Genomic DNA, 72,089 nt, shown 5'->3' with positions numbered 1-72,089 from the left:
TCACACATGTCATAATATGTAAGGTCAATGATATAACGCATGTCATAATATGTAGGGTCAATAATATCACACATGTCGTAATATGTAAGGTCAATGATATCACCCATATCATAATATGTAAGGTCAATGATATAACGCATGTCATAATATGTAGGGTCAATAATACCACACATGTAATAATATGTATTGTCAAAAATATCACACATATCATAATATGTAGGGTCAATGATATCACCTTACATGTCATAATATGTAGCGTCAATGTTATCACACATGTCATAACATGTGGGATCAATGATATCACATGTCATAATATGTGGAGTCAATAATACCACGCATGTCATAATATGTAGGGTCAATAATACCACACATGTCATAATATTTAGGGTTAATGTTATCACACATGTCATAATATGTAGGGACAATAATATTACACATGTCATAATATGTAGGATCAATAATACCACACATGTTATAATATGTAGGGTCAATAATATCACACATGTCATAATATGTAGGGTCAATAATACCGTACATGTCATAATATGTACGGTCAATGACATCACATATCACACATGTCACAATATGTAGGGTCAATAATGCCACACATGTCATAATATGTACGGTCAATGATATCACACATGTCATGATATGTAGGGTCAATGATATCACACATATCATAATATGTAGGGTCAATGATATCACACATATCATAATATGTAGGGTCAATAATATCACACATGTCATAATATGTAGGGTCAACAATATCACCACACATTTCATGATATGTAGCGTCAATGATATCACCACACATGTCATGATATGTAGGGTCATGAATATTACACATGTCATGATATGTTGGTCAATGATATAAACAAACATGTCATGATATGTAGGGTCAATGATATCACCACACGTGTCGTGATATGTAGGGTCAATGATATCACCACACATGTCATGATATGTAGGGTCAATGATATCACCACACATGTTATGTTATATAGGGTCAATGATATCACCACACATGTCATAATATGTTGGTCAATGATATAAACAAACATGTCATGATATATAGGGTCAATGATATCACCACACATGTCATAATATGTAGGGTCAATGATATCACTCATGTCATAATATGTATGGTCAATGATATCACCACACATTTCATGATATATAGGTCAATATCACACATGTCATAATATGTAAGGTCAATGATATCACGCATGTCATAATATGTAGGGTCAATAATATCACACATGTAATAATATGTAAGGTCAATGATATCACATGTCATAATATGTAGGGTCAATAATATCACACGTCATAATATGTAAGGTCAATGATATCACATGTCCTAATATGTAGGTTCAATGATATCGCACATGTCATAATATGTAGCGTCAATGTTATCACACATGTCATAACATGTAGGGTCAATGATATCACATGTCATAATAAGTGGGGTCAATAATACCACACATATCATAATATGTAGGGTCAATAATATCATACATATTATAATATGTAGGATCAATAATATCACACATGTCATAATATGTAGGGTCAATGACATCACACATGTCATAATATGTAGGGTCAATAATACCACACATATCATAATATGTAAGGTCAATGATATCACCATACATGTCATAATATGTGGGGTCAATAATACCACACATGTCATAATATGTAGGGTCAATAATACCACACATATCATAATATGTAGGGTCAATGATATCACCATACATGTCATGATATGTAGGGTCAATAATATCACACATATCATAATATGTAGGGTCATGATATCAACATACATGTCACGATAAGTAGGGTCAATAATACTACACATATCATAATATGTAGGGTCAATAATATCACACATATCATAATATGTAGGGTCAATGATATGACCGTACATGTCATAATATGTAGGGTCAATAATATCACACATATCATAATATGTAGGGTCAATGATATCACACATATCATAATATGTAGGGTCAATAATACCGTACATGTCATAATATGTACGGTCAATGATATCGCACATATCGTAATATGTAGGGTCAATAATATCACACATGTCATAATATGTAAGGTCAATGATATAACGCATGTCATAATATGTAGGGTCAATAATACCACACATGTAATAATATGTACGGTCATTGATATCACGCATATCATAATATGTAGGTCAATGATATCACACATGCCATAATATGTAAGCTCAATGATATAACGCATGTCATAATATGTAGGGTCAATGATATCACTCATGTCATAATATGTATGGTCAATGATATCACCACACATTTCATGATATATAGGTCAATGATATCACACATGTCATAATATGTAAGGTCAATGATATCACGCATGTCATAATATGTAGGGTCAATGATATCACACATGTAATAATATGTAAGGTCAATGATATCACATGTCATAATATGTAGGGTCAATAATATCACACGTCATAATATGTAAGGTCAATGATATCACATGTCCTAATATGTAGGTTCAATGATATCGCACATGTCATAATATGTAGCGTCAATGTTATCACACATGTCATAACATGTAGGGTCAATGATATCACATGTCATAATAAGTGGGGTCAATAATACCACACATATCATAATATGTAGGGTCAATAATATCATACATATTATAATATGTAGGATCAATAATATCACACATGTCATAATATGTAGGGTCAATGACATCACACATGTCATAATATGTAGGGTCAATAATACCACACATATCATAATATGTAAGGTCAATGATATCACCATACATGTCATAATATGTGGGGTCAATAATACCACACATGTCATAATATGTAGGGTCAATAATACCACACATATCATAATATGTAGGGTCAATGATATCACCATACATGTCATGATATGTAGGGTCAATAATATCACACATATCATAATATGTAGGGTCAATGATATCAACATACATGTCACGATAAGTAGGGTCAATAATACCACACATATCATAATATGTAGGGTCAATAATATCACACATATCATAATATGTAGGGTCAATGATATGACCATACATGTCATAATATGTAGGGTCAATAATATCACACATATCATAATATGTAGGGTCAATGATATCACACATATCATAATATGTAGGGTCAATAATACCGTACATGTCATAATATGTACGGTCAATGATATCGCACATATCATAATATGTAGGGTCAATAATATCACACATGTCATAATATGTAAGGTCAATGATATAACGCATGTCATAATATGTAGGGTCAATGATATCACTCATGTCATAATATGTATGGTCAATGATATCACCACACATTTCATGATATATAGGTCAATGATATCACACATGTCATAATATGTAAGGTCAATGATATCACGCATGTCATAATATGTAGGGTCAATGATATCACACATGTAATAATATGTAAGGTCAATGATATCACATGTCATAATATGTAGGGTCAATAATATCACACGTCATAATATGTAAGGTCAATGATATCACATGTCCTAATATGTAGGTTCAATGATATCGCACATGTCATAATATGTAGCGTCAATGTTATCACACATGTCATAACATGTAGGGTCAATGATATCACATGTCATAATAAGTGGGGTCAATAATACCACACATATCATAATATGTAGGGTCAATAATATCATACATATTATAATATGTAGGATCAATAATATCACACATGTCATAATATGTAGGGTCAATGACATCACACATGTCATAATATGTAGGGTCAATAATACCACACATATCATAATATGTAAGGTCAATGATATCACCATACATGTCATAATATGTGGGGTCAATAATACCACACATGTCATAATATGTAGGGTCAATAATACCACACATATCATAATATGTAGGGTCAATGATATCACCATACATGTCATGATATGTAGGGTCAATAATATCACACATATCATAATATGTAGGGTCAATGATATCAACATACATGTCACGATAAGTAGGGTCAATAATACCACACATATCATAATATGTAGGGTCAATAATATCACACATATCATAATATGTAGGGTCAATGATATGACCATACATGTCATAATATGTAGGGTCAATAATATCACACATATCATAATATGTAGGGTCAATGATATCACACATATCATAATATGTAGGGTCAATAATACCGTACATGTCATAATATGTACGGTCAATGATATCGCACATATCATAATATGTAGGGTCAATAATATCACACATGTCATAATATGTAAGGTCAATGATACAACGCATGTCATAATATGTAGGGTCAATAATACCACACATGTAATAATATGTACGGTCAATGATATCACGCATATCATAATATGTAGGTCAATGATATCACACATGCCATAATATGTATGCTCAATGATATAACGCATGTCATAATATGTAGGGTCAATAATACCACACATGTAATAATATGTAGGGTCAATAATATCACACATATCATAATATGTAGGGTCAATGATATCACCTTACATGTCATAATATGTAGCGTCAATGTTATCACACATGTCATAACATGTGGGATCAATGATATCACATGTCATAATATGTGGGGTCAATAATACCACACATGTCATAATATGTAGGGTCAATAATACCACACATGTCATAATATTTAGGGTCAATGTTATCACACATGTCATAATATGTAGGGACAATAATACCACACATGTAATAATATGTATGGTCAATGATATCACCACACATTTCATGATATGTAGGTCAATAATACCACACATGTCATAATATTTAGGGTCAATGTTATCACACATGTCATAATATGTAGGGACAATAATACCACACATGTAATAATATGTAGAGTCAATAATATCACACATATCATAATATGTAGAGTCAATGATATCACCATACATGATATGATAAGTAGGGTGAATAATACCACACATATCATAATATGTAGGGTCAATAATATCACACATGTCATAATATGTATGGTCAATGATATCACCACACATTTCATGATATGTAGGTCAATGATATCACACATGTCATAATATGTAAGGTCAATGATATCGCACATATCATAATATGTAGGGTCAATGATATCACACATGTCATAATATGTAGGGTCAATAATATCACCACACATTTCATGATATGTAGCGTAAATGATATCACCACACATGTCATGATATGTAGGGTCATGAATATTACACATGTCATGATATGTTGGTCAATGATATAAACAAACATGTCATGATATGTAGGGTCAATGATATCACCACACGTGTCGTGATATGTAGGGTCAATGATATCACCACACATGTCATGATATGTAAGGTCAATGATATCACCACACATGTTATGTTATATAGGGTCAATGATATCACCACACATGTCATAATATGTAGGGTCAATGATATCACACATGTCATAATATGTAGGGTCAATAATATCACACATGTCATAATATGTACGGTCAATGATATTACACATGTCATAATATGTAGGGTCAATGATATCACACATATCATAATATGTAGGGTCAATAATATCGCACATGTCATAATATGTAGAGTCAATAATATCACACATATCATAATATGTAGGGACAATGATATCACACATTTCATAATATGTACGGTCAATGATATCGCACATGTCATAATATGTAGGGTCAATAACATTACACTTGTCATTATATGTAGGGTCAATAATATCACACATGTCATAATATATAGGGTCAATGATATCACACATGTCATAATATGTAGGGTCAATGATATCACACATGTCATAATATGTAGGGTCAATGATATCACCATACATGTCATGAAATGTAGGGTCAATGATATCACATGTCATAATATGTGGGGTCAATAATATCACACATATCATATGTAAGGTCAATAAAATCACACATGTCATAATATGTAGGGTCAATGATATCACCATACATGTCATAATATGTAGGGTCAATAATACCACGCATATCATAATATGTAGGCTCAATGATATCACCATACATGTCATGATATGTAGGGTGAATAATATCACACATATCATAATATGTAGGTTAAATGATATCACCATACATGTCATAATATGTAGGGTCAATAATATCACACATATCATAATATGTAGGGTCAATGATATCACACATATCATAATATGTAGGGTCAATAATACCGTACATGTCATAATATGTACGGTCAATGATATCACACATATCATAATATGTAGGGTCAATAATATCACACATGTCATAATATGTAGGGTCAATGATATCACACATGTCATAATATGTAAGGTCAATGATATAACGCATGTCATAATATGTAGGGTCAATAATATCACACATGTCGTAATATGTAAGGTCAATGATATCACCCATATCATAATATGTAAGGTCAATGATATAACGCATGTCATAATATGTAGGGTCAATAATACCACACATGTAATAATATGTATTGTCAAAAATATCACACATATCATAATATGTAGGGTCAATGATATCACCTTACATGTCATAATATGTAGCGTCAATGTTATCACACATGTCATAACATGTGGGATCAATGATATCACATGTCATAATATGTGGAGTCAATAATACCACGCATGTCATAATATGTAGGGTCAATAATACCACACATGTCATAATATTTAGGGTTAATGTTATCACACATGTCATAATATGTAGGGACAATAATATTACACATGTCATAATATGTAGGATCAATAATACCACACATGTTATAATATGTAGTGTCAATAATATCACACATGTCATAATATGTAGGGTCAATAATACCGTACATGTCATAATATGTACGGTCAATGACATCACATATCACACATGTCACAATATGTAGGGTCAATAATGCCACACATGTCATAATATGTACGGTCAATGATATCACACATGTCATGATATGTAGGGTCAATGATATCACACATATCATAATATGTAGGGTCAATGATATCACACATATCATAATATGTAGGGTCAATAATATCACACATGTCATAATATGTAGGGTCAATAATATCACCACACATTTCATGATATGTAGCGTCAATGATATCACCACACATGTCATGATATGTAGGGTCATGAATATTACACATGTCATGATATGTTGGTCAATGATATAAACAAACATGTCATGATATGTAGGGTCAATGATATCACCACACGTGTCGTGATATGTAGGGTCAATGATATCACCACACATGTCATGATATGTAGGGTCAATGATATCACCACACATGTTATGTTATATAGGGTCAATGATATCACCACACATGTCATAATATGTTGGTCAATGATATAAACAAACATGTCATGATATATAGGGTCAATGATATCACCACACATGTCATAATATGTAGGGTCAATGATATCACTCATGTCATAATATGTATGGTCAATGATATCACCACACATTTCATGATATATAGGTCAATGATATCACACATGTCATAATATGTAAGGTCAATGATATCACGCATGTCATAATATGTAGGGTCAATAATATCACACATGTAATAATATGTAAGGTCAATGATATCACATGTCATAATATGTAGGGTCAATAATATCACACGTCATAATATGTAAGGTCAATGATATCACATGTCCTAATATGTAGGTTCAATGATATCGCACATGTCATAATATGTAGCGTCAATGTTATCACACATGTCATAACATGTAGGGTCAATGATATCACATGTCATAATAAGTGGGGTCAATAATACCACACATATCATAATATGTAGGGTCAATAATATCATACATATTATAATATGTAGGGTCAATGATATCACCATACATGTCATGATATGTAGGGTCAATAATATCACACATATCATAATATGTAGGGTCATGATATCAACATACATGTCACGATAAGTAGGGTCAATAATACCACACATATCATAATATGTAGGGTCAATAATATCACACATATCATAATATGTAGGGTCAATGATATGACCATACATGTCATAATATGTAGGGTCAATAATATCACACATATCATAATATGTAGGGTCAATGATATCACACATATCATAATATGTAGGGTCAATAATACCGTACATGTCATAATATGTACGGTCAATGATATCGCACATATCGTAATATGTAGGGTCAATAATATCACACATGTCATAATATGTAAGGTCAATGATATAACGCATGTCATAATATGTAGGGTCAATAATACCACACATGTAATAATATGTACGGTCAATGATATCACGCATATCATAATATGTAGGTCAATGATATCACACATGCCATAATATGTAAGCTCAATGATATAACGCATGTCATAATATGTAGGGTCAATGATATCACTCATGTCATAATATGTATGGTCAATGATATCACCACACATTTCATGATATATAGGTCAATGATATCACACATGTCATAATATGTAAGGTCAATGATATCACGCATGTCATAATATGTAGGGTCAATAATATCACACATGTAATAATATGTAAGGTCAATGATATCACATGTCATAATATGTAGGGTCAATAATATCACACGTCATAATATGTAAGGTCAATGATATCACATGTCCTAATATGTAGGTTCAATGATATCGCACATGTCATAATATGTAGCGTCAATGTTATCACACATGTCATAACATGTAGGGTCAATGATATCACATGTCATAATAAGTGGGGTCAATAATACCACACATATCATAATATGTAGGGTCAATAATATCATACATATTATAATATGTAGGATCAATAATATCACACATGTCATAATATGTAGGGTCAATGACATCACACATGTCATAATATGTAGGGTCAATAATACCACACATATCATAATATGTAAGGTCAATGATATCACCATACATGTCATAATATGTGGGGTCAATAATACCACACATGTCATAATATGTAGGGTCAATAATACCACACATATCATAATATGTAGGGTCAATGATATCACCATACATGTCATGATATGTAGGGTCAATAATATCACACATATCATAATATGTAGGGTCAATGATATCAACATACATGTCACGATAAGTAGGGTCAATAATACCACACATATCATAATATGTAGGGTCAATAATATCACACATATCATAATATGTAGGGTCAATGATATGACCATACATGTCATAATATGTAGGGTCAATAATATCACACATATCATAATATGTAGGGTCAATGATATCACACATATCATAATATGTAGGGTCAATAATACCGTACATGTCATAATATGTACGGTCAATGATATCGCACATATCATAATATGTAGGGTCAATAATATCACACATGTCATAATATGTAAGGTCAATGATATAACGCATGTCATAATATGTAGGGTCAATAATACCACACATGTAATAATATGTACGGTCAATGATATCACGCATATCATAATATGTAGGTCAATGATATCACACATGCCATAATATGTATGCTCAATGATATAACGCATGTCATAATATGTAGGGTCAATAATACCACACATGTAATAATATGTAGGGTCAATAATATCACACATATCATAATATGTAGGGTCAATGATATCACCTTACATGTCATAATATGTAGCGTCAATGTTATCACACATGTCATAACATGTGGGATCAATGATATCACATGTCATAATATGTGGGGTCAATAATACCACACATGTCATAATATGTAGGGTCAATAATACCACACATGTCATAATATTTAGGGTCAATGTTATCACACATGTCATAATATGTAGGGACAATAATACCACACATGTAATAATATGTAGAGTCAATAATATCACACATATCATAATATGTAGAGTCAATGATATCACCATACATGATATGATAAGTAGGGTGAATAATACCACACATATCATAATATGTAGGGTCAATAATATCACACATGTCATAATATGTATGGTCAATGATATCACCACACATTTCATGATATGTAGGTCAATGATATCACACATGTCATAATATGTAAGGTCAATGATATCGCACATATCATCATATGTAGGGTCAATGATATCACACATGTCATAATATGTAGGGTCAATAATATCACCACACATTTCATGATATGTAGCGTAAATGATATCACCACACATGTCATGATATGTAGGGTCATGAATATTACACATGTCATGATATGTTGGTCAATGATATAAACAAACATGTCATGATATGTAGGGTCAATGATATCACCACACGTGTCGTGATATGTAGGGTCAATGATATCACCACACATGTCATGATATGTAAGGTCAATGATATCACCACACATGTTATGTTATATAGGGTCAATGATATCACCACACATGTCATAATATGTAGGGTCAATGATATCACACATGTCATAATATGTAGGGTCAATAATATCACACATGTCATAATATGTACGGTCAATGATATTACACATGTCATAATATGTACGGTCAATGATATCACACATATCATAATATGTAGGGTCAATAATATCGCACATGTCATAATATGTAGAGTCAATAATATCACACATATCATAATATGTAGGGACAATGATATCACACATTTCATAATATGTACGGTCAATGATATCGCACATGTCATAATATGTAGGGTCAATAACATTACACTTATCATTATATGTAGGGTCAATAATATCACACATGTCATAATATATAGGGTCAATGATATCACACATGTCATAATATGTAGGGTCAATGATATCACACATGTCATAATATGTAGGGTCAATGATATCACCATACATGTCATGAAATGTAGGGTCAATGATATCACATGTCATAATATGTGGGGTCAATAATATCACACATATCATATGTAAGGTCAATAAAATCACACATGTCATAATATGTAGGGTCAATGATATCACCATACATGTCATAATATGTAGGGTCAATAATACCACGCATATCATAATATGTAGGCTCAATGATATCACCATACATGTCATGATATGTAGGGTGAATAATATCACACATATCATAATATGTAGGTTAAATGATATCACCATACATGTCATAATATGTAGGGTCAATAATATCACACATATCATAATATGTAGGGTCAATGATATCACACATATCATAATATGTAGGGTCAATAATACCGTACATGTCATAATATATACGGTCAATGATATCACACATATCATAATATGTAGGGTCAATAATATCACACATGTCATAATATGTAGGGTCAATGATATCACACATGTCATAATATGTAAGGTCAATGATATAACGCATGTCATAATATGTAGGGTCAATAATATCACACATATCATAATATGTAGGGTCAATGATATCAACATACATGTCACGATAAGTAGGGTCAATAATACCACACATATCATAATATGTAGGGTCAATAATATCACACATATCATAATATGTAGGGTCAATGATATGACCATACATGTCATAATATGTAGGGTCAATAATATCACACATATCATAATATGTAGGGTCAATGATATCACACATATCATAATATGTAGGGTCAATAATACCGTACATGTCATAATATGTACGGTCAATGATATCGCACATATCATAATATGTAGGGTCAATAATATCACACATGTCATAATATGTAAGGTCAATGATATAACGCATGTCATAATATGTAGGGTCAATAATACCACACATGTAATAATATGTACGGTCAATGATATCACGCATATCATAATATGTAGGTCAATGATATCACACATGCCATAATATGTATGCTCAATGATATAACGCATGTCATAATATGTAGGGTCAATAATACCACACATGTAATAATATGTAGGGTCAATAATATCACACATATCATAATATGTAGGGTCAATGATATCACCTTACATGTCATAATATGTAGCGTCAATGTTATCACACATGTCATAACATGTGGGATCAATGATATCACATGTCATAATATGTGGGGTCAATAATACCACACATGTCATAATATGTAGGGTCAATAATACCACACATGTCATAATATTTAGGGTCAATGTTATCACACATGTCATAATATGTAGGGACAATAATACCACACATGTAATAATATGTAGAGTCAATAATATCACACATATCATAATATGTAGAGTCAATGATATCACCATACATGATATGATAAGTAGGGTGAATAATACCACACATATCATAATATGTAGGGTCAATAATATCACACATGTCATAATATGTATGGTCAATGATATCACCACACATTTCATGATATGTAGGTCAATGATATCACACATGTCATAATATGTAAGGTCAATGATATCGCACATATCATCATATGTAGGGTCAATGATATCACACATGTCATAATATGTAGGGTCAATAATATCACCACACATTTCATGATATGTAGCGTAAATGATATCACCACACATGTCATGATATGTAGGGTCATGAATATTACACATGTCATGATATGTTGGTCAATGATATAAACAAACATGTCATGATATGTAGGGTCAATGATATCACCACACGTGTCGTGATATGTAAGGTCAATGATATCACCACACATGTTATGTTATATAGGGTCAATGATATCACCACACATGTCATAATATGTAGGGTCAATGATATCACACATGTCATAATATGTAGGGTCAATAATATCACACATGTCATAATATGTACGGTCAATGATATTACACATGTCATAATATGTACGGTCAATGATATCACACATATCATAATATGTAGGGTCAATAATATCGCACATGTCATAATATGTAGAGTCAATAATATCACACATATCATAATATGTAGGGACAATGATATCACACATTTCATAATATGTACGGTCAATGATATCGCACATGTCAATATATGTAGGGTCAATAACATTACACTTATCATTATATGTAGGGTCAATAATATCACACATGTCATAATATATAGGGTCAATGATATCACACATGTCATAATATGTAGGGTCAATGATATCACACATGTCATAATATGTAGGGTCAATGATATCACCATACATGTCATGAAATGTAGGGTCAATGATATCACATGTCATAATATGTGGGGTCAATAATATCACACATATCATATGTAAGGTCAATAAAATCACACATGTCATATTATGTAGGGTCAATGATATCACCATACATGTCATAATATGTAGGGTCAATAATACCACGCATATCATAATATGTAGGCTCAATGATATCACCATACATGTCATGATATGTAGGGTGAATAATATCACACATATCATAATATGTAGGTTAAATGATATCACCATACATGTCATAATATGTAGGGTCAATAATATCACACATATCATAATATGTAGGGTCAATGATATCACACATATCATAATATGTAGGGTCAATAATACCGTACATGTCATAATATGTACGGTCAATGATATCACACATATCATAATATGTAGGGTCAATAATATCACACATGTCATAATATGTAGGGTCAATGATATCACACATGTCATAATATGTAAGGTCAATGATATAACGCATGTCATAATATGTAGGGTCAATAATATCACACATGTCGTAATATGTAAGGTCAATGATATCACCCATATCATAATATGTAAGGTCAATGATATAACGCATGTCATAATATGTAGGGTCAATAATACCACACATGTAATAATATGTATTGTCAAAAATATCACACATATCATAATATGTAGGGTCAATGATATCACCTTACATGTCATAATATGTAGCGTCAATGTTATCACACATGTCATAACATGTGGGATCAATGATATCACATGTCATAATATGTGGAGTCAATAATACCACGCATGTCATAATATGTAGGGTCAATAATACCACACATGTCATAATATTTAGGGTTAATGTTATCACACATGTCATAATATGTAGGGACAATAATATTACACATGTCATAATATGTAGGATCAATAATACCACACATGTTATAATATGTAGGGTCAATAATATCACACATGTCATAATATGTAGGGTCAATAATACCGTACATGTCATAATATGTACGGTCAATGACATCACATATCACACATGTCACAATATGTAGGGTCAATAATGCCACACATGTCATAATATGTACGGTCAATGATATCACACATGTCATGATATGTAGGGTCAATGATATCACACATATCATAATATGTAGGGTCAATGATATCACACATATCATAATATGTAGGGTCAATAATATCACACATGTCATAATATGTAGGGTCAATAATATCACCACACATTTCATGATATGTAGCGTCAATGATATCACCACACATGTCATGATATGTAGGGTCATGAATATTACACATGTCATGATATGTTGGTCAATGATATAAACAAACATGTCATGATATGTAGGGTCAATGATATCACCACACGTGTCGTGATATGTAGGGTCAATGATATCACCACACATGTCATGATATGTAGGGTCAATGATATCACCACACATGTTATGTTATATAGGGTCAATGATATCACCACACATGTCATAATATGTTGGTCAATGATATAAACAAACATGTCATGATATATAGGGTCAATGATATCACCACACATGTCATAATATGTAGGGTCAATGATATCACTCATGTCATAATATGTATGGTCAATGATATCACCACACATTTCATGATATATAGGTCAATGATATCACACATGTCATAATATGTAAGGTCAATGATATCACGCATGTCATAATATGTAGGGTCAATAATATCACACATGTAATAATATGTAAGGTCAATGATATCACATGTCATAATATGTAGGGTCAATAATATCACACGTCATAATATGTAAGGTCAATGATATCACATGTCCTAATATGTAGGTTCAATGATATCGCACATGTCATAATATGTAGCGTCAATGTTATCACACATGTCATAACATGTAGGGTCAATGATATCACATGTCATAATAAGTGGGGTCAATAATACCACACATATCATAATATGTAGGGTCAATAATATCATACATATTATAATATGTAGGATCAATAATATCACACATGTCATAATATGTAGGGTCAATGACATCACACATGTCATAATATGTAGGGTCAATAATACCACACATATCATAATATGTAGGGTCAATGATATCACCATACATGTCATGATATGTAGGGTCAATAATATCACACATATCATAATATGTAGGGTCATGATATCAACATACATGTCACGATAAGTAGGGTCAATAATACCACACATATCATAATATGTAGGGTCAATAATATCACACATATCATAATATGTAGGGTCAATGATATGACCATACATGTCATAATATGTAGGGTCAATAATATCACACATATCATAATATGTAGGGTCAATGATATCACACATATCATAATATGTAGGGTCAATAATACCGTACATGTCATAATATGTACGGTCAATGATATCGCACATATCGTAATATGTAGGGTCAATAATATCACACATGTCATAATATGTAAGGTCAATGATATAACGCATGTCATAATATGTAGGGTCAATAATACCACACATGTAATAATATGTACGGTCAATGATATCACGCATATCATAATATGTAGGTCAATGATATCACACATGCCATAATATGTAAGCTCAATGATATAACGCATGTCATAATATGTAGGGTCAATGATATCACTCATGTCATAATATGTATGGTCAATGATATCACCACACATTTCATGATATATAGGTCAATGATATCACACATGTCATAATATGTAAGGTCAATGATATCACGCATGTCATAATATGTAGGGTCAATAATATCACACATGTAATAATATGTAAGGTCAATGATATCACATGTCATAATATTTAGGGTCAATAATATCACACGTCACAATATGTAAGGTCAATGATATCACATGTCCTAATATGTAGGTTCAATGATATCGCACATGTCACAATATGTAGCGTCAATGTTATCACACATGTCATAACATGTAGGGTCAATGATATCACATGTCATAATAAGTGGGGTCAATAATACCACACATATCATAATATGTAGGGTCAATAATATCATACATAGTATAATATGTAGGATCAATAATATCACACATGTCATAATATGTAGGGTCAATGACATCACACATGTCATAATATGTAGGGTCAATAATACCACACATATCATAATATGTAAGGTCAATGATATCACCATACATGTCATAATATGTGGGGTCAATAATACCACACATGTCATAATATGTAGGGTCAATAATACCACACATATCATAATATGTAGGGTCAATGATATCACCATACATGTCATGATATGTAGGGTCAATAATATCACACATATCATAATATGTAGGGTCAATGATATCAACATACATGTCACGATAAGTAGGGTCAATAATACCACACATATCATAATATGTAGGGTCAATAATATCACACATATCATAATATGTAGGGTCAATGATATGACCATACATGTCATAATATGTAGGGTCAATAATATCACACATATCATAATATGTAGGGTCAATGATATCACACATATCATAATATGTAGGGTCAATAATACCGTACATGTCATAATATGTACGGTCAATGATATCGCACATATCATAATATGTAGGGTCAATAATATCACACATGTCATAATATGTAAGGTCAATGATATAACGCATGTCATAATATGTAGGGTCAATAATACCACACATGTAATAATATGTACGGTCAATGATATCACGCATATCATAATATGTAGGTCAATGATATCACACATGCCATAATATGTATGCTCAATGATATAACGCATGTCATAATATGTAGGGTCAATAATACCACACATGTAATAATATGTAGGGTCAATAATATCACACATATCATAATATGTAGGGTCAATGATATCACCTTACATGTCATAATATGTAGCGTCAATGTTATCACACATGTCATAACATGTGGGATCAATGATATCACATGTCATAATATGTGGGGTCAATAATACCACACATGTCATAATATGTAGGGTCAATAATACCACACATGTCATAATATTTAGGGTCAATGTTATCACACATGTCATAATATGTAGGGACAATAATACCACACATGTAATAATATGTAGAGTCAATAATATCACACATATCATAATATGTAGAGTCAATGATATCACCATACATGATATGATAAGTAGGGTGAATAATACCACACATATCATAATATGTAGGGTCAATAATATCACACATGTCATAATATGTATGGTCAATGATATCACCACACATTTCATGATATGTAGGTCAATGATATCACACATGTCATAATATGTAAGGTCAATGATATCACGCATGTCATAATATGTAGGGTCAATAATATCACACATGTAATAATATGTAAGGTCAATGATATCACATGTCATAATATGTAGGGTCAATGATATCACACATGTCATAACATGTAGGGTCAATAATATCACACATGTCATAATATGTAAGGTCAATGATATCACGCATGTCATAATATGTAGGGTCAATAATATCACACGTCATAATATGTAAGGTCAATGATATCACATGTCCTAATATGTAGGGTCAATGATATCGCACATGTCATAATATGTAGCGTCAATGTTATCACACATGTCATAACATGTAGGGTCAATGATATCACATGTCATAATATGTGGGGTCAATAATACCACACATATCATAATATGTAGGGTCAATAATATCATACATATTATAATATGTAGGATCAATAATATCACACATGTCATAATATGTAGGGTCAATGACATCACACATGTCATAATATGTAGGGTCAATAATACCACACATATCATAATATGTAGGGTCAATGATATCACCATACTTGTCATAATATGTGGGGTCAATAATACCACACATGTCATAATATGTAGGGTCAATAATACCACACATATCATAATATGTAGGGTCAATGATATCACCATACATGTCATGATATGTAGGGTCAATAATATCACACATATCATAATATGTAGGGTCAATGATATCAACATACATGTCACGATAAGTAGGGTCAATAATACCACACATATCATAATATGTAGGGTCAATAATATCACACATATCATAATATGTAGGGTCAATGATATCACCATACATGTCATAATATGTAGGGTCAATAATATCACACATATCATAATATGTAGGGTCAATGATATCACACATATCATAATATGTAGGGTCAATAATACCGTACATGTCATAATATGTACGGTCAATGATATCGCACATATCATAATATGTAGGGTCAATAATATCACACATGTCATAATATGTAAGGTCAATGATATAACGCATGTCATAATATGTAGGGTCAATAATATCACACATGTCATAATATGTAAGGTCAATGATATCACGCATATCATAATATGTAGGTCAATGATATCACACATGCCATAATATGTAAGCTCAATGATATAACGCATGTCATAATATGTAGGGTCAATAATACCACACATGTAATAATATGTAGGGTCAATAATATCACACATATCATAATATGTAGGGTCAATGATATCACCTTACATGTCATAATATGTAGCGTCAATGTTATCACACATGTCATAACATGTGGGATCAATGATATCACATGTCATAATATGTGGGGTCAATAATACCACACATGTCATAATATGTAGGGTCAATAATACCACACATGTCATAATATTTAGGGCCAATGTTATCACACATGTCATAATATGTAGGGACAATAATACCACACATGTAATAATATGTAGAGTCAATAATATCACACATATCATAATATGTAGGGTCAATGATATCACCATACATGATATGATAAGTAGGGTAAATAATACCACACATATCATAATATGTAGGGTCAATAATATCACACATATCATAATATGTAGGGTCAATGATATCACCATACATGTCATAATATGTAGGGTCAATAATATCACACATATCATAATATGTAGGGTCAATGATATCACACATATCATAATATGTAGGGTCAATAATACTGTACATGTCATAATATGTACGGTCAATGATATCGCACATATCATAATATGTAGGGTCAATAATATCACACATGTCATAATATGTAGGGTCAATGATATCACACATGTCATAATATGTAAGGTCAATGATATAACGCATGTCATAATATGTAGGGTCAATAATATCACACATGTCATAATATGTAAGGTCAATGATATCACGCATATCATAATATGTAGGTCAATGATGTCACACATGTCATAATATGTAGGGTCAATGATATCACACATGTCATAATATGTAGGTCAATGATATCACACATGCCATAATATGTAAGCTCAATGATATAACGCATGTCACAATATGTAGGGTCAATGATATCACACATGTAATAATATGTAGGGTCAATAATATCACACATATCATAATATGTAGGGTCAATGATATCACCTTACATGTCATAATATGTAGCGTCAATGTTATCACACATGTCATAACATGTGGGATCAATGATATCACATGTCATAATATGTGGGGTCAATAATACCACACATGTCATAATATGTAGGGTCAATAATACCACACATGTCATAATATTTAGGGTCAATGTTATCACACATGTCATAATATGTAGGGACAATAATACCACACATGTAATAATATGTAGGGTCAATAATATCACACATATCATAATATGTAGGGTCAATAATACCACACATATCATAATATGTAGGGTCAATGTTATCACACATGTCATAATATGTAGGGACAATAATATTACACATGTCATAATATGTAGGATCATTATTACCACACATGTCATAATATGTAAGGTCAATAATACAACACATGTCATAATATGTAGTGTCAATAATATTACACATGTCATAATATGTAGGGACAATAATATTACACATGTCATAATATGTAGGATCAATATTACCACACATGTCATAATATGTAAGGTCAATAATACCACACATGTCATAATATGTAAGGTCAATAATATCACACATGTCATAATATGTAGGGTCAATGTTATCACACATGTCATTATATGTAGGGACAATGTTATCACACATGTCATAATACGTAGGGTCGATAATATTACACATGCCATATTATATGTAACCGTTGTTATATAAGCATACCAATCAAGGAGTAATGAATTGGCTAATCTTACTGTTTCACAACATTCACTGTGTTTGCACTGAGACAAACCAATAAACAGACTTGGCAACGCCTATTTTTTAAGACGTTAATCGGTTTAATTCTATGTGCTACGTGAGCCTCGCTTAGTTGTATTGACATAGACAACCGTCGAAGTTTACGGAACACCGGATATTCTGCACATTTCGCGTTTCTTCGGAAATTACGTATTTCTTCGTAAAACAGATCCAGATATTTTTAAAACAACAGGTGATGCGTTCAAGACATTTTTACCTTTGCAGTTGTATAAGATTTTTAATAGTTGGGAATTGCAAGTGACTGAATGTCTTAGTATACACCTCAAATAGTTTTTTGATATATAATGGGGAACTTGATGGGAAACGATATTTCTCACTGTTGCAGATTTTGTGGCAGGTTTCCGACATTTTTTGGGGAAGGTCATATTGCAGCGTTTCGAGCGATCATACCACTTTGTGTGTTAACAGTTTTGTTTTTGTGTTCAGGGGTGCCGAAACATGGGATAGCTGCTGTCATATACATGATATCCCTCAACGTATTAGCGTAATCCGGTTAGCGGTAAAAACTTGGTGTGTGTTATTTTTGCCGCATTCGACTAAATAGTACGCGATATACGCATTGTTCGTAACTATCGTCCTCAGATTTGCTAAATTCTTCCGTAAATGCCATAATGATTTTCGATGTGGACATTGAGGTAAAAAGAATTACCTCTTATTACCTCCATAGTGTGGTTCACTAAAAAACTACTGTCGTTTGTGTCACATTATGTGTTTATGTTCGCGATGTATCGCGATAGTTGGTTGGAATATGAATAGATCTCGCGTTATTTGGTGAGATAACGCTAATCTCTTTGCTCCACGTTGTTTACTAGATATAAGAACCGACAACCTAAAGAAACGTGGCACGCATTACTTCAATAAAAAACGCCGCGTTACTAGTCTGTTTATTTGTTATCTGAGGTCTGCAAATACGCTATCTTTAAAAGAGCATGTGACATGGCACAATAAACTCTCAAATATACTATTCATCCAAAGACAACATTATGCAAAAATATAGCAATGCTAGGTGGTTTATTGTTTCCAACACCAGTTGAGAAGCATACCGACGAAATTTGTTTTTTTGATTATAGTGAGTTAAAAGAAATGGTATCTTAAAATAATACAAACCAGATTTAAGCAGATAGATGAAGAACTATGAAGTGGATTTTCTTGCAAGACTGTAACAGTGAGACACATTCCTGGTAATCACGTGATCGTGCCAACGACTGCAGCGATTGGCTGATCGCTTATTTAGTCTGCCATGCCTTAGAGATTTTTCGGGTATAGTTTGTAACACTTTGTAAAAGAGAAGAACGAGAGAGGTGGGCACCGAGAGGTTGCCTCAGCTGACCGTTTTAATGAATAAAGCTGGACTATCTGTAATGAACTAATGTGTAGTCTTTTGGGGTCGAAACTGGTATCTCTATATGTAAGTGTTATCAGCTGAGCGAGTCAAGCTTTCCTCATCTCGGCATTTCTTTGTCTGTCGTTTGTCAACATTTTGTTTAAAATATGAGGCTGAGCTCTGAATTTGAGGCTGGTTTGTGAATCTGAGGCTGAGTTCTGAATGCGAGACTGGGTTACGAATCTGGGGCTCGGTTGTGAATCTGAGGCGGAATTCTGAATCTAGGGATAAGTTTTGAGTTTGAGGCTTGGTTCTGAGTTGTCGAGTTTAGAATCTGACCCTGAGTTGTGAATCCTACGCTAAGTCCAAAATCTAAGGCTGTGCTTTGAATTGAGATTGGTGCCACACTCATTGAAAATGCTTGAAACATTGACTGTGTTAGAGTTTCTCCTACATCAAATCAGGTTTTGCGTATAACTACATATCCGAATATATGCGACAACGTTTTCTATGACTACAAATTACAAAGCGATATATGTATATAGAATATGTCGCAGATATCCATTTGGCCCATATTTATAGGTTTCTGTGACTTGGACTATGACCAAATTGTTCAATTTCAGTTAAATCGGAAATATTATTTTGATAATATTAATTTATGCCATAATATGTGCAAATAATGGTAATAAGATAAACTATACATTTATTCATATTTGTACTAAATGAAATAATTGGAACACAATGGAGAAGACGTGCCATTAAAATAGCATGCTACAACATTGCCAAAATTCACAACTCATATCTTGTTAACCTTTGTAACATATTAATTTACCGCAATATCCTAACAAATGTCGTGATACTCGGTGTTGTAACGGTAATACATTCCTGTAAATGTACATTGTTTCCACGAAGTTTAATGCGGTTGCGCAGTATAGGGTAAACACTGGGCTTTAATGTAGACAGCCATTATGCCGAACGTTGTACTGAGACCGTCGCAGATATATTTTCTGCACGATTCCATAGACTGTCGTTTTCAAGACAATACAACTTCTTTGATACCTTTCAATCATCTAAACAGTACCTAATTAAAGCTTGGTAACGTGTCAGTTTGTACTGGTTGATCTGCGCATCAGCCAAAGTCGCCATCTCTTTTTATATGAGACCCATATATCTTGAACATGCAAGGCGCGATGACCACCATCCTTTAAGGCTATTTAGGCGATCCCATCTGACTGACAAGTAAGTATTTGGTTGAATCATATGGTGTTGTGTGTTATAGGAAGTAGGTGATGTTTTAAATCTTTTGGTTATGTCATTTGAATCAAGAGGGGGAGGCTAAAGTACTTGATCGGAAAGTATGATTATATTTGTTCTTTGGAAATGAATGACATATTTGTACTTGACTGTGACCCAGCCACAAATCGATTGCCTACACACATGCTATAGGAAGTAAAATCCCGGGCTGTAAATTAGTCAACATCAAACCAGAAACATAGAATGTAAATGCATGGACATGTCTGTACAGAATACCAGTTTATCCCTCATTATTTATGTGGACTATGTAAAAACCATCTCAAACCATCTCAAGCCAATGAAAACAAATTCGGTGTTTCCAGTATTAGCGTAAAAAAATATTAGGTAGTTAGGCAAGGATTTTTTTTATTATTATTTTAGATTTTTTTCTTAACATGTTCAGTCTACATCAAATACAATCATTTTAAACAATTGTGTTTTGACATGATGATATTAATATCAACTTTTGTTCATGTTTTTATATTTTACTTTACGTCTACGTCACGTGCGTACTTTCCCCAACGACAACAATATGATTGTCTTTCCCCATTGTTCATTGAATTCTGCTACCTTCTAAGTAGGGACAATTGTTATGTACTGTTCAATCAAAACAATCCTTGAACTAACAATGAATTTAATCTATGACCATCCATGACGAAGTGAATAGATAGCTAAAATTAGAAACTACGCAATTTGTTTGCTTATGTGTATAAATGGTAAGAGCTGTTTTGGAAGAAAACGACACGGAGAGCTGCAGCGAAGATCAAAGCAACAACGAGTGAGTCAAAATTAATATCAGCTCGATTGGTGACGAGGGGAGCTGCAGTCAAATGGATTGTTAGCGAACCATCCAATCTTACTACTATGATAAAGTCATCACCCGAGACTCGTTTATAGTAAGTGATTTTATCAATCATGAATTGGATCTACGTGTATTAAGAATAAACCTACTAAGCGTTACATACTGGACTACATGTATCTGTATCTCTTCTCTGTGTACGCATTTCCATAAAAATAAAAATTCGCCTAATAACAAATGGCAACACATGTCATTGTTTCAGGTGAGTGGCATGAACTGTTCATCGGTGGCACCATTTCAAAAATGGCAGCTGGCGACAGCAAAACTTTCACTGGTGTACATGTGTATGTAGACATCAGCACAAGGAATTGGCCCCTATCAGTTTCTGCCTAATAAATGACAGTTATGTACATTCCTGCTGTGGCTATTTACCTACACTAGCAACATCACAAGCATGATAAGAGCATTTCTGATGTACACATTGCAGCCCTTGCTGTTTCTTGTATGTGACAAAAATCAGCCTAAATCACAAGAAAATTGTATTGGGCCAAACAATGGCCATGAAAAAGTAGGAATGGGTACAGCCAACGATGCCAATTCATGTGGTGAAAGAAACAAAATTATTGCATGACTTTCTGCTCAATATCATACAGTGTGTGGTAGCTTATGCCGAATAATGGCGTGGTCACAAATGATCATGAAGATTAATCATGATCACATACTTCATATACACTATAACATTACATTAATGGGCAAAGCCTATAAATCAGATCCATGCCCCTAGACATGGCTACATCCCAGGTCATCATTTTGCCAATGCCATTCTTGCAATTTCATTATTGATGGCTGTATAGACCAGACTATTAATGATCAATTATTTACACATATCGTCCCTAATTTTTGGTTTTAGATGCTAAATTGAGATGCATCGTGACAACGGTGGCCGTGCAGGACCGGTAGGTTAGGTAATTGTTACTAGTCGCATCGTGCATGTGCACATCACACAAATCGTATTAGTTCACAGGCCATATGCCTAGTAAATCGCTGTCATCATTTATGTACGATGTAATGTTTGGCGATGACATGCTGCCGTTGCTGCAATTACGTATATTTTTATCATGTTTAGTTTTGGCCATTAGATTCCCTGATTCATGACATCATGTACCAATAAACCCTGAAAATCGGTTTGTTAAGCGATAAAGTCGTTTAGTTCTAAACACTCAATGATCATAGCATGGTGTGTAGAGTTTTGGAGGTAAAGCAATTGTTAAGAATATATTTATATTTAAATGTGTGAAAAAGGGCACGAACTCTTACAATGTCTGTATGGCGTCTTCGGCTGGCTGGCAAAATAATCTACGTCATCGAACGGTGCGTGTACGTGTACTCTAGATTTTTGTGTGTCAATTTATCTCCGCTTTTTTCAACAAATAATTCACTTTTTTCTCCCGGGAAAACGTCGTCAATCTTATTTTATTAACCTGAACTTTGTCTTGATAGCGCAAATTACACCTAGATAAGGGTCTTTGGTTGATTTCTGGCACCCAACATTGATTCTTGATTCAGTCCTAATTATGCCTTTAAGACATCTTGAATTTTCAAGGAGAACGTTCCGGCGAAGCACTCCACTATCATCACGGGAGGAATGTTTGAACGGAATAACACCGTTATTCTCGCATGAAAATACTGCCGTCTACGGCAGGTCCCGGGATCATATCTTCTAGCATATGTTTCAAAAGGAAAGTAGTTTGATTCTTACGTTCCGTGTGTGAGAAACGCGCCAAATTGTGAGATTGACAATGAAGTGACTAGACACCTTTTTTTTAAATATTTTTTGTTCCAAGCGACAGTTCTGGACATTGAGTGTCACTGTTGTCTCTCCTGACATTTTTTTGTATGTGCAAATTGCAAGTGCGAGTGCTGACACACAGTGCATTTTGCCACAGAAGTCATATTCATGTTTAGAACTACATGACAGGGCTAGCGCTGTGTGGCCATCTCTCTGTCAAATGGCATTTTTTAATGCGCTATCCTGGCGTCAACCAGGCTCGGTCGAACACGAGCACCTGCGGACCTTATCCAAGGTTCCCCCAAAATCGTTAGTGAATGAATCTCGGCCAGTGGAATTGGCCTTCCCATTGAGTCTGTGGCACACTCACCCAGGGTAGGGGTCAACCTTTTTGATCTTCAGCCTAAGGTAGGATTTGAACTTGGGTTTACCTTTAAATTCAACAACAGGAACAACTAAAATAGTTCAGGCTTCGCTTAATCAATGATGTGTAATACACCCAATCGACTGTATAGGTCACGTGGTTTGCTAGAGTTCTGGCGAGCGTCGTATTTTCTACGAAATGGTGACAGTTCATTTTATTCCGCATGCGCAGTCTAGATAACATTTGGTAGGTTCAACAACCGTCATGCCGAACGTTGTACTGAGACCGTCGCAGATATATTTTCTGCACGACTCCATAGACTGTCGTTTTCAAGACAAGACAGACATGCTGGATACCTTCCGACAATTGTTGTACAAAGAGATAAACCCAACGGCAATTCAACCAATTGCTGTATTCGATAAGAACGACAAATTGTGGGTGTACGCAGGTAATAGAAGACTTTATCTGTTCCGGAAACTAGAACAACTTGGGGTTGTTGAGTATATAACTGCATGGAGAGTTCAGAAGGTCGATCCTGACAAGTGGGCAAAAAGAAACACAACTAACAATGGTGGGAGGTCAGTGTCAATACGTAACGCCCCGCAGTTTGAAGACAAAATGCAAAAAATTGTCAGAGAGTGGAAATCAAAAAAACGCACGGGTAAGTGATCTAGTTAGCTTAGAGTAAATTATTATGTTATTGTGACTTCTTACGAGCGAGGAAATGAATAAATAAATTGCTGTGCTTTGCAGAAATGAAAAAGCTTCAAGATTCAAAGAAAATCAAAACAACATCAGTACCTCGAACTACAAATAAATCAGACTCCTCGTCTCACCAAGTTGACCTTAACAAGGAACAGCGATCTCTGACTGGCTCAGCTCACATTTCCCCCAAATGTAAGTATAACACATTAACAAAAATGTGAATTATGTGAATTATAACTTTAAGCTAAGAATTTCAAAGCAGAAATTTCAACAGGTAGTTGATTTAATTACATATCTTGCATTATTCATTTTGTAGAACAAATGGAATGATACGTAACAATCGGTTCAATGAATAAACACATAGTAATTATTATTATATATATAAATGAAGATGTACGCATGCGTAGTAAAAGTTTCATTGATCGATGCAACCAAAGCCTGACGTTAAAGAATACTGGAACTTTCGAGCCATAAAACAACTTATATGTGCTTTTCCTTTGCAGACACCAACTACCAAGCTACTGGCAGTACGGACCGAATTATCACTCCTCGTCAATATATCCCTTATCAACCACCAGCTGTTACTCCGAGTACCCGAACATATCACCACACAGTCACTATGCCTGACCCTGTGTCATCTAGTGACCGCAATACGCGAGAAACAAACGTTAAGAGCCGATTTTCTAGGAAATGTTGCTGTATCTCAGCAGTTGTCCTAGCTGTTTTGATCGCTGTTTTGATTCTTGTCCTGTGGTTGATATTATAATCACGCGAGACGAACAGACATATCGATACAATATGGTCGAAACAACTACCATGTTACATTTTGCAAATGTGAACAGTCAATGGCTGATAAGTATGTGTATCCAATTTATGAATATTACTGTGATTGGCAACTAACGCATTCTAATTAGGTTGTTTACCTGTTTCAGCGACAATCTAAAATTTCAAAAGTTAAATCCACATATGTTGTTATATCCGATTAAAACTCAGTAGAAACTGAGGTCCAATTGGTTCAGAATCAACATAAACATTAGAGAAAAATAAATAATGGGATATTATTAATTATGTGTTTCGAATAGGTAAAAATAGTCCACAGTCATAGTATTTTCAATAAAACTATGCTGGTTGTTTCTGAGAGCTCAATAAATGTATCATCATGGTATACGCTAGGTCACACATCATGGTATTCTCCAGGTCACACATCCTAGTTGTTGTGGACGGATAAAGTCCAGCACAGGTCCTTTCCCTTATTAACACACAGCAAGACAATCTCAGTATGCAAAGTCAGTCAAAATGAGAAACTGGATGAACGTTGTGTACAAGACAAAAAAAAAAAACAAGACTAACAAGTGAAACGTGCTTTCGGTCGGACGCGTGTTTTGCGTGAATCGCGCGTGATCGTTGGGATTACTTCTCCTACGTTCGCAATGGGTCCGACTTTTAAAATGGTCAATCTGGTAAGATTGTGTTTGTTTCTAAACTTGTAATGCTTATAACTCAGCGACTAAAGGCCGGATCGTAATCAGAGAAACATGTATAAGTAACTATAAACACGAACTAGAACATGAAAACATTTGTATAAACATCGATCAATAATTGCACAATAAATGGGAATTTTCGATCTCTGCGCGGCATATTCCGGGGGCCGACAAAATGGCCTCAATTATTGACGATTTCACAGTAAAAGTAAAGTCTGTAACATAAACATGAATCAATTGTTCAGAATTAACAAATACCCTGTCAATGAAATGAACATTAACGTAATACTATAGCTCATAGTATGGGAAGTTTCAAACATAATAACATCAAACTGAGATCAATATACTCATATTTGTAATTGAGAAATGAATAAATGTCAGTTTATTTATTATTGTACATCAGACGCAGGTTGGCGACTTCAAATGCTTCTCTCCGTGGTCGCGATGACTGCGTTGTGTTTGAATTCTTGGCGGGGGACATTTGGTCTGCTCTGTGCTCAGTTGCGTCTTCTGGGACACCGTTCTCGTTCGGGGGTTTCCCGGTAACTGGTGACGTCATAGTTGGATTTCCCTCAGTCAGCTGTTCATTGTTGACATCCGGGACGGTTGGTGGCGACTGTATGGCGCTATATAGTCCGTTGTTCTTCGACTTGACTCGTCTCCAATAAATACAACTTATTAACGGGACGATTTGTTTTTCCAAGTTTGGTCTTGATTTCGACGACACGTACAAGTCCATCTTTGCCGGGTAGTAAGCGGGTAACTTTTGCCATGTGCCAATTCACTCGTTTCTCCGCGTCGCTATGAACGAGAACAATGTCTCCCACTTTTATAGTGTTGTTTTTCACACCTCCGGCGGTGTGAGTGTGGCGTTCTGGGAGCGCGGTGGGATACTCGGCTGACCACCTTTTCCCAAATTGGCGTTGTAGTTTTGCCAAATGTTCAAAGCGAAGATTTACATTATGATGAATTAGAGCGATAGGATCACTCAGGTGGTTTGACGCGTCATACGGTAGACTGTATACATTTCTCCCGATCATAAGGTGAGATGGGGTAAGTGGTACCAAGTCGTCTGCGTGGCTAGCGATGTGCGTCAACGGGCGGTCATTTATGACAGATTCTACCTCTGTTAATATAGTTTGCAGTTCGTCAAACGTCACGCATGCTTTTCCCAGTACTTTCTTTAAAGTTGATTTGGTTATTCCAATCATACGCTCGTAAAAGCCGCCTACCCATGGCGCGCGTTTCGGGATAAACTTCCACATTGTACGGTGATGCGCTAACAATGCTTGAACTTCGGGGTCGTTCATTAGTCGTCTCAGTTCGTGAGCTGCGGAAATAAATGTAGTAGCATTGTCCGATATTAACATTGATGGAGTTGAGCGGCGGGCAGCGAATCGGCGAAAAGCTAGTAGGAAAGATCGGGTAGACATGTCCGGTACGAGTTCAAGGTGAACTGCCCTTGTAGTCGCGCATGTAAACAGACAAACATACGCTTTAGTTACTGTTTTGTTGGGTGCGCTTCTCATGTATAAGGCGCCAGTATAATCAATACCGCTGATTCGAAATGGAGGTGTCGCGGTTACCCGACATTCTGGGAGCGGAGTAGATATCGGTTTTGCGTAAGCTGGTCCGCTGACTTTCCGGCAGACCACACACTTGTGGAGCACGTGATTCACAACGCGGCGTATAGAATTTATCCAATAGCTTTCTCGCAAGGCGTTAACCGTAGACTGGGGTCCGCGGTGCATGATACGATCATGTGTAGCTCGTACGATAAGTCGGGTTAACTGATGATCACGTGGTAACAATATCGGGTGTTTGGTATCATAAGGTAGATCTGAGTATTGAAGACGACCGCCTAGGCGTAGTAATTTATCCTCGGCGATAAATAGCTTCAGTTGGCTACTAAGATGACCGTATTTCTTATTGTTATTTTTGGTAGACGCGAATATATCAGCAAAGCGTTCATGTTGAATGTCAGTAATCCAGTGTATTTCTGCATTATTTAATTCCGTTGCACTGGGTTTATCTTGGGTGCATTTCTCTTTCGATTTCAGTAGTTGTACGAATCTCAACACATAAGCAGTAATTCGCAAAAGTTTGTTGTAATTGTTATTGTAATCATCCAGATTGATCACATATTGTAATCCAACAGGTACTTCCTTAGTGTTTACGGTGCGCGATGCATTGTGACTGCCGACTAGATGCAGTATTCTCACGGGTAAGGCTTTCCCGGGTCCGTGACGTCACTGCGGGGCTTCTATCTAATGATGACGTCATTGATTCTTTGTTGACATAGGTAGCGGGGATATCCTGATGAACTAGCGGCGCGAAATCGATGTCCTCAGTTGGTGTCAATGCTACGTGATTGACGGATATGTTTGGCTTGTCAAACAACTCGCATGTTGGCCAAGAATCACGATTTCCCAGCCAAGGAGGACCTTTCCACCACAATTCAGAATCGCGCAATTCCTTGGAGGTGATACCGCGAGTAAGCAGGTCTGCTGGATTGCATTTGGTCGGCACGTACTTAAACTCTTGTGGTAAACTGACGATTTCACTTACGCGATTTGCAGTGAAAGTGTCCTGTTTTCCGCGTGCATTTAACCAGCGCAAAACGATCTGTGAGTCCGACCAGAGAAACTGTTTTGCAACATTATACTTTGTAGACAGTGCTGTAGATACAAATTTGCTCAACCGCGTAGCAATTACGGCTCCCAACAATTCTAACCTTGGTAAGGTCAATGTCTGGTTATAGTATTTACTGGAGTTACGCGTGTCTTAGACATGGCGAGCGAAGTTTCATTTCCTGATTTTACGTATACAACTCCACCGTATGCTTTGTCAGACGCATCCGCGAACGCATGTATTTCAACTTCGTTGTTGACAGTATTGTCCGTTTCATTGAAATAGCGTCTTCTCACGTTTATCTTGGAGGCAGAGTGGAGGTTTTCGGCGATTACTTCCCAATCGTTGCGTAACTTATCAGAGATAGGAGTGTCCCAGTGTTGATTCTGTTTCCATAAAGTTTGTATTAATCGTTTAGCGGCGATATGCGCGGGCGTCAACAAACCCAATGGGTCATACAAACTAGCGGTGTAACTAACAATGTCACGTTAGGTAATCAGTGGGTCGTTACTAGGCAACTCGATTTGTTTACATTGTAGTATGTCGCGATTTGTGTCCCATTTCATACCGAAAACTGTCACGGGGTTATCGGATTTTCCCCGTCCATCATGGGCGGCGAGTTCGCGTATAGCAGCGTCATTAGAACTCCAACTTCTTAAGTTGAACCCGCGTGTAGCCAATAACTGTGTCGCATCGTGATAGTATTGGATGGCTTCACTCGTGTTTGTGCTCCCGGTTACGACATCGTCTACGTAAATGTTCTGTTGAAGATCATTCGCGGCTGGTACGTCAGTGTTATTGTCGATGAGTGTTTTAATGGCCGCGTTTAATATGAACGGGCTTGGACTTGCACCAAATAAAACAGAACAAAATTGATAAGTAGAAAAGTCGCTGTTGACGTCTTTGATGTCCGATAGCCATAAGAACTTAGTGTTTTGGCGGTCTTCTGTACTTAATCCAATTTGTAGAAAGGCCTTTTCAATGTCACTTGTTATGGCAACCGGATTCGCTCTGAAGCGCAGTAGGATACCAGTGAGATCGTTCAACAAGGGAGGGCCTATCTCTAAACAATCATTCAAACTCGGTTGACCGGCCCCAGATTTAGCACTGCAATCATAGACGACACGAATTGGGGTGGAGGCAGAACTTTCTCGTTTTATTGCCCTATGCGGTAGATAGTGACCTGTATTGTTATTGTCCGGTACAACTTTCTCTATGTAACCTTTATCCAGCTGATCGGTAATCACCTTATCATACGCCTGAATAATGCCACGTGGTAATTTTCGTACAATGTTTCGCGTGCGCTGTTCAGTTGCGTAGTAGTTAGTTGGCAAGGGATCGTGATTTGGTTTCCATGGCAACTTGGCGCTAAATCGACCATTGACTACGTCCAAGCAGTTTTGACTATACTGCTTGTACTGTTCTGTGTGACCAACTGTTACTGGATCTTGATTGATTTGTTCACGGATCCCTATAGATTCTAAGTCCCAAAATGATGCAATGTTCTTGTCTAACACCTGACTAGTTCGTAGTGCTTGTACTTCGGCGGTGAAATGGAACGCGCTTACACTATTGGAGCGCGTATTTCGTACGTGTGTTCGACCAGTGAATGCTGCGGCGCGTGTTACGTGGTTTCGGTCGACAGGCCCCGAAAGTGAATATCCGAACACGGAATCGACGGCGGTGGGTCCCGGGCCTCTAATAACATGATTACGGACATAGTCCCAGTACTTGTCGGCTCCAATCAGAATGTCTATTCTTATAGTAGACTCGCTGGGCATCGGTTTTTGGGCTAGATTTAATCCTCGCAAATGGGGCATGTTGGTAATATTGGTTGTCACAACATTAGTGAGCTTATCGGAAATTTCCTTAACGTATAGAACATCGATGGGCTTTTTCTGTCCGTCTCTAGTATGTAGTTATAACGTAGTACATGGCACGGATTTGCATTCGGCATCCGGGTTGTTGAACGAATTCAATCTGAGTTGTTCAGTGAAATGTACGTTGGCGTTAAGCCTTTGGGCGAGATTGTGAGTCACAAAACTACGATCGGCTCCTTCATCAAACAGAGCTGTAGCGTAGACCATTTTACCACGGTAAAAGACTGGAATAGTAGCTGTTTTTAGCAACACACGGTTTGGGGGATTACTCGGTGTAATATTACGATCGCCCGAGTACCGATCGCTTCGGTTCGCCAATTTCTATGAATCACGGGTAAAATTCACACTCACAGGGGGAGTTTCAGAGCCTGAATTGTTTGAGCTATTGTCGTTCGATTGTTTGTTATGACGATGTAGCGAAGTATGGTGTCGCTTCTTACATATTTTGCAACTATACTTTGACTTACAGGAGTTGGCTTTATGAGATCCCAAACAGTTAAAGCACAGCTGATTGATTTTGACATACTGCAATCTTAGTTCTGGGGTGGCCACTTTAACGCATGAAGTTGGGTTGTGCATTTCTTGACAGTAGACGCATTTACGTTCAGCGGGCGGCTTATAGGCGGGTTTTCTCGGTTTGTAGGGTTTCTTCGCGTGTGTATTTGTGTAGAAGGCGGCAACTGTAGACTTTGTATCAGTCTCATCGTCATCACAGGAAAGTGTAGAGAATTTATTGCCGACAGAGAGAGCTCGTATTTCTGCTCGCATAGCAGCGGTCAGTCCGGTGAGTGTCCAATCGTCATCCCCGTGATTGTGTGCGAGTTGTTGTTGAAAGGTAATTGGCAATTTATCCAACAACATGGGAATCAAAAGAGCTCCGTAACTGCTCTCGTTCATGTGTAGAACTCGTAGACCGCGCATCGTAGTCTTGACCTCATCGTGGAAGCGTCGCAGACTCGTGGGATCGTTGTTCGGAGCCGGTAGCGCCCAAAGTGACGGCATGTGAGCGTCGATAATCATCTTGGGTTGTCCGTAGCGCTCTTTCAATAAATCGAAGGCGATTTTATAGTTGGCTTGTGTAGTTTGTAAGCCATCTATTGTCCGTTTGGCCTCGTCTGTGAGGAAACTCTTCAAATAGATGAGTTTCTGAACTTCGGATAATCGGTCATCACTGTCTATCGCAGATGAGAAATTGTCGTGAAACTGGTTCCACTCTCGAGTGTGTCTCCGCTGAATTTAGGGATTTCCAATTTAGGTAGTTGCATAGACGATCTGTATGTCAGTGATGGTGTTAATTGAACATGTTGGTCCGCAGAATTATGAGACTGGTTACGCGCGCTGGCGTTGATTCGACTTTGTTGTGATTGATTGTAAACAACTCGGTGTTTCTCGACGAACGAATCGACCCGAGCACATCTGTTGGACAGTTCCTGGTTATCCTTTATAACCTCGTCGAATTCTGGATCATCTACTGCTAAGTGGTCGTACAATTCACGATGCGCGGTGATAGAGTCTTCTTCTAGTCGATGTAGGCGCGACAGTCGACTCGCTATTTGTTCGTAGACTGACGGTTTGTCTTGTTGGCTATTGAAGGTGCGAATTGAGTCCTCTTCAGGTTCTAGTGCATTAACAAGCACCCTTCTAGCTTTGTCCAGCTTCTTCCTTAGTTGGTTGAGCTTTGTCATGGCTGTAGCTAGATTATTGTATCCGGACAACGAAGAACAAAAGTGTCAATAATCCTGGTCTCGGCACCATATGTTGTGGACGGATAAAGTCCAGCACAGGTCCTTTCCCTTATTAACACACAGCAAGACAATCTCAGTATGCAAAGTCAGTCAAAATGAGAAACTGGATGAACGTTGTGTACAAGACAAAAAAAACAAGACTAACAAGTGAAACGTGCTTTCGGTCGGACGCGTGTTTTGCGTGAATCGCGCGTGATCGTTGAGATTACTTCTCCTACGTTCGCAATGGGTCCGACTTTTAAAATGGTCAATCTGGTAAGATTGTGTTTGTTTCTAAACTTGTAATGCTTATAACTCAGCGACCAAAGGCCGGATCGTAATCAGAGAAACATGTATAAGTAACTATAAACACGAACTAGAACATGAAAACATTTGTATAAACATCGATCAATAATTGCACAATAAATGGGATTTTTCGATCTCCGCGCGACACTAGTATTCGCTGGAGGAGGGTAGCAACAGCGATATGTTCTAATATTATCACCATAAAATATTGATTGCTATTGCGTGGTTAACCAAGTCCCATGACGGGAAATTAAGCTATTTATTTGAAGGAAATAATACTCAGACTTCCCACTATCTCTTTTGCCTGTCAATGTTTGTGTTTGAATTTACCTCAAATACACAACATTTGCGGGTTGTGTATGTGTCGTACGCCAGAGTTACAGGAACACACACGCCAAATAATATAGTCGCACATGACCTATAAACATAAGCTGGTTCTCAAGATCAGACGTGTTGGAGTTCAATGACCTCAATTGCAAACAAGCAATACATGTACTGCGTTATTGTAACAATTGCAGTAGGTTGGAGTTGAAACGTAGGGAAATTTATCATACGCACGACTCTATATTAGGCGAGCGGTTAACTAGCTTAAGTTTAATCATCCCCCCTCTGTAAAGAAATGTACAACATGTCCTAAAATGTTCTTTACTTTATGGTTGTATAAGTTTGGCATGTTGTCCTCAATTCCGAGTGTTCAAAGTGGAAAAATCAGCCATTTACTTAAGCTATGTACAGGTAAACATGTCATTAATGTTTTTAAATCACATTTAACAACTGGAATGTTTGAGACATAATTAACAGAGGAAATTACGTTCAATGCCCATGAAGTTATATTTTTTCTGAAAGCTTGTAAGAATGTATTCATAAAAATTATCTTTTGCAGCGTATATATTCAAATTTGTGTCCAAAACACTGTTTTTATCTTCAAAAATGTACCTTGCGTGCAGAACAATCCAGAGGATCTGTTTTGGGGTTCAATAATTTCTGGTATCTTGATAACCGAAACCTTAATATTTGAACCATAGGGGCAATAAATGAATACTTTGTTAAAATTCTAAACTACAAATGAGTTAAATGCATCATTTTTGATTATACAGGCTTCTAAACTGATACCAGAGTAAGAGTTTAACGTTCAGCTTGAAAAACAGAAATTTAGTGGCAAGCTTGCTGTGCATGTATAATAATGGTACACTGGATAATTAACTGAATAACAGAACAGTATTGGGTTTAATACAAACATTAAGACACATAATACAAAATCTACAAAAGTTTTGTTGATGTCTGTTCCGAAGGTAGCAAACCTCATTACTTAAAAGAAACGTTCTATCCCAAATCTGGACAAAACCACATACATGTCAGTGGAGGATCCCTATAATAACTAACAGTATATAAAAGATAATACTATAATTATAGTTATTCATCAACCTCATCTAGCATTGGTTCATGATGCAAACAAATAATTCCAGCTAAAATAAAGTTACATAATACACCTGGCGTCGATGTAGACACAATCACATTATCACATCCAATGTCCTTTTATGATTTCCGAGGATAATAATCGATGTTTTATAAAAGAATAAAAGCCGGCTCGATGTACTTAAAAAGTCACTTAAAAGGAAATATACTATTCCAAAGTTTAGATACCTAATGGCACAGCACTGGAACAAGAATTAAATCAACAATATTCAGACAAGGCATCGTGTAATAAATAAACGTCATACGTCATACAATGTATACTATTAGGTAGTTACGCCAGGGTAATGTGAAATCGCCACTTTAAATTATGTGTAAGTATAAGGTAAATAAGAGTTCGTGCAACTAATGATTTTATATATTTAGTTTTAAACAGTATGACACTTCATTTATTATTATTTTAATCAATATTTTTAATTGAATTTAGCAGCGTGCTTCGAATCTATGTGTTATGAACACAACATAGGCCCGGGTCAAGTAGTTGTTGAATATTTTCACTACTACCCACGTAAATGAGTGGGATGAATCCCGTCAAATATATATGGTCAAATTTACAAAGATCGCAAGACCCTTCGAATCTATTTATAAAAACACAGCGTAACAAAAAATAATAAGAAGTCGCGTCCAAACCTGTTACTCGTGTTGTTCGTCGCGTCCGCTGTCCTTGTATTTTGTGACAAAGGGAAGGCGTGGTCACTGAAACCCACCTGCCAGTGTCTTATCATGGACTCGATTAATGAGGATTCATCATGCTGGCTACTGTTGATAAAGTGCCTCAGCTTCTCCCTAGTGACACAAACATGCCAACACGACCCCATTAAAATATAATATAATATAATATAATATAATATAATATAATATAATATAATATAATATAATATAATATAATATAATATAATATAATATGGGAAGAGAAATGGTTGAAATATTATGTTGAAATACAACAAAACAACTACATTCAACTGACCTACCACGACTTTTATTTAGTGAAAAACACGAATCACTAATGCTGTTATGCACCGATCAAGTGACAAATGGTCATCTGGATGAAATCAATTATATAAACAGCCAATCATTTGTTCAGATATGCTCTATTATAGATGGGTATCAATGACGTAGTGGCAAAACAAATCATATTTTAAGTATTTTTGGTGTGTGTTTATATTGGCGTTTCCATGGCAACCGTACACCTGCAACGAGGACAATATCCTAAAAAACCATCCCTGAACATCAAAGATTAATAAAAATTATAGAACATTATAGTACAACTTTCTTTACAAGGGGGAGATTAGTTTTTTGAAAATCAGGGTCTGGCCGCTCACCTATATAGGCTAAGATTTTAGAGAGGGGCATAACGATAAAAACAGCGGTAAATGTCGAGCACACGCCGAGGATATAGGTCTTCAGAAAACTGGACTGGAAGGCTTTGGCACTATGGAACATATAACTGCGTAAAGTAGCGACGGTACGAAATTTTGCATGAGGGGGTGAGGTCTGCTCACCTACCTTGCGCCGAAGGCCTTACTAGGGGGTCCGAGGGCATGCTCCTCTTAACAATTTTGAAATCTAGACTCTCTAAACCGATATTTTCTGTATTTTTGATGAGCAAATTTTGCTGACACAAAGGGTTTCAACTTGATTTCAACGCACCCCCCAAAGTTCGATGAAAAGGTCACTTGCATCATTAATCAATTAAGAACGACGTCCAGACAGGGTGACAATCAGCCGAGGTTGTTTGGGTCAACTGTATCTTTTATTTATGAATATAATCGTACGACTTGTAATACGTTAATTAAACACCGTGCCGTGGGTTTGATGTTGTTTTCCAGAGTTTCAGGAGGCTACACCGCACGTAACTACTCGGGCAGTCGAACAAGGAGTAATATGACCCCAGTAAAGGAAAATGTCATCTGTGTAGATGCTTGTGTGCAATTTTCACAGTCGTTTCATGTCTGTGCATGTACGATCATTAAACAAAGAAGACGTCATCAGTAACCACCAACCAATCCATGGCAAATTACTAATAATGTTGCTGTTTTATTGTTTTAAGACGAGAGACGTCCTACTACAGAGATGTTATTCGGTCATGCCATGTACACTACGAGACAGTGCATTTCATTCAAACGCGTTGTTCCAGTCGCACGGGACTCATTGAACAATGCGCGATGCGACTACTTTGTTTGTAACCCTTATCAGTATTTGTCGTTGCATTCTTTACTAGCATATTTTGTATTTGTATTCTCCAATTAAGTATATCTGTGTTACAGACATCGAATGGTGGACTGATAGTACAGAAAGCATTGTAGGAAGCAGTCCTCAAGACTGTCACATTGATTTCCTTAACAGATTTAGAACGGATGGATTCCATTGTTAATAACGTAATCCCCCCCCCCTACACACACACACGCCTTCGGATTACAGAGAACTGGGCACAGTAATTGTTATAGTCGATAACATTTGGTAGGTAAGTAATCAAAATAACTTGACGTTTTGAACAGTGGCTTTTATTATTTGATAACATACCAAAAATGTTTAAACAACGTTAAACAGTTATTTATGTTAAAATAATACTTACATTAATTTCCTGCAGAATTGTTTATATGCAGATGAATTGAATGAATGAATGTCAATTGGTGCACCTAGTTATTTATATACCTGGGGAAACCGGTTTCTGAATAAGTAATATGTTAAGATAATTGCACGAGTAACATTCACAGGTATGATCTGCATCTAGTTACGAGAGCGAAGGCTGGATGCCATCTACATCTCGCTGATTATTTGGTTGTTATCATTAACACTGCACGAATACGGGGTATGGTTTAATACTTATACAACGACATTCAGACAAAGACACGAAAAAAATGCACACACTATTTCGTACTATTACCGTCTGTGGGACGTTATCATTTGTGAGATCAGTTGATCACGTGACTACGAATTAATTTTTCATTTGTATAGCTATTCCAACCCAATCCGAAATGTTTGCTAAATCTTTATGGTTAATGATGCAAGTAAGGATGCAGGAAAGTTGGCCATGAAATTTAAACCTCAATTAGCACTTAGAGTTTAGCTATGTTTCATGTGGAAACTGTTTCACTATGCTGGCGTATGGTTCATCTACAACTTAACTGTTTGTAGTCTGTTTTGTTCAATTGCAACATTGTGCCAAGTAAGGTGTTATCTACACCTACTCAAGTTTTTAATAAATTTTGCATCATTCTCTGACCAAAGAACGAAAGCAAATATATGCATGTTATTTTTTTTGAAATATAAATTTCATCTACAGTATAAAGTGTGGAAATTCCCACTTGTGTCAGTGTTCCATTTTGACAGCGTGAAACAAAGTCTGGCGAAACAGAACACAAGGCAAACTTATTTTAGGCCTCTGCTTGCCAATGAGATATGCTTTATTCTAATAAAGTTTATTTACGTAAATTATGGAATTAATTATGTACACCATTATGCACACCATGTGGCAGTTATGTATATGTCAAAAAACCAAATGGTGAGAAACGATACAAAATATTTGAAAATTATACAATACAATACCTGTCATTACCACGTCATTCCTGTTTTCATTTTATGCAGCATCATAAAACCAGCTGTCATGCTTTTTTTTTCATTTTAAACTATAGTGACAGTATTATTGAGTTTCAAACTATAGTTTGAGCGATGCTACATAAAATAAAATAACAATGAAAATTATGAAATAACTCGTATTCAATGACGAGAAATTATATACAGATTTCTGAAACTAAAAATATGATTACAACTATTCTTGTCTTCTGATGTAAGTAGAAATGTGGTCAGGCCCATACAACAGAGTAACTACGCCATTCTCCGAAATACTGACTCATCGGTATATTGCCGTCCTGCACTGCGCATGTCCACTTTTCCAATCGGATTCAATACTACGTCAGTGTGAAGTGACAGTCGTATGGCTGGTTGACGGGCGGTTGCGCTGAAACCGTAGGTAATTAATCTTACCTCAATTACCACTGTCGTATAGTTTGTTATTTAGGATCTGTCTCTCTTAAGGAGTGGCAGGAACGGACGGCGATTGAAATGAAGGGTCGCAGTCTATAGGAATATCTATTCTGCAATAAGCATTATTCATATTCCAAAAACACAATAATAACTCCAATTTTCTAAATTTTGGCTTATTGCTGGCGATATATCCATGCGTGGTTTCATTGCAAATGCACAACATATATTACTGAACTTAGAAACAACAACCAAGCCTTTCTGCTGGTGTGTTTGTTGTATAATTATGTACGGCGAGTGTTTTGACGAATAATTATTACGTATATCTGACGTACATATTTTTTTAGCTGCTCGCCATTTTCATGTTATGTTAACATACATGTATTGTGTACGTGTATGGGTTACTTGCATATAGATGTAACACTTCTCTCACCGGGGCCTGTTTGCCAACGAGAGTCGATGCCACAATTTAAAATCCGTGGGGCAGGGTCCGTGGTGTTGATTAGTCAGTATACAACGAACATTAACACACCACAGGGTGGAGAAACACGCACGCATACAGACAAGGTGCTGACAATGGTTGACCAGTATAAACTTCAAATACTTTAATACAATACGAAGAGAAATCCCTGACTCAACAAGCACCATCCAAAACAACCGATGCTTCGTTCTCTCTATTTAACATTAACAACATTCGATAACTATAATGCACACAATAAGTACTTTAACCTGACTTAAGTTTGGTCAATACAACTCACTGACTAGACTATCAGCCAGCAAGCTAACCACTATATCAGTCCTAATCGTACAAATAATTCACTTAACTATATTAAACTACAACAACCTGATATACATGTATGCTCAAAACAATGTACATGTATTAATCCAGCATGACCTAGCTATCCTATACACAGGGTCTATTTAGCTAAAACTAACCAAATTGCATTAACCTTATTAATCCAACAAGATCTGTGCAATACATCAAATGTTACATTAATACTCACAAACAAAACTATGAAAATATCCAATATCATCTGAACAGTCCCTAATTATAATCACATGCACCGTATTAACCGGTCACAGCCTCTCACTATCTTAAAGAAGAGCAATATTTATAGTTGCACTAATATGAAACACAGATTACTACATAGAAATGCACATAAGCTCTGCTAAAAGAACAAAACATGTATCTCTAAAACTCATTAAAATGTTTAAAACTCAACAACGTAAAATACAGGGAGTCTACGCACAATTAAATAAATCTAGATTATGCTTAAACAATATGATTCATATGCGGCTAACCGCTACAGAAAGTACACTGGTACTTCACAGAAAAATTCAGCAAGAAGTGGATAGTAGAGTCTATGCTATGTCCCCATCCCAAGAAATGGTAGCGTCCAAAAGTACCGCTATCCAAAGTACAGCTGAAATTTTCACAGCGATGGTTTCGGAGCAATTGCCAAACCGCCAAAACATGAATAATAAAGAATAATGTCACTCAAAAAACCAAATCACTGGGGCAAAAACAACAGACTCGCGCCATCCACTAATTACTTTACAAAATCTACAGCGAGAACACAATATCTTTACCGCTATCGTCAGTTCTCATTAAATGATAATACTACAATAATAAAACTATATCAAAACAAACATATGGTATGTTCAACAATATACAGCAATGTCACACGACATCAAAAGTCGCCAACTGGTTCACAACGTTCTGTACAGTTCCGAAAATTCGCTGGCCACGAGGCACGTATAATTGGCGATGACGCAATGGCGGCGCCGGAGAACACAGTCACTCTAAGAGAATTACAACAACATTCGAAGATTCAGGCATCACGATCTGATGAATGTCAAGTTCATTGAGATCTAGTTTTCAAGAGATCACTCACCGCTTAATCGGACAGTTCCCGAGTCACATCAATCCGATAATCGACGACACAGTCCAACGTTGAATGTCCACAAAGTTGCTGCGACACTGGTTCGACAGTTACTCTGACTTCTTCACAGCATGGGAATAACACAAACTTCGCACAACAACTCGCCCGTGGGCTGCAACACCCTGACTCAGTTCTTTCCTAGCTTTTCGATCGATGCATCAAGTTACACATACAACTTAGCTAGTATTTATACAGCGAGCACAGAGACCAAATCAACTTTCACTACCGCTCCTTTCTATCCACAGCCTCGTTTTCATAAAAACAGGCATCCAACCTCGTTCACACATCAAAAATTAGAACTACAGTTGTACATAATAAATACGGTCAATTAAGCATAGATGAGCAGCTTATACATACAAAACAAGTAACCTGTAGAATACTGTGTGGGTAATATTTTTTATATTGATTTTTGTTGCATTTGCAGCAAATAGTTACCAAACAATGAGAAATCTATAGGATTGAATATACCCCACAGCTGGCTTCACATGCATTGTTCATAGTTCATATGGTGCTTACACCAAGACTTAATTACAGCACCTAGGCGGTATGTGGTTACAGCTTAATGTTCGAGTAATCGCAAGAAATTGACATGACAATAGAAATTCATTAAAGACTGCCACTCCCATGCAATTAACAGCGAGTGAAATTCCTGGGATTGAAACATATATTTTGAAGTCACTGATGTAGGCAACGAATAACTGCAAGTTGACATAAAGACGAGGTAGTTTATTTAATCAGTGGTCAACTAGAGGCTGAAATTATAATTAATTTGTTTATTTCAATTTCTTCTGACGTCAAATAGAATACACTGGTGAAACACGGTAGTAACTGTGGGTGAAAGGATGTTTTGGGGTGTGGTTTACATTGTATATGGAGTGGTAGGGTCGGGTGTAATGTGTTCATTTCCAACTATTATGAAGTCACGTAGAATTTCACTTAATTTATTTTTGCTGACATGTTTTCAAGCATTACATGTGAATCTAATTTTCACTGCGCTGTGTCTCAATATAGTATGAGGGAAATGGCATATTCACTGGAATTTATTTCAGGGGAAAAATGTTTTCAGTGATAATGAAGTATTATGACAGATACCCTCCCCGTGGCTTTCATTGCGTATGGAAGTTATTTTCACGAGTGATGCGGTGTATTCTGCTGCCGTACTTTCACGAGCGAAGCCACGGGAAGGGTGTGGGGTTCTGTTATTATACACATGTCCCATATTTGATTATTTCATATTAAAAAAAGAACGTGCAACAAACCGGGATAGAAATTTAGATCGGGGAACCCAATTGCCCATTAATATGCTCCAAGACAGTGCTGCGACCTAGTAACGCTTGTCAGTGTAGAACGCGTGTCGCTGTACGTGTGAAAATAAAATAATCAGACGTCTAATTTAAGTCATTGTCCGAATAAATAACTCGTGGATGTTTAAGCGCGGTGGTCGTAGCACAGCGTGTGTTCGAATTTCATGTAAATAAACAATGTATTTTACACGCGTTGTATACGTCGCTGTGAGTCCCATATCGAACAGGACGCGACACGACGACTGTCGCCCTTTAGTTGGGACCACGACAGAACCAGAACTTAAACTGGGCGACTACGATACACGGTTGATGTTGAAGTTAAAAGTTCCTCCACAGATCTGTACATTGACAAACATGCCGTGCAACTGCGGTACTCCACTGACGGAATGACTTTCGTTGAAATCGGTCGTCGCTGACTCGTGAGCTGCACACTACAACCTCGTTTGTGATGTTGCTTGCTTGTCGTGGATAGACTGAGTCTTGGTTACCGGTTAAATTTTGCTAATTTGGCGTTGGTAATCTTTATTTGGAACTGAGTAACGCCGCAACGTCGCCAGCAGAAACCTCATGGTATATCGATGTTGATGGTTGCGGCTCCATATTAATCGGAGATTTTACTGCGGGTCCAGGCAGCGGGTGGATCTTCCGAGAGCCCTTCAAGATTTATAAAACTCAGATTCCAGGTGGTCAACAAACATTAAGTTCTCCCAATCCTAGTATTCTATGTGATGTACATCTAACATGCCAAAAATGCTGGTGAACGATTTGAACCTGACAAAAATACTTGAAATAGATACCAGGAAGGGGAGGGGGGTAAAAGAAAAGTTATATAACATTTTATTATTCAATAATTTATTAAAATACACAAGTTTGTCCAACTCCCTGTGATACAACACCTCAGACATAGCTCATTGTCCTCGGCTGGAGTGTGGGCAAAAAGTTACTATTTGAATTTTTGATATCTTTTTTCATTAATGAGAAAGTTGACCCCGAAGTTAAAGTAACTGTTCAGCAGGAATGGCTTTTTAACTCTTCTGTGATTTTTTTTTGGCTTGGCTGATTTTGTCACGGTTCATACTTGACAGGCAGGTCGTACCATCACTAATTGGAAAAACAATCCTGACCCACCGCTACCATGGCAACAGCCAAAGTCTTGTAATAGCAGTGCCCAAATGATCATGCCTTTTATTTTGGCTACGTTGCGCACTGGTAAGAGATCACCGGCGCCGACATTGTTACCACTGTCAACGGAATCCCAACGCAGCTTTGAACTTTGAATAAAATGTAAATGCTGCTTCCAATCTAGAAAATACTATCGCAAAACGATTGGAAATTATACATTTAACGGTTGAATACGTCCTAACAATAAAATAAAGTGACTTCTAATGACTGCCATGTTATTTTGCAAACCTCGTATCAGGTGCCCGGTTTTAGTTATAAACAGACGTTAGCTTCACGTTCATGTCCCTTCCATGATAACAGCCGAAAACATATTGCTTGTTTTTTACCGGTTTTCATTGGCAACCGAAGTATTTTTATTTTGTAAACAAATTTTCGTCTGCTATTTTTATTCAGTTCAAATCGTTCAGCAACATTTTTGGCATATTAGGTGTACATCACATGGAATACTACGATTGTGAGAACTTGATGTATGTTGACTGATTTTTATCATAGTACGAAGTACCAGGAAGTTACTCAGTTCCAAATAAAGATTACCAACGTCAAATGAGCAACATTTGACTGGTAATCAAGATTCATGTAATCCATGGCTAACAAGCAACATCACAAGCGAAGTTGTAGCATGCAGTAAGTCATCCCGTCAGTGGAGTACCGCAGCTCAGTAACACGGCATGTTTGCCATCAGCATTGTATTCAAACGAATCACGTGGTGTGCCGTTCTCGTTCAAACCCGGGATTCGATCAATAGGGGAGTCCCATTAAAAAAACACATTGCAAATCATGCAAGTTCAACATTTTCAAACCAATATACTAAAACAGAAATGCTCAGAGATGTAAATGAAGGATAGATATTACTTTTCACTATACACATCTCTGTTGATACTATCCCTCACATATTCTACTCCCAATTACTCCTGCGTAAAATGGACTAGCCTGTTCATGTTGACATTCAGACTAAAATCACGTGACAGGCTGTTAAAATTGGCTGTTGCATACTCTTTCGCCGGTCTGGAAAATGTGTTTAATTAACTCACATTCAAGCAACAATGCAGATTTCCCAGTGGGAGTGAGACTATTCAAACTCTGCCACTAAAAAATAGGGGTGTTTTCAGCAAAAAACGAATAACCCTGGAATACACACAATATACTGAATTTCGGAACAAATCGTGCATTACTTACAGCAGCAGAATACCACAGAAATATCAGACGAAACATGAAAACACTATATATTGTATTTCAGCCTGAACCCTCTATATTGCAATTCAAGGAATTAACCCCATATGTGCATCCATTTCCCACCTTGGTATCACCCACCCCTGAAAACAAACTCTTAATACCACGCTGAAGCGTTTGGTAATAAATTAATACATTGTATAATGTTATAAAACAGTTTGCAATTTTGTGCTAAGACGGTTTGGTAAATACAAATTCATTTACTAAATTACTGCGTAATACCTACATTATAGGCACACAAAATGATTGGGTTACATAGACAAGTTCTAAAGAAACCGTACTAAATTCATGGAAACATTGACTAAATTAACCGTACTGAATTAACTGGAAAATGACCCACCGCTACTGTTTACCATCTGCTACATTCAATACACTGTGAAGAAACGATCATGCCAGACGTGGAATTAAAACCTTCGGAAATATATTATCTGCACGACTCAATAGACTGTCGTTTTCAAGACGGGACGCATATATTAGATACATTCAGGGAATTACTGTATAAGACAATAAACCCATCCCTGATTCGAAAGATTGCTGTGCATAACACAAATGGAAAATGGCGAGCATACGCCGGGAATAGAAGACTATACATTTTTAGAAGGCTGGAACGTCTAGGAGTTGTTGACTATATAACAGCATGGCAGGTATGGAGAGTGGACCCAGACGCCTGGAGGAAAAGGGAGACTACTCAGAATGGAGGAACATCAGTGCAAATACGTAACGACCCTCAGTTCAACGCAAAGATCAATCGCATCATAAATGAATGGAGGACTTCCACGAGACAGGGTGAGTACATTGAAAGTAGGTCGACGTTGTTAAGGAGGTCTTTAGGGTTCGAGTATATCCATTGTTCTGAAGACATTCTAGAAATACCTACTAGGCTCCTGAATACATGTTGTATGACTGAGGCAGCGCAAAATAACCACTACGTATTTACCGTCGTATATTTGTCCCCAATACTTCGAATAAACCTCGACCGACTGTCGGCTTACGTAGCATAACAGGACATGACTTGATTTTATTTTATTTAGGTTTTTGTCAAATCGGTGGTTGCTGGGTTTGAAAATATACCTTATAGAGGCGTAGGAGTCTGACTATTCAAATCCTTCGCTTTTATCATTGAGTCCCATTCATGTTTCTGCATACCAGGTTAATCGGAGAAAGTGTTTCAAATTAGTCAAACATATCTAAATCCTAATATATCATGTGATCAACTACGACGATGTTATCATTCCAAGTCACAAGTACATTCATTGGTAATATTCCTTCCGGCAATAGCACAACACGTACGGATCCACAATCATAAGATATTAAGTTTTAATTTGGTATGATAATTAAACCTTACTACATCACCGCTTATGGCATTTTCAGCATGAATATTATATTTGTTTGTGTTTCCAGTTGCTCCACGTGCACCAATCCAGAACCTAGATAGGAACATAGAGATGGACAATGTCCCTACCAATGTCCATACAATGGCAGGTAAGACCCGTTTCTCAAGTAAATGACGTTATATTATTATTATTATTATATAGTGCCTTGTGAATAATTGGTAACTGCGTGCCTTTGCACGTTCAAGTTCAAGGAAACATCTTAGGGTTGACCAAAGCGATTTATAATTTTATAAAATATTTAGGTAGAGGGAATTTGATGATACTATCGATTTTTTTGTGCCAATATGTGTAAAAAGCAGTGTTTTTGCAAAGAACTTGTATGAGTTTAGAAGGAGCCTTTTTTATTTGCTATGAACAACTTGTCTTGCAGCATTCTCATTACAAACACTGATTTTATTTATTTTTGTTTACTTGTAACTTACTCCGAGACTCTATCCATTCTACAGGCACCGTCAAACAGACTAAAACCAACAAACACATCTCTGAGTTTAGTCGATACGGCAGTCGAATGCAGCGAAATCGTCATGGTCTGTCATCTCATGGCCTACCAGTTGTTTCACGTGACCCGATCCAGAGGCCAGATCACACCATTTTACAGCTCATTGACCACTCCAACGCATATAGAGTGCAAGACGTGGAAACAAATAAGAGCTGCTGCTCATGTTGCTTTATTTCGATTTTGTTGATTTTCATTGTAATTGTTGTTCTGGTCGTCGGTTTGTATTTCGGGTTATCAACTTGAAAAATACTGTACACAAGTATTCGTACACAAACCAAAATTCGCCTATTAGAGAGAAAAAAAAGCTAGACGGGATGCAGATTTAATTTATTTATTATATATAACACCATCTTGTGTTTCATTAGGTAATTGTAATTTGGTGGATTTGTAAATTCTATGTTTTATACCAATATTCAAATAATTGCGTAACTCATTTCGTATAGCGTGTCACCTTATCTTCAGAATTAAAACAGGCTGGAATTTAATAGTTATAACGAAACGAGTGTCACCAATCTGATGTGGTACCCGCATACACGTATGACATGACAATTGCATTCAATTGTCTATGTCAATACGTGTTAACTTTCCCATGCTTATTACGTTAATGTTCACATTCCTACACCTATATGTAATATCTAATGTATTGTTTAAAGCCTAAACCATATTAACACTTTTATACACGCCGTGTCAAACGTCACCATACTGTCTAGCACTCCTTATTTGGCATGTTAGTAAGTTCTAACCAATCACGTTGACTTGTGCTAGGCGTCGTAGTGACGTCACGATATCACGTGGTTTCACTTATAAATAGGGGGACTGATGAGAAAGAGGGAGCGGAGGTTATACGGGAGCGGAGGTTATACGAGAGGTCTGTCTCTAGGCGTGGCTATAAAGCCATCGCCTGGAAACCAAGTTTACACTTCACTGTATCATCACTGTATCTGATGTCTCCACGAATAAATATCCTGATTGTATCACCATTACCCTCAACAGTTCAAAATCTAAGTCTGTTATACGAGTCGCACGGTGAAACTAAACGAGCGGGTAGCAGAGTGTCACACTTTTCAGTGATGATGCACAACATCCGTCCCGTGGTGAATCAGAGCGTCGGTTTGCATGGACGAACTTGAGTAGTTCAATTTGCAGGAGCAAGCACAGGCAAATGAATGTTTAGCTGAACTACCACATTCAAAACGGCTTTCGAACTTCGCAAAAAGTTAATTTCAGTGGCGCATGCCAGCCGCATTTGAGTCGACTGAACGTTTATTTCGTAGCTGAATGGAGCCTGAGAATGGCTATATCCATCTTAGATATTAAATCTGAACTGTATCAGAGAGCGGAGGCTCAACAAATCTAAATACTACTAATCGACACATGTTTTTTATTGTACTTACTATCATATTTGCTAATAATATTTTTTTTTCTTCATTTTATTCTGTATACTACAATTTGAAAGTTGAAAAAACTCATGTTACATATGACAAATATTTTCGGAAAGTATAATCAACATGGCGGAATTCAGATCATGTTCATGAAGTCAATTAATGTGAAAATAAATAACGTACAAATGAAGTAACGTATTATACTGCACTGATAGAAATATGAATTTTAAATAGTTTAAGTTAAATCAGAAACACTAGTTTCTTCGAAATATACAATACAACTATTCTTGGTAGCCCAGTTTATCGATGAAAATCCATCATCCCAAATAGTTACACAAATACACAAAGCAGAAATATACTATTCCATATACCGTCCACATAATAGAACATGAGTATCAACGACAGTCACGTGATTGACGTTATTTGACGCTATTTGGCTTAGATTTGTGAAATATATCTGTAATTAGTGGAATTAAGAATAAAAACAGATTAACTTTAACTAAAGTAAGAATTTCAGCACATTTTCCACATGTTTTAATTGAATCGATATAAGTAATATGACTTGTAATAAGAATATATAATTTTCATGATGACAATGTAGTGGGGGCACACGTTTTACATTGTAACCATCGTAACGTCAAGCGCTACATGTCTATGAGCTCTATTAACCTATTTTCATGGGATTTAATTTTTTATTGTTATGTATTTTATGTCTTATTGAACTTTGTCAACTGTGAATTGCGTTTCGTTTTAATAAAACATCATATTCTAACCCATATATGGCAGGAAATTAATTTTAAAATGTTTAGCCTCTGAACAATCCGTTATGTTGTGTATTGTATACACTGTGTAATATATGTCAAATACATGTACATATATGTAAGAATTTGTGCAATGTCAAGTTTATCAATTTAAAATGCGAATTTAGAGAGCCATAAGAGCAAATATTGGGTAAATCCATTTCTTTGCATCAAGTATATTTTCACCCGGCTGGACTAGAAACCTTTTAAATTAAGTTAAATCTACACAATGATTGTGGGGGATACAGTAGTGGGCTTCGGTTGTACTTGATCGCAGAATAAACAACAGTCAAATGATGTAGATGCAAAAAAACACGGTATGGTTTATTGCTTAACAAACTGGCATAGAAACATTTAACACATGAACAAAGCGGGAAATACTAATGTAAGATACGCGGGAGAAAAAAGATACAACACAGAGTAAATTGATTGGCTGAAATTAAATGATTCTAATTGGTCGAGAATTACTAAGAGCAATCGTTCATGCGAAAGGTAAACGAATTAACTATAGCGAAATGACATGTAATAAGAATAATAATAGCAATATAAAAACGAATACAAATATGAATCTCCGGCAACGACAATGATTGAATGTAGAAAGCACAAGGATTCCCTACCATATATATATATATATAGCAAATGAAATCCGTCATTATGTGATGGGGAGAATTATCCTGTCACGTGGATATATTACGTAGCAACTGCTTTCCTCGCCAAATATGCTAATTTCTTCCAGACAGGTATTACATCCGCTAACAACCCCTCTTGTTTGTCTCATTTCTAACTACTAAATCAGAATTGACGTTTGCGGTAGGGCACCTAGAGTTCAAATAATACGACAATCGGTCTGTGTTGTCAAAAAAGGGCGCTCACCCAAAAATGACACTGTAAATTCACCGGGTCACTGTATTCCACAAACAACACAAGCTGTGCCGCATATATGTAAGAGGTGAGAAAGGCTCCCATCCTCTCTGCATATCCCATATAAAATATATTAATACCGATGTAGACAGCCTAAAATGAGGTTGCCACCTCCCTTCCTGTCGACCTTCCGTGCTCACCAACAAAAAACAAACAATAGTTTCTGAATAGGGTGTATTTAAGTGTCATGTATTTGTATATTTAACAATGAAATATCATAAACCAAAGTACGTAGTAAGGCGGTCGTTAAATGATTTGTTGTAAATAATCGAAAATATAATTGCATTCGGCAGTTTTTGTGAGGAATATAAGTTCCTGGTCATTATCCTTACAATAGTTTAAAGCACTGTGAGATTAGGTGGCCATTAAACGGCACTGAAATAACACCAACAACGGTGTAATCTGTATATTCCGTCATTTGTCACAATACTGCTGCTGTCACTTGTTTCAGATTAATAATAAATGCGTGTTGTCCTTCCAAAAACATATCATTGTAGTACAGAATATAGATCTGTCATTCATTACCATTCATACACGAGTTTATCGTTGTGAGGTAACAGCAAGTTCCCGTTGAAGAGTTCGCACAGTTATAAATTTCTACTTGCCCCACTATTCCGTGACTTGTGTGGGTGCGTTTTACACACTTACTTGGTAGTTGTGAAGGCGCTGCGTCGAATAGGGAAATATTTACTAAGAGAACAGTGTGCAGAACAAATGAGTCATTGTGAGAAATATGACGCTCCTGTATTTCCCCGTTCCCACTGCACATGTGTATTACTTACATTTTGATTCACCGATGCGTTGATGTTGCTTTCACTGTATCAATCATGTCGGAGGTTGAGTTGAAACCGTCGGAAATCTATTACTTGCACGACTCAATAGCCTGTCGTTTCAAAAACGGAACGCATTTATTGGATACGTTCAGGGAATTGTTGTACAGGAGAATAAATCTATCGTCATTTGACGAAACAATTGCCGTGTTTAAAGATGAAAACAGCGGTAAATGGCGAGTATACGCCGGGAATAGAAGACTTTACATTTTCAAAAGACTTGAACGTCTAGGAGTTCTGAACCGTATAACTGCTTGGGAAGTAGCGAGAGTGAAACCAGGCGTGCTACGGAAAAAGAACACCACCCAAAATGGAGGAACATCTGTAGCAATACGTGACGACCCTGAGTTTGATAACAAGATAACGTGTATCATAAACAAATCGAGGACCTCGAACCGACACAGTGAGTATCTTAATAATGGACCGGAGTTTTAGACAGGTGTTTGGCTGATAGAATATACAGTATATAAATATAAGTGCCTGAGTACGTAATGCAGGACTGCCCAGCCCAAAACAGATACTACGTATCATATATAAATACTATATATTTCAAGTAAAAATCGTTCGAATGTCGGCTAAAGTGCCTTACAAATTAGACATTTAACTAAATGTCATTGCTTTATTGCAACATTTATTATTATCAAACATTAAACATATGAGGAAATATTTTTAAAATACATGCGAGTTTTAAACTATAAGCCGTCTATTTATAGAAATTTTAACACGATGGGGAATTCCATAATCGCGATGACGCCCCTTATCACGTGACGTCGACCTAGTTCTATGACTGTTCATTTGTGTGAATGCTCAAGCACGCGTGTCGTTGTTGTTGAGGCGATTGAACCGTTCGGTTATAATTGCAGCGAAATGATCAATGTTTTTGAATTTTATATATTATATACAAATTTCTAAGTCCACCCATACTTCGCCATTAAAAGACCTGCTATATTATGACGTTAAACCAAAGTATGTTCGACGAGCAGTACGGTGATTGTTTCGTCCACTGTGTCTGAGTAAACCAGTCATAGCAATACCCAACTTCAAGGGTTTTGAAAATCGTCATCGCCAATTAATTACAGCAGTCACGTTTTTTATGCTCTAGTTGAAAGCAAAAACAGAAATACGTACGGAATATATGATAGAAACTCACGTATTCCCTCCGTCTTTTGACATCGACCTAGTTCCATTCCTGTCAGGCGGATTGCTATAGTGTACGAGTGCAATATATATCAGAGATGACTGCTTTGTTACCATTCGAATGACGTGTAGTTCACTGTACTGTTTTTCATGTATACCCCCTCTAACGGTGGTATACAAGATTTAACAACAATTATTATTTCAATTAACAATAATGCTCATATAATATTTATGAAAACCTTGATGATCACAATCTTAACATTAACGTAACTACATAGTTGTTTGGTTTAACGAGTAATCGAACGTATTTTTTCCTAGTTTTAGGTTTCATTCATTTAACAGAGAACCACTTTTGAGAATAATATAAAAATATGTTCGTTTTTATTTTAAAAATAAATAATGCCACTTCTCATTTTCCATGTCATTGCAAACTACCATGTCACATATTTACATGTTCAAGTTTGAAAACATCTTACGGGTTGCCAAACAAATAAATATGTAAAAGTTTGTTGAAGCTATAACCGATTATTCTCAAAGGTGTATACAATAAATGATTGTTAAAGAACGTGTGCAAGACAATTTTCTTTGAAAGAACATTGTATGAATTTTGTTATTATTCCAGCGTTGTGCATTTTTTTGTATTCTTAATGAAATATATGTTATATTTATTTACTTTTAACTATTTATTTCTTATCCATTCTAGCCACCGACAAATGGACTAACACTAACGAGCACATTGCAGAAAGTAGTGATTACGACATTCCCAGACACCATTATAAGAGTACTGATCTTTCATCTTTTGAGACCAGACTTGATGAGCTAAATAAATTGTTCGAGAGATTGTTGCAAAGGTATATTTCAAAGTGAGTACCTATTTATTATAAAGACGTAGGGATATTAGTTGTCAATGAGGTACAATATTAAACAGCGTAAAAGTAAATGAGGCTGGCTGGTAGGATACGAGTTAAAAACGAAAAATTACAATTATTAATTATAGCTAAATCAATCTCTAAATCAATTTTCTATTTTATTTTTCTTATAACTTAATGTTTCTATCCAATATATAGCCATCGTGAAGTGCAATTGTTACGAAAATACTTGTTCGTTATGGCTTCGTCCACAAGCTGCCACACAGGAACCAATCCAGAGGCCAGATCACATCACTTTACAGGTCAATGCTCCTGACAACGCATATAATACAATAGATGGAAACACCTACGTGCTGATGCTTATGTAAATGTTGTCTCTTGAATGTCAGTTTGTATTTTAGATAATATTGATGAACTATTCTAAATACACAATTCAGACTTGATGTTCAATATTTTCATAATTAAAAAATTCCAGCGAACATTTTGTAATACAGTTTTTAATATATAAAATATATTTAACATTTGTTCGCCTATAGTGTAGGTGCGATGAACAGACTACACATATGTGCGTTCACTCCAACACCATCACTCGTCTAGTCCACATGTGAACCGTAAACATGTGTTCGCCTATAGTGTAGGTGCGATGAACAGACTACACATATGTGCGTTCACTCCAACACCATCACTCGTCTAGTCCACATGTGAACCGTAAACATGTGTTCGCCTATAGTGTAGGTGCGATGAACAGACTACACATATGTGCGTTCACTCCAACACCATCACTCGTCTAGTCCACATGTGAACCGTAAACATGTGTTCGCCTATAGTGTAGGTGCGATGAACAGACTACACATATGTGCGTTCACTCCAACACCATCACTCGTCTAGTCCACATGTGAACCGTAAACATGTGTTCGCCTATAGTGTAGGTGCGATGAACAGACTACACATATGTGCGTTCACTCCAACACCATCACTCGTCTAGTCCACATGTGAACCGTAAACATTTTGACATTTGCGATTCGAAGGATAGTTGGTGCACAATATTAAAAATATCGCCGCACCAAGTATTTTCTTAATTATATAAAAACATTATTGACAAAAACAATACGTTTGTTGTAGTAAATATTATTTTTAATAAATGAAATGCATAGGCTTCCCGTCACTAAACAGACAGTGTATCGAATCGTGCAGAAAATATATTTCCGAAGGTTTCAGCTCAACCTCCGGCATGGTTGTCACCTAACAATATTTCATTATTGGATATGTATGACCTGAACATGCGCAATGATATTGGATTATTCAGTGCGTCATAAATTCGTGGAATTGTTTATTTATACACATGATCTCATTCATAGGAGAAGTCCAGGGATACAACACGTATGTGCTGCGCTGAGTGAGGGTTGCCGTAGTTTACACACACTCGCTGATTCTGACCTTCTCGACCTTATCGCACTGCACTGCACTCTACTGTAAAGACAACGTGTATGGTTTAATTATGTATATATTTATCCTGGGCAAGATTTTAAACTACATCCGGTTGTGGAGTCTATGGACTTGGGAGAATGGGGTTACCCTTTCCCACAACTACCCCCAGGTCACCTTTGGGCAAGGTGTAGTACCTGTCAGCCTTGGGTGCCAACTTCCCACATAAAATGTTTGGTTGACGTCAGTAAGGGCATACGGTCATAAAAACCTTGCACCAACAGATCCGCATAGGTGGACAATATTTTATGTAAATATGTATATATACGTTTCAGTTTTCCTTAGCATTTGGCAGGGGGGATCGTAACCTCTTGTAGTGAGAACCAGTGTGACTGGCCTGCCAACGGGAAAATGAAAAATGCAAAGTCTACTAGGGGGTCTCGTTTTGCGTCGACAACTTGAAAAGTGCAAGTTGCGTCGTCTATTAGGGGCACTGCTATATGCGTCGTCGTCTACTAGAAAAAGTGTGTCTGCGTCAACTTGGAATGAAAAATGCAAAGTCTACTAGGGGGACTCGTTTTGCGTCGACAACTTGAAAAGTGCAAGTTGCGTCGTCTACTAAGGGGACTTGTTTGCTTCGTCAACTTGGAAAATGAAATGTCGTCATCTAGAAATTAAGGAACCGCGTCAGCGACAAATACGCTGTAGTGTGTTAGTGACTTCTACAAATCATCACCCGTTAAATCACGACTACTACAACTCGCTTTGCGACAACTGCTAATTAATTAGCGACGACTGTGAATAAGTTTTGCGTTGATTTCTACTACTATAATTAGTAAACGTAGACATCGGAAATCACACTTTTGTTGAAGAAGCAGCATAATTTTGAAGCTATATGTTTTACCATGCAATTTATATTGACGCAGCAGGGTCCCGTACTGCTTTCCATAATATGGTGTAGTGCGTCTGCGTCAACTTGAAAATGCTAATGTGCGTCGTCGACTACTTGCAAAAAATGCGTCTGCGTCAACTTGAAATGAAAAAAGGAAAGTCACCTAGGGGGCTCGTTTTGCATCGACAACTTGAAAAGTGCAAGTTGCGTCGTCTACTAGGGGGACTGCTATATGCGTCGTCGTCTACTAGAAAAAGTGTGTCTGCGTCAACTTGGAATGAAAAATGCAAAGTCTACTAGGGGGTCTCGTTTTGCGTCGACAACTTGAAAAGTGCAAGTTGCGTCGTCTACTGGGGGGACTCGTTTGCTTCGTCAACTTGGAAAATGAAATGTCGTCTTCTATAAATTAAGGAACCGCGTCAGCGACATATGCGCTGTAGTGTGTTAGTGACTTCTACAAAGAGGGGAGGCAAGGGGGGTAGCTGGTACAGTTTTACGGGAAATAAAAAGGGCTTTTCACAATTTACGAAGAAAAAAAAGACGTTTTTACAGTTTACAGTGTTAACAAATGGAACATTGAATGGTCCGAAGAGCTCTCCGACTCAAATTCTCCGCCATTGCTGCGCCGTGTGAAGAGACGCATGCGCATATTACCCTCGTAATGCTCCTCATTCGGTTAGAGGGCCTTTTACGTCTTGACATTCAATTTTGTAGTGAATTGTGTCATCTAGTCGTTTTACAGTTTCTAAAATGTAATTTCCCTGGATTATTCTTTACGATTTTTTTATTTGGATGTGAATATTTGTACGTACGAGAAAAATGACACATTTTTACAGTGTACGAAAAAAATATTTGTTTGATTACGTTGTACGTCCAGCCTGTGATTACAGAATTACGGAATTTATTTTTTCTATTTACGTTGTACGAACAAAAAAATATTGCAATTACGTTGAACGAAAATAACCCTTGCCCCCCCCCTCTACAAATCATCACCCGTTAAATCGCGAATACTACAACTCGCTTTGCGACAACTACTAATTAATTAGCGACGACTGTGAATAAGTTTTGCGCTGATGCTACTACTACAATTGGTAAAAGTAGACATCGGAAATCGCAGCATAATTTTGAAACTATATGTTTTACCATGCAATTTATATTGACGCAGTAGGGTCCCGTACGGCTTTCCATAGTAAAGTGACTAGATAAATTTATTTAATACTCAGATTTGGAGTACAATGTCACATCACACCGATGAGAAGGGACCACGTCAAGACGAACACGTTTTTGTTGTTACCCACTCTCACAACTTGATATAAGTTAACTTTACAAATCATTTGCGTCACAGTAACTTAAATGCTTGATAGGGGGACTATTCAGCTACCTGTGCAATCGCCGGCGTCTCAAAATTGGTATGATAATATATAGTGTAATGATTACCTAATTAAATTATGATAACTATATTTTCATTTGTGCGCCTGAAACGCTTATACGAGATGAGATGCTGAACACGACTCTTCTGCATGTTGTTGCCAAATTTGACAACGGAACAGAATAAAACGATTTATGTTACCGTTAATAAGAACCATATGAATGTAGTCAATGACGCACCGTCCTTATGTCACGTGGTGTAAGGGTCAGTTTACGAACAATGACAATGAGGACAGTATACTACAACCACGAGGCATATATATACTGAAGAGCATATAATAAAAACATATAACTTAGAGGGCGGCAGTCGTCGCGCTGCGCATGTGCGACACTGGTGTTGATAAACATTGCTTTTCCCACAACCCACTGCGCTCTTCTAATGAAAATCACAAGTATGAGGTTTGACCTGGGCGCAACTTGTGCTAATTACCGCCGATTATTACTTCGATACCTAATCACCTACAAATACCAATTAAAGATTGGTAACCTCCCATTTTGTACCTGTGTTTCGCGCAACAGTCAAAGTCGCCATCTTTGTTTATATGAGAATCTCGCGCATGAGTGGCGCGACGACTACCGCCCTTTAAACATAGATTCGTGTCAATGTAGAATTATTTCGTTTGGAATTACATTGCAGAGTATTTCATCATCTGAGTGGCTATCATTAATATCAATAATTAGAATACGATCATATCATTTCAACATTATGACATACCAATATGGACGGTGACGCGTCATATTCATCGTTCAACACAAACATTTACTGCAGTAGACAGCTAATTACGTTACCATAACATAATTAATTGAAACAAGAATAACACTAAGTGACTAAGTTTCAATTCAGGCACAAATATATATTTGATACCCCAAGTAACTACGAAAAACACCTATAAACGTGTGTAGACCCCAAATTGTTCCAAAAAACAGTATCAAATAAATTAACGCTGTGCTTTGAATAATTATATAAACTATTTTCTATTTGGAAATAAGTGTACTTGATACTCCTATTGCTTACGAAACACACCTACAGATACATTGAAAGCGTATGTAAACCCCCAATTCACCAAAACTAGTCATCAATAATATTAATAATAATAATAATAATAATAATAATAATAATAATAATAATAATAATAATAATAATAATAATAATAATAATAAAATAAACCAGCATCATGTTATCCATATTTTCTTAGAACTCTTGAACGAGACGTTGAAAATATTGTCATTTTGGGCCAAAATTAAACGAAAATAAACGTAAAAATGTGCAAAAAGCGCCAAAACATTGCAATGCATATGTATATATATATTGAAGTTTGCTATTTTTCAGAAATAGACACTTTTTGATCATAAAAAGAGAAGACAATCATATTTAACTGTAACATTATTTGTTGTTGAAGTCTCGACGTAGACATTGATTTTTTTTGATTTTCTTCTACAAACACAGATACTTGGACTGATAGTCATGAAAGCATCAGAGAAAATGTTCTACTAGACTACAACAGCGATAAAGATCGGAATGAGAATTTTGCTTTACGATCCACATTTCACGGTCAACTGGACCCAACACCAATCCATACGCCGTACCATAACCTGATACAGGTTAGTGAGGCTTCTTACTCCCATGGAGTGCAAGAAATGGAAACAGCTCGCGACGAACTCTCCGAATCCTCAATTAAAAGTAGAGTTTCAGAAGAATCAACCCATACACCTGAGGACACTGTTATACATGTGAGTGCGGCCTCACATCAATGTAAAGGGCAAGAAGTAAAAACAGCTCGCCAGGAGAATACTGATTCTTCAATCTGCAGTCTACAAATAGCTTCACAGCAAACGACCTATATTCCTGATTCTGCTACACACGTAAAAGAGGCCTCGCCTTCCGATGGAATGCCGGAAGCGGAAAAAGCTGTTTATGGGAATAATTCCCCACAGTCACCCCACAGTCTGCATCTCGCTTCACATGAACTAACTCGTAAATCCGACCAATGCGAGATAAATGTCGGAGCGCCCTCACATGGTTTCAGAGTACAAAACATTGAAACTAACACGAGCTGCTGCTCCTGCAAATGTTGTTTCATTGCGATATTGATTGTAGTGTTGATCGTTGCTCTGATCGTTGGGCTGTATTACGGCCTGTAAATGCTCTGATCGTTGGGCTGTATTACGGCCTGTAAATGCTCTGATCGTTGGGCTGTATTACGGCCTGTAAATGTTCTGATCGTTGGGCTATATTACGGCCTGTAAATGCTCTGATCGTTGGGCTGTATTACGGCCTGTAAATGTTCTGATCGTTGGGCTATATTACGGCCTGTAAATGCTCTGATCGTTGGGCTGTATTACGGCCTATAAATGCACTGATCGTTGGGCTGTATTACTTCCTGTAAATGCTCCGATCGTTGGGCTGTATTACGGCCTGTAAATGCTCTGATCGTTGGGCTGTATTACGGCCTGTAAATGCTCTGATCGTTAGGGGGTATTGCGGCCTGTAAATGCTCTGATCGTTAGGCTGTATTATGGCCTGTAAATCCTCTGATCGTTGGGCTGTATTACGGCCCGTAAATACTCTGACCGTTGGGCTGTATTACGGCCTGTAAATGCTCTGATCTTTGGTCTGTATTATGGCCTGTAAATGCTCTGATCGTTGGGCTGTATTACGGCCTGTAAATGCTCTGATCGTTGGGCTGTATTACAGCCTGTAAATGCTCTGATCGTTGGGCTGTGTTACGGCCTGTAAATGCTCTGATCGTTGGGCTGTATTACTGCCTGTAAATGCTCTGATCGTTGGGCTGTGTTACGGCCTGTAAATGCTCTGATCGTTGGGCTGTATTACTGCCTGTAAATGCTCTGATCGTTGGGCTGTATTACGGCCTGTAAATGCTCTGATCGTTGGGCTGTATTACAGCCTGTAAATGCTCTGATCGTTGGGCTGTATTACGGCCTGTAAATGCACTGATCGTTGGGCTGTATTACGGCCTGTAAATGCTCTGATCGTTGGGCTGTATTACGGCCTGTAAATGCTCTGATCGTTGGGCTGTATTACAGCCTGTAAATGCTCTGATCGTTGGGCTGTATTACGGCCTGTAAATGCTCTGATCGTTGGGCTGTATTACTGCCTGTAAATGCTCTGATCGTTGGGCTGTATTATGGCCTGTAAATGCTCTGATCGTTGGGCTGTATTACGGCCTGTAAATGCTCTGATCGTTGGGCTGTATTACGGCCTGTAAATGCTCTGATCGTTGGGCTGTATTATGGCCTGTAAATGCTCTGATCGTTGGGCTGTATTACAGCCTGTAAATGCTCTGATCGTTGGGCTGTATTACGGCCTGTAAATGCTCTGATCGTTGGGCTGTATTACAGCCTGTAAATGCTCTGATCGTTGGGCTGTATTACGGCCTGTAAATGCTCTGATCGTTGGGCTGTATTACTGCCTGTAAATGCTCTGATCGTTGGGCTGTATTACGGCCTGTAAATGCTCTGATCGTTGGGCTGTATTACGGCCTGTAAATGCTCTGATCGTTGGGCTGTATTACAGCCTGTAAATGCTCTGATCGTTGGGCTGTATTACGGCCTGTAAATGCTCTGATCGTTGGGCTGTATTACTGCCTGTAAATGCTCTGATCGTTGGACTGTATTACGGCCTGTAAATGCTATGATCATTGGGCTGTATTACGGCCTGTAAATGCTCTGATCGTTGGGCTGTATTACGGCCCGTAAATGCTATGATCGTAGGGCTATATTACGGCCTGTAAATGCTCTGATCGTTGGGCTGTATTACGGCCTGTAAATGCACTGATCATTGGGCTGTATTACGGCCTGTAAATGCTCTGATCGTTGGGCTGTATTACGGCCTGTAAATGCTCTGATCGTTGGGCTGTATTACGGCCTGTAAATGCTCTGATCGTTGGGCTGTATTACTGCCCGTAAATGCTATGATCGTTGGACTGTATTACGGCCTGTAAATGCTCTGATCGTTGGGCTGTATTACGGCTTGTAAATGCTTCGATCGTTGGGCTGTATTACGGCCTGTAAATGCTCTGATCGTTGGGCTGTATTACGGCCTGTAAATGCTCTGATCGTTGGGCTGTATTACGGCCTGTAAATGCTCTGATCGTTGGGCTGTATTACAGCCTGTAAATGCTCTGATCGTTCGGCTGTATTACGGCCTGAAAATGCTCTGATCGTTGGGCTGTATTACTGCCTGTAAATGCTCTGATCGTTGGGCTGTATTATGGCCTGTAAATGCTCTGATCGTTGGGCTGTATTACGGCCTGTAAATGCTCTGATTGTTGGGCTGTATTACGGCCTGTAAATGCTCTGATCGTTGGGCTGTATTACGGCCTGTAAATGCTATGATCATTGGGCTGTATTACGGCCTGTAAATGCTCTGATCGTTGGGCTGTATTACGGCCTGTAAATGCTCTGATCGTTGGGCTGTATTACAGCCTGTAAATGCTCTGATCGTTGGGCTGTATTACGGCCTGTAAATGCTCTGATCGTTGGGCTGTATTACGGCCTGTAAATGCTCTGATCGTTGGGCTGTATTACGGCCTGTAAATGCTCTGATCGTTGGGCTGTATTACAGCCTGTAAATGCTCTGATCGTTGGGCTGTATTACGGCATGTAAATGCTATGATCATTGGACTGTATTACTGCCTGTAAATGCTCTGATCGTTGGGCTGTATTATGGCCTGTAAATGCTCTGATCGTTGGGCTGTATTACGGCCTGTAAATGCTCTGATCGTTGGGCTGTATTACGGCCTGTAAATGCTATGATCATTGGGCTGTATTACGGCCTGTAAATGCTCTGATCGTTGGGCTGTATTACGGCCCGTAAATGCTATGATCGTAGGGCTATATTACGGCCTGTAAATGCTCTGATCGTTGGGCTGTATTACGGCCTGTAAATGCACTGATCATTGGGCTGTATTACGGCCTGTAAATGCTCTGATCGTTGGGCTGTATTACGGCCTGTAAATGCTCTGATCGTTGGGCTGTTTTACGGCTTGTAAATGCTCTGATCGTTGGGCTGTATTACTGCCCGTAAATGCTATGATCGTTGGACTGTATTACGGCCTGTAAATGCTCTGATCGTTGGGCTGTATTACGGCTTGTAAATGCTTCGATCGTTGGGCTGTATTACGGCCTGTAAATGCTCTGATCGTTGGGCTGTATTACGGCCTGTAAATGCTCTGATCGTTGGGCTGTATTACGGCCTGTAAATGCTCTGATTGTTGGGCTGTATTACGGCTTGTAAATGCTCCGATCATTGGGCTGTATTACGGCCTGTAAATGCACTGATCATTGGGCTGTATTACGGCCTGTAAATGCTCTGATCGTTGGGCTGTATTACGGCCTGTAAATGCTCTGATCGTTGGGCTGTATTACGGCCGTAAATGCTCTGATCGTTGGACTGTATTACGGCCTGTAAATGCTCTGATTGTTGGACTGTATTACGGCCTGTAAATGCTCTGATCGTTGGGCTGTCTTACGGCCCGTAAAGCTATGATCGTAGGGCTATATTACGGCCTGTAAATGCTCTGATCGTTGGGCTGTATTACGGCCTGTAAATGCACTGATCATTGGGCTGTATTACGGCCTGTAAATGCTCTGATCGTTGGGCTGTATTACGGCCTGTAAATGCTCTGATCGTTGGGCTGTATTACGGCCTGTAAATGCTCTGATCGTTGGGCTGTATTACTGCCCGTAAATGCTCTGATCGTTGGACTGTATTACGGCCTGTAAATGCTCTGATCGTTGGGCTGTATTACGGCTTGTAAATGCTTCGATCGTTGGGCTGTATTACGGCCTGTAAATGCTCTGATCGTTGGGCTGTATTACGGCCTGTAAATGCTCTGATCGTTGGGCTGTATTACGGCCTGTAAATGCTCTGATTGTTGGGCTGTATTACGGCTTGTAAATGCTCCGATCATTGGGCTGTATTACGGCCTGTAAATGCACTGATCATTGGGCTGTATTACGGCCTGTAAATGCTCTGATCGTTGGGCTGTATTACGGCCTGTAAATGCTCTGATCGTTGGGCTGTATTACGGCCGTAAATGCTCTGATCGTTGGACTGTATTACGGCCTGTAAATGCTCTGATTGTTGGACTGTATTACGGCCTGTAAATGCTCTGATCGTTGGGCTGTATTACGGCTTGTAAATGCTTCGATCGTTGGGCTGTATTACGGCCTGTAAATGCTCTGATCGTTGGGCTTTATTACGGCCCGTAAATATTCTGATCATTGGGCTGTATTACGGCCTGTAAATGTCCTGATCGTTGGGTTGTATCGCGACCCCATGCCTTCAGATTTATTTGTTGTCTGACATTATTCGTAAATTATTACACTACTTTAAATCTGTGCTTCTTCCAGAGGGCATTCTGGTTCTGACGTTGCTAATTTATTCAGTAATTACTTTGATGTGAGCTTGAGAGCGTACGATCTATGATCGAAATATGTCAATTGGATACGATTAAAATTACTCCTTTTCTGAATTCGCTGAACGGATTATTAATTTCCGATTTTTTAATGGATCAAGTGCGACAGCGAAATCTTGATCTTACATATAACAATTACCGTCCATTGTCAGATTTATTGTTTAAATCAAAATTAAGTGGCCGCACACTCACTAATGAACGATTTTAATGCATATATTTCAGTATTGTTGCATTAAAATGCAGCTTTTGATACAGTCGATATCGACAGTTTTAGTCCGTCCTAAACCTCTATTTAGTATCGGGGCAAGGGTTTTATTATTTTTATTTGTTATTTGTTATTTGTTTTATCTAATATAGAATCCACACTGTCGAGTATCATGGATGTGCACGATTTAATTTAATTTCATTTACACGTCGTACTTATGTATATATTTTTTAAACCAAACTATGTGGATTGCAATTATGTTTTTTTACAAAGTTAATTAATTATATTCAAGCGTGAAAGCATCAGAATAAATTAAAATTGAATACCGATAAAACATAGATTATTTCACTGGGTAGATCACGTCAGCTGCAATATTACACTTACCTCTTTAGTAGGTGTAGTATTGCCAATCGTTGTGTCACTTTTGATTTAATTATTCAATATTGTTTCTGACATCAACATCGATCTTCCCACATTTCTATAGAATCATTTAAGGCATTAGTGCACGCTTTAATGGCCAAAAGACTTGATTATTATAATAGGTTGCTCGTTGGCAACCGAAACACAAATAACTACATTACTGCTTTGTATATATTATAAATTTAATGCAATTCTTGTCTGCGCTATATAATTTCCTACAAACCAAATAAATTTGGTGTGCGATGCACAGTTACTTGTAGTACCTCATAGTAATGTAATTCAGTTTCTGTCACAGGTCCCATGTTATTGTAACAGCTTACCATTATTTTTAAGACAAGCTAGAAGTTATGATTTTAACGTCAATTTGAAGACTTATTATGAGTATTATTAATGTGTATAATAATTATTCTTTGAAAACAATGTATTGTACAATATAGGATGATAAATTGAATTATAAATATAAATACCGCGATGACATAATATCGATAATTTTATAATGTTATACTGCATATATATGAACATGTATCTGCAACAAGAACTATTTTTTATTGGTTGAAAACTGTACTTTAGTATTGTGTTAGATATTGGATTAGAGTAAATATGTATTTTTGATGATTTATAAATTGATGTGATACATATTTATTTCGAGGCCAATGAATCGTAAAAAAACAACTATTATTTTTATTTCGTTTTATATAATGAAAACATGATATGAGGTTATTAGCCATGTAGATTCTGTCACGTGTTACTGTGCTTCTACCAATTAATCAGAATACTGGGATTGTATTCCCTGCCAAATAAAATTATTACACTACTTTACTACACAAAACTGCCACATTAAATAGCGGTATGTTCAACTCGATGTATGCAAACAAATGGTTACCTTGATTACGACATATGTGTCAATATTTCATCCTTCTATTCTGTTTAATGACGATTAGTTCGGACAAGAATATACAATGCTAGTGGCGGATAGAGGGCGCTAGTCGGTTAGCACTATATGGCTCATTGAACGTGTTAACCAAATCCTAAGACTTTACCTTAAGTGAATAATCTTCATTGGTCTAGAAAAAAAAAAGTAATTTCGCTAGAGGGCGCTAATCAATTGGCACTACATCGGAAAAGGGTCGCCTCCTCGAATAAATCATGATATATTACTGAATTTCATTCTTCTACCCCGAAGTGCACGATGATGCATATTGTTGTGCTTATCCACTAGAGTAGAAATATATGAATACATTATCCTACTCTTTGCCACTACAAGCAAACATGATAGGCATTCACTACTACATGATAGACATTTACCACGACATGATAGGCATTTACCACGACATGATAGGCATTCACAATAACATGATACGCATTCACCACAACATGATATGCATTCACCGCAACATGATAGGCATTTACCATAACATGATAGGCATTCACCATAACATGATATGCATTCACCGCAACATGATAGACATTCACCATAACATGATAGGCATTTACCACGACATGATAGGCATTCACAACATGATAGACATTCACCATAACATGATAAACATTCACCATAACATGATAGGCATTCACCATGACATGATAGGCATTTATCATGACATGATAGGCATTTACCACGACATGATAGGCATTCACAATAACATGATACGCATTCACCACAACATGATATGCATTCACCGTACATGATAGGCATTTACCATAACATGATAGGCATTCACCATTACATGATATGCATTCACCGCAACATGATAGACATTCACCATAACATGATAGGCATTTACCACGACATGATAGGCATTCACAACATGATAGACATTCACCATAACATGATAAACATTCACCATAACATGATAGGCATTTACCATGACATGATAGGCATTCACCATTACATGATATACATTCACAGCAACATGATAGATATTCACCATAACATGATAGGCATTCACTATTATATGATAGGCAATCACCACAACATGGTATGCATTCACCATTACATGATAGGCATTAACCATTACATGATAGGCATTCACCACAACATGATAGGCATTCACCGCAACATGATATACATTTACCACGACATGATTGGCATTCCCCATAGCATGATACGCATTCACCATGACATGATAGGCATTCACCATAACATGATAGGCATTCACTATTATATGATAGGCATTCACCACAACATGATATGCATTCACCATTACATGATAGGCAATAACCATTACGTGATAGGCATTCACCACAACATGATAGGCATTCGCCGCAACATGATAGACATTTACCACGACATGATTGGCATTCCTCATAACATGATACGCATTCACCATAACATGATACGCATTCACCATAACATGATAGGCATTCACCACAACATGATAGGCATTCACCGCAACATGATAGACATTTACCACGACATGATTGACATTCCCCATAACATGATACGCATTCACCATAACATGATAGGCATTCACCACAACATGATAGGCATTCACCGCAACATGATAGGCATTCACCACAACATGATAGGCATTCACCGCAACATGATAGACATTTACCACGACATGATTGGCATTCCCCATAACATGATACGCATTCACTATTATATGTCAGGCATTCACCACAACATGATAGGCATTCACCATAACATGATAGGCATTCACCATAACATGAGAGGAATCCACCACATTATGATTGGCATTCACCATTACATGACAGGCATTCACCATAACATGATAGGCTTTCACCATTAGATGATATGCTTTCACCGTAACATGATAGGCATTCACCATTCCGTGATAGAAATTCACCATAACATGATAGGCATTCACCATTACATGATATGCATTCACCGCAACATGATAGACATCACCATAACATGATAGGCATTTACCACGACATGATAGGCATTCACCATTACATGATATACATTCACCGCAACATGATAAACATTCACCATAACATGATAGGCATTCACTATTATATGATAGGCAATCACCACAACATGATATGCATTCACCATTACATGATAGGCAATAACCATTACGTGATAGGCATTCACCACAACATGATAGGCATTCACCGCAACATGATATACATTTACCACGACATGATTGGCATTCCCCATAGCATGATACGCATTCACCATGACATGATAGGCATTCACCATAACATGATAGGCATTCACTATTATATGATAGGCATTCACCACAACATGATATGCATTCACCATTACATGATAGGCAATAACCATTACGTGATAGGCATTCACCGCAACATGATAGACATTCACCATAACATGATAGGCATTTACCACGACATGATAGGCATTCACAACATGATAGACATTCACCATAACATGATAAACATTCACCATAACATGATAGGCATTCACCATGACATGATAGGCATTTATCATGACATGATAGGCATTTACCACGACATGATAGGCATTCACAATAACATGATACGCATTCACCACAACATGATATGCATTCACCGTACATGATAGGCATTTACCATAACATGATAGGCATTCACCATTACATGATATGCATTCACCGCAACATGATAGATATTCACCATAACATGATAGGCATTTACCACGACATGATAGGCATTCACAACATGATAGACATTCACCATAACATGATATGCATTCACCGCACATGATAGGCATTTACCATAACATGATAGGCATTCACCATTACATGATATGCATTCACTGCAACATGATAGACATTCACCATAACATGATAGGCATTTACCACGACATGATAGGCATTCACAACATGATAGACATTCACCATAACATGATAAACATTCACCATAACATGATAGGCATTTACCATGACATGATAGGCATTCACCATTACATGATATACATTCACAGCAACATGATAGATATTCACCATAACATGATAGGCATTCACTATTATATGATAGGCAATCACCACAACATGGTATGCATTCACCATTACATGATAGGCATTAACCATTACATGATAGGCATTCACCACAACATGATAGGCATTCACCGCAACATGATATACATTTACCACGACATGATTGGCATTCCCCATAGCATGATACGCATTCACCATGACATGATAGGCATTCACCATAACATGATAGGCATTCACTATTATATGATAGGCATTCACCACAACATGATATGCATTCACCATTACATGATAGGCAATAACCATTACGTGATAGGCATTCACCACAACATGATAGGCATTCGCCGCAACATGATAGACATTTACCACGACATGATTGGCATTCCTCATAACATGATACGCATTCACCATAACATGATACGCATTCACCATAACATGATAGGCATTCACCACAACATGATAGGCATTCACCGCAACATGATAGACATTTACCACGACATGATTGACATTCCCCATAACATGATACGCATTCACCATAACATGATAGGCATTCACCACAACATGATAGGCATTCACCGCAACATGATAGGCATTCACCACAACATGATAGGCATTCACCGCAACATGATAGACATTTACCACGACATGATTGGCATTCCCCATAACATGATACGCATTCACTATTATATGATAGGCATTCACCACAACATGATAGGCATTCACCATAACATGATAGGCATTCACCATAACATGAGAGGAATCCACCACATTATGATTGGCATTCACCATTACATGACAGGCATTCACCATAACATGATAGGCTTTCACCATTAGATGATATGCTTTCACCGTAACATGATAGGCATTCACCATTCCGTGATAGAAATTCACCATAACATGATAGGCATTCACCATTACATGATATGCATTCACCGCAACATGATAGACATCACCATAACATGATAGGCATTTACCACGACATGATAGGCATTCACCATTACATGATATACATTCACCGCAACATGATAGACATTCACCATAACATGATAGGCATTCACTATTATATGATAGGCAATCACCACAACATGATATGCATTCACCATTACATGATAGGCATTAACCATTACGTGATAGGCATTCACCACAACATGATAGGCATTCACCGCAACATGATATACATTTACCACGACATGATTGGCATTCCCCATAGCATGATACGCATTCACCATGACATGATAGGCATTCACCATAACATGATAGGCATTCACTATTATATGATAGGCATTCACCACAACATGATATGCATTCACCATTACATGATAGGCAATAACCATTACGTGATAGGCATTCACCACAACATGACAGGCATTCGCCGCAACATGATAGACATTTACCACGACATGATTGGCATTCCTCATAACATGATACGCATTTACCATAACATGATAGGCATTCACCACAACATGATAGGCATTCACCACAACATGATAGACATTTACCACGACATGATTGACATTCCCCATAACATGATACGCATTCACCATAACATGATAGGCATTCACCACAACATGATAGGCATTCACCGCAACATGATAGGCATTCACCACAACATGATAGGCATTCACCGCAACATGATAGACATTTACCACGACATGATTGGCATTCCCCATAACATGATACTCATTCACTATTATATGATAGGCATTCACCACAACATGATATGCATTCACCATTACATGATAGGCATTGACCATTACGAGATAGGCATTCACCACAACATGAGAGGAATCCACCATATTATGATTGGCATTCACCATTACATGACAGGCATTCACCATAACATGATAGGCTGTCACCATTAGATGATATGCTTTCACCGTAACATGATAGGCATTCACCATTCCGTGATAGAAATTCACCATTACATGATAGGCATTCGCCATTACGTGATAGAAATTCACCATTACATGATAGGCATTCACCGCAACATGATATGTATTCACCATTACGTGATAGAAATTCACTATTACATGATATGTATTCACCATTACATGATAAGCATTCACCATTACATGATAGGCATTCACCATAACATGATATTTATTCACCATTACGTGATAGAAATTCACCATTACATGATAGGCATTCACTGCAACATGATAGGCATTCACTGCAACATGATAGGAATCTACCATATTATGATTGGCATTCACTATTACATGACAGGCATTCACCGCAACATGATAGGCATTCACCATAACATGATATGTATTCACCATTAAGTGATAGAAATTCACCATATTATGATTGGCATTCACTATTGCATGATAGGCATTCACCGCAATATGATAGGCATTCACTGCAACATGATAGGCACTCACCATAACATGATAGGCATTCACTATTATATGATAGGCCTTCACCACAACATGATATGCATTCACCATTACATGATAGGCATTAACCATTACGTCATAGGCATTCACTATTACATGATAGGCAATCACCATTACATGATAGGCATTCACCGCAACATAATAGGCATTCACCACAACATGATAGGCACTCACCATAACATGATAGGCATTCACCATTACATGATAGGCATTCACCATTACATGATAGGCATCCACCATAACATGATAGGCACTCACCAATACATGATAGACATTTGCCATTACATGATAGGCATTCACCGTTATATGATAGGCATTCACCATTACATAATTGGCATTCACCATTACATGATAGACATTTGCCATTACATGATAGGCACTCACCGTTATATGATAGGCATTCACCATTACATAATTGGCATTCACCATTACATGATAGACATTTGCCATTACATGATAGGCATTCACCGTTATATGATAGGCATTCACCATTACATAATTGGCATTCACCATAACAAGATAGACATTCACCATTACACGATACGCATTCACCATAACATGATAGGCATTCCCCATATCATGATAGGCATTCACCGCAACATGATAGGCATTCACCATAACATGATAGGCATTTACCACTGCATGGTAGGAATTCACCATAACATGGTGGGCATCCACCATAACATGATAGGCATCCACCATAACATGATTGACATTTACCATTACATAATAGGCATTCACCGCAACATGATATGCATTTATTATAACATGATAGGCATTCACCACAACATGATAGACATCCACCATAACATTATTGGCATTCACCATTACATGATAGGCATTCACCATTACATGATAGGCATTAACCATAACAACACACCAGCTACCAACTGAACCAGTCAGTAACAACCATTTATAATCTGAAACGTCGAAATATAACTCGTGTGTTCGGTTGAGCTATATACTGAAATGCTTCTGAAATAAAGTGGAAGAACATGAACACATTTGAACTAGTTGATCTTTGCCTTGGCACTTTCCATACGATCTGTACCATGTTGTCAATTGTTGGTAAGAGTTTTCATTATTACATATCATATTATTGCAACAGAGGTAACTGTTTGCATAAAATACTATATGAAGCATTCCTGCATGTGGCATGGGAGGGCTTTGAGCCTTTGCTGATTGAAATCATCAAAGAAGAAGACTGGGTGCTTCATTGTGTCATCTGTTCGAAAATGCTCTTCCAGTGTTTTGCATTTATACAGTAGTGGTTCCAGAGGGCAAAAAGTTAGGGATAGGTCGTATCAAATGTTCGAGAGAAAAACCTTAGCCTAATACGCCAATCACAAATTTTCATTACAGTTTTACATTACAAGTCCATGCTGACACACGCCTACACATATCAAACAGCCAGCAAGCCAAAATCTGGTAAGTTAAACGTTGTGGTAAAATGAATG

The 72,089-nt window shown here is 37.0% G+C and overlaps 4 protein-coding genes across 4 annotated transcripts; 3 read left to right on the top strand and 1 right to left on the bottom strand.

Annotated features, from left to right (window-relative positions):
* The first annotated feature begins 26,093 nt into the window (after positions 1-26,093).
* Positions 26,094-27,719, top strand: LOC102808008 (uncharacterized). The gene is made up of 3 exons (XM_006815478.3): positions 26,094-26,510; positions 26,603-26,746; positions 27,058-27,719. The coding sequence occupies exons 1-3, from the start codon at positions 26,114-26,116 to the stop codon at positions 27,318-27,320; spliced, it is 804 nt and encodes a 267-aa protein (XP_006815541.1). The 5' UTR covers positions 26,094-26,113; the 3' UTR covers positions 27,321-27,719.
* A 942-nt stretch (positions 27,720-28,661) lies between these two features.
* LOC144350239 (uncharacterized) lies at positions 28,662-32,486 on the bottom strand. Its single transcript, XM_078008497.2, has 3 exons — positions 31,235-32,486; positions 30,258-30,764; positions 28,662-30,082 (listed from the first exon to the last, which is right to left on the bottom strand). The coding sequence occupies exons 1-3, from the start codon at positions 32,484-32,486 to the stop codon at positions 28,662-28,664; spliced, it is 3,180 nt and encodes a 1,059-aa protein (XP_077864623.2).
* A 13,552-nt stretch (positions 32,487-46,038) lies between these two features.
* On the top strand, positions 46,039-48,568 carry LOC102808134 (uncharacterized). The gene is made up of 3 exons (XM_085507726.1): positions 46,039-46,478; positions 47,094-47,174; positions 47,533-48,568. The coding sequence occupies exons 1-3, from the start codon at positions 46,082-46,084 to the stop codon at positions 47,826-47,828; spliced, it is 774 nt and encodes a 257-aa protein (XP_085363852.1). The 5' UTR covers positions 46,039-46,081; the 3' UTR covers positions 47,829-48,568.
* A 2,947-nt stretch (positions 48,569-51,515) lies between these two features.
* Positions 51,516-54,003, top strand: LOC144350292 (uncharacterized). Its single transcript, XM_085507573.1, has 3 exons — positions 51,516-51,921; positions 53,359-53,518; positions 53,723-54,003. The coding sequence occupies exons 1-3, from the start codon at positions 51,516-51,518 to the stop codon at positions 53,838-53,840; spliced, it is 684 nt and encodes a 227-aa protein (XP_085363699.1). The 3' UTR covers positions 53,841-54,003.
* Positions 54,004-72,089: the final 18,086 nt, after the last annotated feature.

This window comes from Saccoglossus kowalevskii, chromosome 14 (genome assembly GCF_978046115.1).
Source record: "Saccoglossus kowalevskii chromosome 14, keSacKowa6.1, whole genome shotgun sequence".
Classification (NCBI taxonomy): Eukaryota; Metazoa; Hemichordata; class Enteropneusta; family Harrimaniidae; genus Saccoglossus; species Saccoglossus kowalevskii.
The sequence above is the reverse complement of the archived record's forward strand: the minus strand, read 5'-3'. Positions and strand labels throughout refer to the sequence as shown.

What these genes read in the sequence shown, in the direction of transcription:
- LOC102808008 (XM_006815478.3), top strand. Translation starts at nt 26,114, where the DNA reads ATGCCGAACGTTGTACTGAGACCGTCGCAGATATATTTTCTGCACGAC. An exon ending in GAAATCAAAAAAACGCACGG is followed by an intron (nt 26,511 to 26,602) that starts GTAAGTGATCTA and finishes TGTGCTTTGCAG; the next exon opens with AAATGAAAAAGCTTCAAGAT. An exon ending in AGCTCACATTTCCCCCAAAT is followed by an intron (nt 26,747 to 27,057) that starts GTAAGTATAACA and finishes TTTCCTTTGCAG; the next exon opens with ACACCAACTACCAAGCTACT.
- LOC144350239 (XM_078008497.2), bottom strand. Translation starts at nt 32,486, where the DNA reads ATGCCCCATTTGCGAGGATTAAATCTAGCCCAAAAACCGATGCCCAGC. An exon ending in TAACCCCGTGACAGTTTTCG is followed by an intron (nt 30,765 to 31,234) that starts GTATGAAATGGG and finishes TACCAAGGTTAG; the next exon opens with AATTGTTGGGAGCCGTAATT. An exon ending in GACCCGGGAAAGCCTTACCC is followed by an intron (nt 30,083 to 30,257) that starts GTGAGAATACTG and finishes TGAAATCGAAAG; the next exon opens with AGAAATGCACCCAAGATAAA.
- LOC102808134 (XM_085507726.1), top strand. Translation starts at nt 46,082, where the DNA reads ATGCCAGACGTGGAATTAAAACCTTCGGAAATATATTATCTGCACGAC. An exon ending in GAGGACTTCCACGAGACAGG is followed by an intron (nt 46,479 to 47,093) that starts GTGAGTACATTG and finishes TTGTGTTTCCAG; the next exon opens with TTGCTCCACGTGCACCAATC. An exon ending in CAATGTCCATACAATGGCAG is followed by an intron (nt 47,175 to 47,532) that starts GTAAGACCCGTT and finishes TCCATTCTACAG; the next exon opens with GCACCGTCAAACAGACTAAA.
- LOC144350292 (XM_085507573.1), top strand. Translation starts at nt 51,516, where the DNA reads ATGTCGGAGGTTGAGTTGAAACCGTCGGAAATCTATTACTTGCACGAC. An exon ending in GAGGACCTCGAACCGACACA is followed by an intron (nt 51,922 to 53,358) that starts GTGAGTATCTTA and finishes TATCCATTCTAG; the next exon opens with CCACCGACAAATGGACTAAC. An exon ending in TTGCAAAGGTATATTTCAAA is followed by an intron (nt 53,519 to 53,722) that starts GTGAGTACCTAT and finishes TCCAATATATAG; the next exon opens with CCATCGTGAAGTGCAATTGT.